The 53,552-nt window shown below is 38.3% G+C and overlaps 1 protein-coding gene and 1 non-coding gene across 3 annotated transcripts; one reads left to right on the top strand and one right to left on the bottom strand.

Moving 5' to 3' along the window:
* Positions 1-2,090: 2,090 nt before the first annotated feature.
* TDP1 (tyrosyl-DNA phosphodiesterase 1) lies at positions 2,091-53,145 on the bottom strand. 2 transcript variants are annotated; one of them, XM_068398749.1, is made up of 16 exons: positions 53,076-53,145; positions 51,707-52,257; positions 50,125-50,168; positions 49,403-49,458; positions 48,262-48,358; positions 45,983-46,017; positions 43,463-43,555; positions 41,641-41,811; positions 39,973-40,051; positions 38,192-38,377; positions 37,355-37,403; positions 34,234-34,300; positions 29,007-29,114; positions 27,386-27,488; positions 14,046-14,160; positions 2,091-2,578 (listed from the first exon to the last, which is right to left on the bottom strand). In XM_068398749.1, the coding sequence occupies exons 2-16, from the start codon at positions 52,251-52,253 to the stop codon at positions 2,505-2,507; spliced, it is 1,824 nt and encodes a 607-aa protein (XP_068254850.1). In that variant the 5' UTR covers positions 52,254-52,257; positions 53,076-53,145; the 3' UTR covers positions 2,091-2,504. The 2 variants fall into 2 exon arrangements, with proteins under 2 accessions (XP_068254850.1, XP_068254851.1); XM_068398750.1 differs by lacking the exon at positions 53,076-53,145 and adding an exon at positions 52,601-52,674.
* Positions 19,999-20,080, top strand: TRNAL-AAG (transfer RNA leucine (anticodon AAG)). The gene has a single exon. It is a non-coding gene; the product is annotated as a tRNA-Leu (tRNA).
* Positions 53,146-53,552: the final 407 nt, after the last annotated feature.

Genomic DNA, 53,552 nt, shown 5'->3' with positions numbered 1-53,552 from the left:
AAAATTTTAAAATTTTATTCTGACACTTAAGAAGTGTTCTTAAGTCCGTCCTGGCACCAGAAAGGCTGCACATCTAGAAAATTGTTACTAAACAGCATTTTCTGGCCAAAGGTTTTGTCAAGAGCCTTCCGTCCAGCTCCAATACGTCACGAAGCCCAGCTGTGCTTGGGTTGCATAGGACTGACTAGAAGACTGTTGCCACCCTGGAGTTTTAGTTACCTTTGGACAGTTTCTACAAAACAAGTTTTCCTTGCTGTTCTGGCAGAGCATTGTTTAAACAGTTAAAACAGAACTATATGCATATGTTTCAATCAAACTCAACCTTTATTTGAACCATTAGTTCGCCTCACACCACACACTGTCCAGCAAATCACAAGCCCCAGCCTTCACTCCTTCCTCACCTCTGCCACCCAGCAGTGCCTCAGTGCCATGCTTGTACCACAGTCCAACTTGCTTCAGGTCACAGCTCTGCGTTGGAAATATTTCCTGAGTTTTCCTAGCAGAATGGATCACTTGGTTTATTTGTTCCCAGTGACAGACTTTGGAAAGATCTTCTAACACTGCATTAATCTGAGACCTGGAGAGCTGAAGTTAAATCATGCCAAGTTCCTGGAAACCGAAAAATTCCAGCTGGAATTTAACCAGGAATGCCTCAGAGCTGGTTAAACCACTCTATGACTAAAATAGAAATACTCATATCTGTAACATTAATAAATCACATTCTTTACAATTTAAGGATAAATGTCCATTAATTGTTAGCTGACAATTAGAACGCTAGAACACAATGTTCCAGTATTTAAAGGGTGGCTACAAAGAAGATGGAGACTCTAGAACTCTTAAAGCTTTCCTCATATGAAGACATATTCCTACTTAGAACTTCTCTAATTCTCACAGAATGAAAACAATTAAAATGATAATACTCTGTTAAAAAGAAAGCGTAACAATGGCTATGAAGTTATCTCAGTTTTTAGGGCACACCGCTCCATTTCCATGTTACCTTCCCTGATCCCTGTCTTTTCAGGTTTATCAGGAACAGAATCAAAGAGTTTCTGCATGTAGAATAAACAGTAAAGATTTTGCATACAGAATGGAGGGAAGGTGGAAAGCAGAAAGCAATCTTCCCATCTGTTCTGTGGACATCCCAGCAGCACTCTGACCCGTACTCAGCTTACATTATTTGCCAAGTTCTCAAAACCAGACAAGCAATAATAATGATTACTGGGCCCCTAAATTGCCAACACAAGCTAAGAAATGAGCAACCTAAATATCTAAGTTCCTGGTATTTGCTGTGAAGAGTGAGTGTAAAATTCGTCTGTGTTATAGGCAAGACTATTCTACTATCTAGCTCCATTTACCCTTTGAATAAGAGACTACAATAATTTCCCCAACAATAACTCAAAGCCATAATCTTTTCGATTTGAAAGACCATCTGATAACTGTACCAGAGAACTTGAATGTAACTAGAGAGGGTAGAAAAACGGGGAAAGAATATGAAGGATGGAAAAGAAGCAGTACTTCATAGAGTTTCTCTATGGATTGGTCTGTGAAGGTGTAGGAAAACAGAAGAAAATTCCTTTCTAGAGAGATGCCATGACGATTTCCTAAACACACACCTTTTCTGTGGTAATTTTTGAATGAAACAGGGATAGACATTAGATAAACATTAGGAAGTAGTGCACTCCCAGTGTTCTCCAAACCATCTTGGGGAATGACACTGCAAAATGAATGAGGTAGCACTGGAACAGCTGCCCAGTCAGATTAATTGGGATCCAGAGGGAATTCTGTCTGAAGTACCACACTGTACTACAAGATTTCCAGGCTGCAGGGCCGGCTGTTCATACAGCTCACAGCACTATTTGAGACTACTCTTCAGCACCCAAGCCTATCCACTTCAATTTAAGGTTTTGGAAAGTACTCGGGTGTCTGCAAGGGGAAAAAAAAAGAGGATTAGGAAATACTGACAAGAAGCCAAATACTGCAAGAAGCCAAACCAGCAAATATTAGAGCTTGCATTAGAAGTGATAACTGCAAAGCAAAGCTTCAATCCAATTTGAAATGTACACACTTAGAAGAAGATGGAACAAAGGATATATAAACAAGATTGACTTTATTTTTATTTGAATTCTACATACAATAACTTTTATTTCAGCTACTGGGGCCAACTGACAGTCTTGCAGAACAGTAGATTTTAAATTTATTTCAATAAAAATGCAGAGAGAATCTCTGAGAACAGTCGACACTTGTTTTAATCTTGAAAAGCATATGAGGAACCACAGTAAGGAAAAAGCATATAAAAAGGTACTTAAAAATGCAGGTTCATTTGTAATAATATGGTTATAGATTCTCCAAGAATCTCCCCATTATCAACATTTCAATGTTTCTTTCAACTACAAATTAGCCATTATAGCAGACATTATAGCTTAAAAAACAGAAATAAGCAGTCTTGCAAGTAGCGTGGCAGGCTCAGTGTCAGTAAGTGAAATGTCACAGAATGCTGGAAACATTCACGACGGAACCCACATATTTCCATGTGTATCAGGGGCGTTAGTGTAAGGAATATTCCAAATCCACGGTTGATCTGTAAAGCAAAACAAAAACATGCTCATGACAAATTCAGTTATTAAATGTAAAATTTTGATCCTCTTCCTCCCCTCCCTTTGGAGGAAGACGAAGGTCAAAATTCCCACTGATTCTCACATAACCCCATGTGCAATTTCAGTTTATGGGAAATTTTTATTCAGTTATTTTTAAAACAGTAAGATTTAGAGTTTTCAAAAGGCTTTGCTTTCCCCCCAGATATTATTTTAAATGTAATTATCATAACCCAACATACTCCCTACCAGCTGTAAAAGAATTGTATTTCAGACAGTATAGAAGAACAGCAATGCAGCCAAATTTGGTTTGGTCGATAAGCAGCAAGTTTTGTGCTGCGTATCTCTTAACCCAATGGAATTATAAATAAGTGCTCTAACATACTAGTATTTTTCACAGAGACAATAAGAATTCAGTATCTAAGAAAGATGCTGCCTGGACTCTGAAATGTTCAAGTTCATATCTCACTTCTTCAAACATTACATCTTCAGATGAGCAACAGGTTTGCAGCAGGCAGTTCCCTGCCTCCGCTTCTCAGAACACAGAAGCTATTCCCACTCTGGGGAAGGAGAGAAGGCAACGCAGCAGGAGCCAGCTGCAACCTGCCCTAGGCTCTTCCTCCTACCACATACATGTTGCAGAAAAGCAGCTGGTCTGTGAAGCCAAGCTATTAATTCTACTTCTCTCAGGCTACTCCTACTGAAATACAGAGAAAACTCCTTCAGTCCTTTCAGTTATTTTTCTCAAATAAGAAATTTATATAAATCTAGCTCGCTTCTTTCTCCATCTACAAAATGAGCCCTGAAGGAAGACAGTGACATTAATCTGTACAGTACATAGATCAAACTGAATTGTGCTGAGGATGATGGGAGGAGTTCATTTATCAAGAACAAGCTACTAGTCTACATGATGTACTACGTATACTTGCTAAAGAAGATTTGCTACATGCTTGTCAATTGAAATTTTAGATAGGTGATTGATTATGATTACTGTTGTCCAATTTTAATTTTACAGGATCCAATGCCTGTTCTCACAATATATGAAGTGAGAATTACTGTAGCAAGAAGAGGAGAGTAAGAAAGTGGCAGAAGTGGTAATGAAGGGATGTATAAATGACTCAACAGCACACTGTGACAAGTACCATGCCAATTAAATGCAGGGAGAGCATTCCTAACAAGCACTCATTATTACTTGTTACTAGAGTGCGTTTAATTCTAGTACTGTAGTTCCATATGTTGCAGTGAAACATATCCCAGCTATGCAAATGTTTTACAAAAGTGTTTGTTTACAGCAGCAAGAGGGTAATATGGAAATGCTTTAAATTACAACAAAATTGAATCTGCTTGACTTGAAAAGAGACTTTACATTTAGAGTTTACGAAGACTAGTAGGAATGTTACAAGTCACAGGAATGTGATCACCAGAGAGAGAACAGCCTGTGCAACAAATGCCATCTTTCACATAATGATATTATAAGAGGACAATAAAAGCAAACATCCATGTCTTCCCCTGATTTAAAATCCTGATACAGCTTTTAGGTGGAAGAAGTATTTGGCTAGCTTTTGGTTACAGTGGATAGATAGATTATTTCCAAGCACAAAAAAATAGAAGGCATCGGAAACTGGAAGAAACTATAGCACTTAACAGCGTGCTGCCAAAAAATGTCTCTAGGTTTCTGGGTCAACTGCAGGATATCTAGACTTTAAGTGATCTCTTAAAAAAAAAAAAAAAAGTAGCACCATTATTTCCCTAAGCTGCTTTTATCAGTCTCCTGTTTGAGAACCACGTGTACCTTTTGTATTTTAGGTGAATACCTTACCACATAGTAAATATTAAGTTATAAGAATGGGTACAGAATAAAGCAAATGTTGGAAAAAGCATTGAGGATTCCAAGCGTACATTCAGATTTGATCACTGACCTCTATCTATGACATCAGAACAAATCCAGTCATACTCAAGCACTGGAATCTGTCACTTGGAGCACATTACGCAGCTTGGACCTATCCATCTTTGCTATCGTCTGCAGTTACTCTGTTTAATTCAGCAAAACATACAGGCAGAGGAAGACTTAGATGTACAGAAATAACTTCAGTCACCCCTTAAAGCACCCTGAGAGGCTTCAATACCTAATTTAGTTCTTTTTTATTGTGGCTATCTTAGTAACGTTTCCTTAAGGTAGCTATTAATGTACTTGGAACTTTGTTCTATTAATGGGATGTTGTTGGTTTTATAAAACACCTGATACTATTTTAATACACCATGTGTAAAACTATTGCTGAAACAAATTACAATTCAGTTATTTTAAAAATGTCAGATCTAATTTAAATTTTTTATCACTTTTAATAGGTGTTATAGCAGCAAAAGAAAGACAATGACTGTGTACAAATACTGTACGACCACAGCTGCCTACTGTTGCACACTAAAATGATTGCCAGACTGTTGAAAGTTAAATCCTTTGATCTTCTGGGGAAAAAAAAAAGGTTAACTGTTCCCTATTTATAGCCCCACTATATATATTTTTAAAGTGTGCTCACCTACCTTCCTACCTTCCACACCTTTCAAGTCCAGTTCTTCATTTCTGATACCCTAATTTTTTCTCAACTGCACTTTATTGGAACTAGTGTTATCTAGTGACCCAGTCCCCCTCCTTCCTTCTTGCCTCACTGACAAGCAGCAGAACTGCAGTTTAAAAGCAGGGTTTTCTTTGTTTCTCAAAGTGTTGATGTGATGAGAAAAAAAGTCCTTTGCACTTTTCTGACGCCTTTCCCAAGGTGTTCTAAAAAAACCCCTTGATGTACTTATGTATTAAAGTTTCAAGTTCCTCCCATACAGCAGATTATTTCCTCAGTCAGTAAACTGACACAAATATCTAAATCACAAATTAAGTGGTATTCCTTGACTACAGCAAGAAGCTTGTACCTTTTCCAATGCAAAAGTACTAACAGCTCCTGGGGCTGTATCCCTTTGTGTACTGTAAGTCTGTCATAAGAAACTTCTCAACAGGGTGAAACAAAAGTGATATGGGAATCAGTCCTCAAGCACTCTAAATGAAATGCTGTGCTTTCACGAGAGGATCAGGTCAACTTGTATTGGTAAGAGAGATAATAGCAATATTGCAACTGAGATGTGACAAAGGAGCTCAATGAGAAGATAATTTTATACAACAAAATAGCAGTAGTCATCTGAAAGACTCTAGAGGGAAATAAAAACCTGAATATTATCAAAGGTGCAAAGAAATTTTATTTCTAAAGATATCTTGCTAAATGAGACTGGCTGTTGTGTGAATGTTTCCCAAATACCAGACTGGATCATTTTCTGTCTTCCTTCCAAGGAACTCTCAAATTACATTGCTGGTCTATAGGTTTCTTTTATCTTAGTATCATCAATACATTCAGCTTTGTCATAGTCTTTTTTGTTATCACAGCCTGAATCTGTTGCTTAACAACACAGGAGTTCAGGAGATTGTTGTATCGATATAGTTTATCTGTCAATCTGTTATTAAGTAGTACTATCAGCTACCAGATAATTTTATTTTTTTAAATCCTTCAAATGTTTTGCCCTGAAGATGCATCTGCTGCCCACAAGTGGCCTTCTGCTGTTCAGCTGACTATTGGAGGTGAAAAACTGCAATTGCTCAAAACAGCAATTTGCCAAAGAGTTAATAACGTACATGTTGCACACAACAAATATTATCTGCTAAAATTAATGAGGTCCTTTGTCACTTCAGAGTAGGAATGATCTTAATCTTTTTTTTAAAACTGCCAGATGTAAAGCGTGCATGTTATTCCCTGCAGCAAGAGAAAGATGCAAGCCATGTATATCATGCATAAAAAACCTGTTTTGTGCTGCTAACTTAAAGCAGCTGGAAAGAAATGGTCTAAAGGAAAAATGCCCAAGTAAAAGTTCTCTGTGCAACCTTAACTCTGATCTGTTAGGATGACATATTGTTACATTTCCTCAGATTAAAACTACAAATCTTGCACTCTGCACAAGATGGATCAAGTCACATTTAGGTTCAACAACTAGACTGGGCATCATACATCTATCCTGAAAAAGAACAACCAAAATAAAGTGCTTTTTAGAATTCTTGTGTTGACCAACTACTGAAGCAAAATATTGACCGTCTGGTGAATTTGCCACCTCACGATGACTCTCTCAACTAATGATCTGAAGCATATTTTGGAAGATCTCCCTTAGTCAAACGCAAGCTTTGAGCTCAAAGTTGTTGGCTAGTAACGTGGCAAATCAGATCACACAATCTAGTGGCTCCTTCTGGTCTTCAAGTCTGTAACCCTATCAAAACAATACATAGAAGTGGTCAAACAAAACAGTGACTCTAACTCAAGTTTCCTTTCATACAAAGTGTTAATTTCTTCATGGTCATTATAAAAAGCTTGAAGAAAACCAGGTTTTGCTGGGCACTCAAATGTTACACTTGTTACTACTCTGGGAGGCCATGTGAGGAAGCATCTGATGACAAGCTGTCTTACAAGAGCTTCAATCTCAAATTGCAGATTTACCCATCAATAATAACGCTTTTGGTTCCACCTGGGAAGGAAATGGGATGCCAACACAGACTGAGATTGGTTGCAAGCTCTGCTCCCCACCACCTGCCCCTGCATATGAACTACAATGACAATGTATACTTGCTGCTTGAAAAAACTGAAAACTAAACTTCTAAACATACTCAGATTTATATTTACCTTGCTCTGACTGTTAAATAAGTGAAGTATTTTCTACTCAATGTATTAGCATCACTAGAAACAGGACTAGCTTCTAGTTGTCATCTTCTGAGAAGAAAGGGTATTCTCTCTTAAGAGTTTGTACCATATTAAGCATACTGAGAGGACTTGAAGTTCTCTAAAAATTCATATAGGATGCTGCCAGTCGAGTTCTTTCAAACTCTAGAAAGTACACAGGTTTCACGTAGCTATGCAATGTTAATTAGAAAAAAGGGGGTTATTGAAAAATGTGAATGACTTCCCCAGAATTTTTCTTTCCTAATTTCTTCAAAATATTTTAATTACTTGACAGAGAATTCTAGAACTTTGGCCAAAAAATAAAGGTGGGAGAAAGGAACAGACCACATACAGTGACATTTTCCTAGAACTCATCTGACTTCCTGAGGATACAGCAGGTCCCTGTAAGGGAGCTTGGAGTAATAAAGGATTCCTCTAGCTTAGCTGGACAAAACACTGATTTCTTCTTCCAGGCACTCTGTCACTAGCACAAGGCAGGATAAATGAAAATTATCCCCACTCTTTAAATAATAGGATAAACACTAATATCTAAACCTACCGGAGCTGGAGGCAAATATTCAATGAAGTTTTTCTTGTTTTTATCCAACACAACAGCAGTTTATGTGTAATAAACAAAATGGAGTGTTACTAGCTTCCTGAAATCACTACAAATATTTACCAAATGTAATTTCACCATACACCCAATTCCTACTCATTGAAAATTAGACAAAATATCAAGCACTGAATATCTGAAGTTACAAGCAAAAGGTCAATTTGCTCTTCCACATAAGTGTGTCAATGGAATATTGGACAGTGCGCAGGGCCCTTCACAAGGGAGAGAGTTGTTCCTGTGAGACATGTTACAGAGCTTTTTGTGCATCCTTAAGAAAACGAAATCACAGCTGTCAGAGGTTGCAAACTTCAGCTACAGATCTAATGAATTGTTAAGTGGACTGTTCATTTCTCCACAATGCTTCAACTTGCATTAAAGCAAGTTTCCATCTCATTTGCCCACCATTCTGCCAGCCTCTCATAGCATGAGATTTGACAATTTAGCCCTCAGTTACCAAGGGTAAAATAGATTTTCCTGCTGGAAAATAATGAAATACATTTTAATACATTTTTACAAATTGTTAGAATGGCTCAGGAAAGAAATCTTCAACAAAGAGCAAAATAATCAAAGACTAATGTAATTAACATAATTGGCATATATAGAGAGAGTAATAGGTAGTTTCACTCTAACTTTAGATTAATCTGAGCTGAGCTGGAACATGTCTTATTTTCTTGTATTTACATATATTTTCTGTATACTATTACTCAATGGAACAGCCAGTTTCTTTCCTTGATTTAAATACATACATTGAAGAGAAAACTGAATCAGAAATAACTTGTTTAGCATAAACTACTTACCCCCCCTACTTTATGGGGTTCTCTTTCGGAGGTCTTAATCAGTTCCAGAGCATTTTGAACTAAGAGCTCAGAAAAAGCTTATATAAATTCCTGCCTTGTAACCCAGTCACAACTCAAAGAACTGCAGATAAATGTATTTTTAGCTCATCCCCTTTTCAATAGCGCTATAAGAGAGTTCTGCAACAAGTGCATGAGATTAATAAATCTGAAATCTGACAGAATAATAATGCAGAGAAATGTTTCAGAAATGTTTCACCTGCTGAGGTCTCCCTAAAAAAGCAGAAAACAGAACCAATTAAGCAGAACTCTAATGACACTTAAATGTAACTAGAAAGTTAAGTGCAACTCACTAGGGAAAAAAGCAGATGAAGTAACCCAAAATACTGAAGCTTATTTTAATACAACAATATGGTTTACAATACATGGAAACCATAGATTCACTGATTCATTGAGCTAATAAATCACATAATCATTACTTTCTCACAATTTTTAGGTCCAAAAATATTTTTTTCAAGCATTTAAGTGTGGTTTGTTGGTGGCTTTTTTGTTGTTGTTGGTTGTTTGTTTTGTTTTTGTTTTAAATAATCCTCTGCAGTTAAAATGAGCTGCTTGACATGAAAATATTTCTGGTATGATTTCTTTCACAGAAGAAATCTTACAAACTCCTCATCTCAACTTGAAGTGACTATGCTGCTACCAGCCATGGTTTAAGACCCAGTTAAATTTTATTCTTTGTTCTCTCCAGGAAGATCAAATGGCTCTGGTTGGCACAAGCAGATGGAGTTTACCTGTCCATGTATTGTAAAATGTGTCTCTGTGCAAGTTTGAAATACAGCTGAAAACTAAATGAAAGTGTTACAAATATTCGAAATTAAATGGAATTTAGTTTAGGTTTAGTAGGTTAGGTATAATGGGAAAGGGATGCTGTATTCTATTTTTTTTTTTCCTTCTCTTTTACTTGCTATTTGATTTGCCTGTAAACTGCTGTGGGGATTGATAAATTCTTTAAATTCTTTATCTTATCAACCTAAGCTACATTAACTACCTAAGCATATCCTTAGAATAGTACAGAACATTACGGTTGTGCAAAACCCAGCGAGAACTGGTACGGAGGTTTGACCAAGAGCCAAGGGACTACTACACCTGCCAAGGAGGAGAGGTGAAAAGTGCACATGGAGGAAGACATACAGCCTTCATCCTTGAGAGCCCGGCCCACGACCACAAGAAGAAACTGCGCGTGCGCAACCAGGAGGAGTTAAAGGCGGAGGCCATGGAAATGATTTCTCAGAACTCATTATAATAAAGATCGCCTTTTCAGGGAAAAGTTATGAATATGTATAGGCATCCTTGGAATCATGATGAATATGTAACATTTTACTACATAAATTCAAGATGAATTATCACGGGGGGTGCGCACGGCTTTGGAGGGTTACCCCCGTGCCGCCCAGTGCTGCAATAAAGGTGTGCCTGCTTCTTAATGCTACTTTGGTGTTAAGGAGTTTTATTCCCGATTTTGGTGACAAAAGTAACAGGAAAATTTTAAATATGTTACGTGTTACAGAGGTGATATATCCTAATTACCCTACCAGTGACATCTTAAAGCACATCAATACATCCTTCGGTGACTAGCGCTTAGCCTATGATTATGTTTCAGTGAAGGATAATCCATCTCTCTGGGAGAGAAAAACAGTGCAAAACTAAGAAGTTATCTGCCTCACAATGATCTCAATTTATACTCTTTAGAAGTCTTCGGAAGAAGAGGAGGAAGAAAATCTTCATGATTGTTTCTCCAAGAGATCCCGTTTTTCTGTTTTGCCTAAACTTGAGTGTTAGAATGAAACCCACTGACTAATGAGGCAAACCAGGCAAAGGTGGACAAGTCTGCTATATTTTTTTCCTCTCTGTTATATGGGGTGAGAGAAAAGAAGGACAGGGGCCAAATTATTTCATTATTATTGAACTTAATGGACTTTAGAAGACAGCAGATCAGCCTCATGAATTATTATGTCTGAAACCATGCAGATTATTTACATCATTTACTGATGAGTTTATCATTGTATGTCCTGAGATGTATTTTATTGCTTTTCAAGATGCATTTACTTCACTGTAACAGTTTTCACGCTGGAAGTCCAGTTCCATCTGATAAACACCGATTAATTTAAGAGAAAGCCATTGTGACAGAATGACAAAGAATCTCTGCAATTAAATTATTTCCACAAACTAAGGAACTGTTTTTCTTTCACTTTGTTACATTATATAATAACATAATTCAGTAACATTAAGTATGTCTGATCCAAGATTCAAATTTGCACAAGAACAGGAAAAAACAATGTATTTTGGTATACCTGTCTTCTACTTAGAACTTTACATGGCAAATGTATGGCCCTGTTCCTGACCATCTGTTCACTATTCTGCTCTCTTCTCCTCCCTCCTGCTCCTCATAGGATTTTTCAGATTATACGAAAATGATGTGTACTTTGTTTTCCCATGGTTAGAGAATCTGAGTTTGTGGAAAATCCCCCACAGCCTTTTCTCCTTCAATTATAGGGATCAGTCAATATGGTTTCTTTAGGGAAAGGGTAATTCCTTACATTTCTGCTTCTCAAAACTTGATTAAAATAAAGCTATTTATATCACTCTCCAGAGACTTTGGGAGTTGGTAACTGTACTGTTAAGAACAGACTATTTTATGAGTCCATTCCATAACATGGGAATTCTTTAAACATCTTTTCCACCAGGAGGCTGAGGAACTGAAACAGAATATTCAGGAGAGAGATGTGAAAAGGCACAAGCAGCTGACACAGCTTTCATTGCCAAAGGCTAGACAACTTGCATTCTGACATCTGTTCATATTATGGGAGAAAGCTGAGACCCAAAAGCTGAACTACAGACAAATGAGTTCCCTACAGAAATAAGCTTTCCATGCAAAAAGTGAAAAAAGCTATTTGGAAAAAAAAAAATCTTTAAATTTAGTTGAAATATGCATATAACTCACTGACACAGTAGGTTAAATGCAGGAATTAAAACAAGAACAATATTAATTATACAACTACATTTTTGCACAAGGAAGACAGTAGATGTAACATATTTGAGAATACATGTGGATTCTAATTTTTAATCTTTTTTTTTTTTTAAATTTCCAAAATTTAAGTACAACCTTTTAGAAGAACCTTCCAGAAAACATCAGTTTGAGCATTAGTTAACAAGCAGACAGTGCATACATGTCCCAGAGCACAACAGTCAGTTGTTGTATATTCTTCCCCTTTAGTTAGCTAGTAACCCAGGCACAACCCCTGCCACCACTCTCCGAAACAATATTATCAGTACTTAAATGGACAGCATGTTTTATACTAAATAAAACAGTATAAAAGATTGTATTATCATTTCTACATTGAGCCAGTATTTTTTCTCTGGGAAAACTGAAATATCGTTTAAGAATTCTTTATGTAAGTAGTAAGCTCTTAAAGCAGTAAAATCTTTTTACAAGTCACTAAAGTAACATGCATCATGTTGAACAGGCGAATGCCTGGCTGTGTAGTTGGTGCCGTACTCAAGGTTTTGGCTTCTATGATCATGGATCTACCTGTAAGAAGCCAGGTTTGTTGGGAGCTGATGGGATTCACCTGACCAAGCGGGGCAAGAGCCTCTTTGACAACAGGCTGGCCAGACTTGTGCGACTTGTGAGTAGGGCTTAAATCTAGACTCAGTGGTGGAAGGGGATGGAGTTTTGAGCAACACAGAAGATCCAGGGACTGATGATCCATTAGGAACCAACAGGGAAACACCTGTGAAATGCTGCAAAGGAATTAGGGCTTGTTCCTCTAAAAAGGTGACACAGTCAACAGCCCAGCTGAAGTGCCTCTATACCAATGCACACAGCATGGATAACAAACAGGAGCTGGAAGCCACTGTGCAGCTGATCTAATCGATATCACTGAAACTTGGTGCGATGAATCACATGACTGGAGCACTGCAACTGATGGCTGTAAACTGTTCAGAAGTGACAGCCAAGGAAGAAAGGAGTGTGTGGGGGGAGGGGGTTGCCCTCTGCGTAAAAAAAAAAAAAAGTGGACTGATTGCACAGAGCTGTGTTTGAAAAACAGCAATGAACAGGTTGAGAGCTTCTGGGTGAAAAATCAGAGGTTAAGCCAACAAAGGAAACCTCATGGCTGGTGTTTACTACAGGCTGCCTGATCAAGAGGATGCTGCCAAAGCATTCTTACTTCAACTACAGGAAGCATCATGCTCACAGGCTCTGATCCTGCTGGGGGACTTCAGTCACCCTGAAATGATGTGTCTTTAATTTTATGTACTATATAAGACTCTATATGTCTATTTGCTTCTTAGCTTTCAAACATTATTTCTTCCTACATCATTTATTAGTTCAAAAATCTACAGAAAGATTTGAGTTGCTATAAACACTATATTTCCTGAACAATTTGTTATTCTCTATTATTTCAAGCTCTGCTGTAGATGATGTCTTTTTTAGATCACGGCTTCTCAAAATAAAAGTTAGGTACAATCTTTTTGCATTAGTTTTAAGAACAAAAATATAAAAATTTACTCTTCCTAAATATTGCAGGTTGCGCATCAACATCATTATCCTCAATGTATTTTTAGGTTTTTGAGCTATCATCACCTCATCACAGCACTTACTTATCACTTTCCTGATTTGCATGTTCTAGAGAGAGTCTCAGAAACTGAGAAGGTTGAGATTTTGTAAATCTCAAGTGTTATGAAATATCTTCCCTCTGCCCCTCCAAGGAGGATTCCAACACAGATCTTCAAGAAAATGAAGTCTGAAACTATGAAATATAGAATGGACCAAAAGCAACTCTTCTTTTTTTCTGATTTGCAGTAATTCTTTCACATTTGCTCTATGGTATTTCTTTCACACCCCACTTCCAGAGGATTGTTTTTCCCTCACACCGGCTCCCTTCCAGACATTCCTCTTTCAACACTCCTTCCCCCATTAGTTCTGCAGAAAAACATTTGATTCCATAAAGAACATCTATTTTCCTAATGCATAAAACAATGTCAGAAGAGGAATGAAAAAAATAATGTTTAAGTTTTGGATCAACAACCTAAATAAAATAAAGAAAAAATTAGAACCAAAAGACTCCATAGTTGCTTTCTTTGAAGTGGCAAGCAGAATGTGGGACTGATACAATCTCAAATACAGTCATGCCACAAAAATGTTAAAATAAAGCTTTGGAACATAGCAGTGTTCAAATGACTCAGAGTTACTCAAATTAGTTTGCTCCATATATAATACACCTACTTTACTTCTGAAGTCACACCTTACCTTTGATTCCGTACTGTTCTGGTGGCAGGTCATAAGGTACAGGAAAATACATTGCTGAATCATTACTTTGTGAAAGTGTTTTCCCTCTCACATGAAAATAACCTTTGTCCAATCCCTATGAAGGAAGGGAAACACACAGAAAAAAGACTTATTGGTTTTGGGTGAAAAAGACAAGCCTAATCCACAATAAAACCTTTCTCATCAAGTTTTACTTTAATAAACAAAATGTTTTGCCTCCATTGCTGAGATTAGATACTTTGTAAAACACCTTCCTGTCTTATGAACTCAGCTTCTCTTATTATTACTATTTCAGGCGCTTCTCTTTCTTCTACATTCATTGGCTTAGCCCTACAGGTGGGTTCACACGGGATATACTCTACCTTCTCAGTGCCTTAAATGTATACCAATCTATTTCCATGTTCACTAGGTAAACACGCTTGTGGCCTTGCCTGTGTGAGCAATTCTATCCAAATTGCCTAAGGCCTTTACTAGTACCATATGGGCAGCATATCTCAATACAACAAGATGTTGCTGCTTTTGCATAAACGCTTATGGACATTGGAATCATATTTTAATTATTAAACAAAATATTAACACCTTTAGTGTTTAATATTTAACTAAAGGGAAAAGCTTTAAACATTTTCTCTTTGCTGTTTAGTTTCATTCTGACCATATTAGATGTTCACTGTGTTTCATGAACTGAATTAAAATTCAACTTGTGATACAGAAGCAAGTCTTCAAACCTGTGCTTTTCAGATATCTTGGGTAACACCATCCATGTACACGAAAAAAATTTAATGAAGATTTGAAACTGCTTGTATAAAAGTTTCAAAGACTACACTCATATTAGAATGACACTGGATTTCAAACAAGGCTAAGGACTACCAAAAAAAAAAGCTATAATACAATACAGTACACAGGCAGATAGATTTAAAGCGATGCAAGTAACTTTGGCAGATGAATCTGCTTAGCCACTTCTCCAGAGAAACTAGATCTCATTCATCAATTCTAATGAGTTATACAAAAGCAAATCTCTAATACTTAGATTTCCAATAGCTTATTGACAATCAAATACAATTTGATTAGAATAGACTAAAAGTATAAAGGCTATCAAACTTTTATTATTTATTTCTAGGACATTACTGAACAAGTGTATTTTTCTTTCTAAAATCACAGAATCATAAAATAGTTTAGGCTGGAAGGGACATTTAAAGGTCATCTAGTCCAACCCCCCTGCAGTGAGCAGAGACATCTTCAACTAGATCAGATTGCTCAGAGCCCCATCCAACTTGACCTTGAATGTTTCCAGGGATGGGGCATCTACCAGCTCTCTGGGCAACCTGTGCCAGTGTTTCACCACCCCCATCACAAAAAATTTCTTCCTTATATCTAGTCTAAATCTACCCTTTTTTAGTTTAAAACCATTACCCCTTGTCCTATCACTACAGTCCCTGCTAAAAGCTTTGTCCCCATCTTTCTTGCAAGACCCTTTTAAGTACTGAAAGGCCACAATGAGATCTCCCCAGAGTCTTCTCTTCTCCAGGCTGAACAACCCCAACTCTCTCAGCCTTTCCTCGTAAGAGAGGTGCTCCATCCCTCTGATTATTTTTGTGGCCCTCCTTTGGACCTGTTCCAACAGGTCCATGTCTCTCTTGTGCTGAACGAAGCACTGCAGGTGGGGTCTGACCAGAGCGGAGTCGGGGGGCAGAATCACCTCCCTCGACCTGCTGGCCATGCTGCTTTTGATGCACCCCAGGGTATGGTCAGTGTTCTGGTCTGTGAGCGCACATTGCCAGCTCATGTCCAAATATTAACTTATACTTTATCCAAGCTGTAGGATCCATCAGTCCAAGTTCTACTAGATTACTGTATTGTAATAGTACAAGCAAGCTTCTTAATTACCACTAAATAATCCCATTTTATTCAAACCTACACGCTGGCTGAATTGATAGCCCCATCTATAGACAGTACTTTTACAATACTGTAAGTTCTTCTTTACTGAAGTTTTACTTCACCAAATGTTAGCGTTGTAAGTTGGAGGAAGCAACATTCATATGACCACACAAAGCATGGGATATAAAGCAGCCTTACATCTTTTTCTTTGATATTCAAGAAGCACCATAACAGAGAAAAGGGAGAGGTGCCAAAGACAATGTCAAGCTGTATTACAGCAGTTCGAGCAAGTCAGTCCAAGAAACTCCTTTAGAATATAGATGCTTCTTTTGTCTCATGACCCAAAGTAACACGAAACTACTAGTTACGATGTAAGAAACACTGTGTATTATTTCAAGGACAAGGTAAAAGCCACTGCATTTTAAATGAAAGAATAGGGGAAACAAACAAACAAGGTCCATGCTAAAGGACTGTGTGAATGAAAATCCATTTTAAACTTCCCCTTCTTATACAAGTCAGTGGAATTTTGATAAAACTTTATTAAAACCAGGCTACAGCCTTTTCTAAAGCTCAGCATTTAACAAGCAGTATCTTCAAAACAAACCAATGCAAAGATATAAGGTTATTTTTTAAAAGCTCATAAATATCTAAGGGTTTGAAACTGACTGAATTGAAAAATACAAAATTCAGAATTACTTAGAAAAAAATGCAACAATCAAGTTGTACAGCTTTACTTCCAATGAACTTGAATCACGGAGGGACTGATAGAAGTTTCATGTAAAAATGCAAATAAACATACTTATGTCTGTAGTGGAAAGAACATGAAATATGCCAGGGATGCTGCAGCTCACAAAGAACAGGAACTGTGTAAGTGGTGGTAAGAGCTTTTTTCACAACTTGTAGTAGTCAGGCTTCAGTTGGTGTAGGGTCTGGGTGGTGTGCAGTCCTAGATACAACTCATAAGGTGACATTTAAATTGAAGAAAAAAAAAAAAAAAGGCTTGGATGAGGTTTGATTGCTCCGAATGCCTGTGAGATTTTCTCTTGTCTTCTACATGCAGCTATGAGAGAAATGTGGAATGGCAGAGAAGGCTCCTCTGCTGTATCATGCATTAGTTCTTATTCTACAATGAATTTCATATGCATGCCTGATCAAGAGCACCAAAGTTACACAGCTGTTGCCTGGCATCACCCGAGTTTGAAATTTGTATAACCATTGCTATCAAAGCACATAGCATAGAACACCACCTGCTTAGGCCTCTACGTACATACATAGCAATCACAGTTTAATTAAAGTATCAACAACTATGCCACATGTATTCCACTGAAGTTCATAGCAGTGGGTGCTTTTCACACAACATGGAAAAAAAAAAGCACGCCTTGTAGGACATTTTACATCTCATTTTCTTTTCTGCTATCCACCTTTTTTTTAGCCGAGTAATGTTTTTGTTTTTACTTCATTTTTCTACCCTCTGTGCTCTGTTATTACTTCAATGTGTTTCTTTTCAGGCATTTTGCTTACTTTTCTTGTTCTACACCTTTGCTTTCCTCTTCCGTGTTCTTCATCAGTCACCAGTTATATTTTCCTCCCCTCTGAGAGACTTATTTCTTCTCTGATGCTGTCGTCCAACCCCACTGGACTCCATCAGTTGATCCCCCCATTGTTTTATTTGTCTGTCAGAATTTAACCTCTAGAAATCTTCCATTCAGGAAATACTCATCTAAGAAAAGATATTTAGTCTTCCTCAAAACATGCTGGAGTAAGAGTCCAGGTTATGGAATACATTCTTTTAACAAGGCTCTCTGAGGAGATTCACATGCTTTTAAAAATAACTCTCACATGTCTATCTTCACACAGAAATTGAAATAAGTCACACTGTTTTGAGCATTTCCTGGATGTTGACAGCTCTCATTGCTGTTCCCCCCCCAAAAAAAAAAAAAAACAAAACCCAGCAGGATCTTGCCTAAAAAAATTCTGCCTGCCTTGTAAATATTCCTCAGTCATGTTCTGTTCTTCCAGAATTTTTCCCTCTGCAGCTATATTTTGTTCTTTGACTGCTGCTCACAGTAATACATTTTGAAATTTTAAGAGATACATTTCTCAGTTGGGAAAGCATTTTTTTTTGTACTTATGAAACTTTATATGCGGTTGTGGGTTCTACTAGTGTCGTAGCATCATACAATGTAAAAGTAGGCATTGGGAGGAAGAATGGGGAAAGGAAGTAGAACAGCTTTTAAAATTCTGCTTTCCTTCCCTTTTTTGCACCAAACACAAGGCAGATTACAGACTATGAAAAAGCTTTACACAAGATAGAGGTAAGAATTGCTATCCATACTTGAGTGGGAATTAACACTGGTATCGCTACAGTATTTTGATACTTCGGTAGTAACTCCTACAGGAGACAGCCGATTATTCCACTGCATGATTATGGGACTATGCTTTCCCAATGCCAGTAAACAGAAAAAAGCCCGCTCTTTGGCAAAACTACCTAAAAACTCGCTAGTTTGGGCAGTAAAGAATTAAGGATGCACACCAACTTTACAGTGACCATGCTCCCCTGGCCAGGAGAACACACAATGAAATGCTTCCTCAACATTGAGGCACATTTATTCAAAACAGCTTCACTCAACTGTATCAGAACATTTCTTTGTAAGAAGCCCACAGTGACAAATTCAGGTATCCAAACCCAAAGTTCCTCGGCTTGGAAAACATGTCTCTGGGTGTCTTTACCACTGGAGTTTGGAAACCTTGTGGCAGTTCTGCGAACACTAAAGCAAGGTTTAACATCCTAAAGTCCACATATAAAATCTTGGTTTACCTACATTGTATTTATTTTCCCACCCCAATTTCATTTCATACAGGATAGAAGACTGAATCTGAAACTAGAGAAATCAAAGAAGAAAGTGGTACTACATTACTTTGGAAGCTAATGTTACAGTCAAAGAGCTTAACCTCCTTTATTTTGGTTCTGTTCTAAGCTGAGCTATGACTGAAGGTGCTTGGTTCAGCTGTTTGAACTCAGCAAAAATTTAAGCAGTTCAGTTCTGATGATCACACGCACAGAATGGGTGGCTGCTCTCTAATCCAGATTCACCTCATACACCCATCCCCACAGGCAACTATAAAAGAGTATTTTACTCATTACCAGTGAGCATTCACCATCAAATACAGCATTTCAGAATCTGAAATAGTATTGTTAGCTGTCTGCAACTGATTTTCTAGATATAATTGTAGCATCTGATAGCACTAGGTAGGCAATCATGGGTAAATTCTCAGTTTAATAACAACTACTATATTTCTCTGAGTTTGTATTTTCAAAAGCTGGCTGTCTACTACCATATTCTTCAACAGACCTTTCAGAAGATTTAAGTGTTCCACAAACTTTTATACTATTTTACAGGTCAAGCTCAGTTTATCTTACAACCTTAGAAGACACAGAAGCTGTAAGGAAGAACTATTTATTTAAAAAGCTTTCCATTAGACACTTCCAAGATTTTTCAAAGAAAATTACTGCAACATGCTTCCCAGAACTCCATACTGTTAGGTGATGGGGTTCTCTCAACATGTTTTACATGTTAAATATTTATTCCAGCCTCTGGAAAGGAATCCCCAGCAGCTGAAAGAGCAAGCTGAACACAAGTGAGAGTGAAGATGTAGGAGGTGAGAAATAGAAAGGGAAATGCAGTTCAAACACAGGACACAATCTTTTTTATAAACATTAGTTTTTTAATCAAGAGAAGCTTGTGATCCAATATCAGCATCAGCTGATTTTTCCGTAAACACTAAAATTGTAAATTATGACAGCTGCTGCTATGTTGTGAACAACCATTCAACATATTTCTGAGAGTCTGCATTAGCACACCAAGCCAAGACCCAACCTCAAAGCATAAGTTCTGGAAGCATTTTAAAAACCAGACAAAAACTGGCAGTCAACAGATGGCAAGTGAAGAATGATCCACTTCCAAATTTGTATTCATGAGAAAATAGAAGGCACAAACCACAGAGCTAGTGGAGTTTCTAAGATTAGGAATATGAAGCATGTACAACAGAGGTCCACCAGGGTAGCGTGGCCAAGTGGTCTAAGGTGCTGGATTAAGGCTCCAGTCTCTTTGGAAGCGTGGGTTCAAATCCCACCACTGCCACGAATGTTTTAATGGTTGGACTTGATGATCTTAAAGGTCTTTCCAACCTAAACGATTCTATAGTTCTCAGTCTTTAACTTCTACCAGAATAAGTGTTATTAACTTTGTGACCAAACTGCATGAAACAACCTGAAGAAACAGAACTATCAGAAGAAACTGGCAGTATTAAATCACCATTCCAATAGCCAGACTGTACTTGTACTGAAGTCTCTCGATGCCGAGGAATGCTCAGTTACATTGCAAAGCACTTCATGTAGTTTGTATTCTGTGTATTTTTAATTGCAAACAAACTTTAAAAAATTCAGTTTCTAAAAATGTTAGTCTATTCCTAGTTCTCCATTATGTTCACCTAATACTACTCTGCCACATGGTACATTAAAGCCACACTGAACCAAAAGTCTCAACAACCAAAGTTATCAAAGAAGCACTTTTTATGCAGAGTTAACAGCAAGGCACACACATACGAGATTCACAAGCTAAGCATTGCAACTCGAATATCAGATGACTGCAGGTACATAAGGCAAGTGCTAATATTTGTCTCTCTACCTCCTTGTTATCGGTCACTGTCTCTGCAGGCACTTCCCAATGAACAAAGGGGAGACAGCTGCAGCTGCAGTCCCTCTCCCCACTTTGCTCCCATATACACCATATCATGTGACTACTGACAGGTGACTTGTTTTTTTCTGGTTGCCAGTCTTCACAATTAAGTATCAATATTCAGGAAACTGGGAGGAAAAGAACTAAGTATTTTCTTCCAAATTATGTATTAAATGTTAAATATTCTTACAAGTTTTAGATGAGCTTCCATTAAGTTGTGTTCTGTGAGGACTGAAACCTAAACACAAGACTATCTCATGCACACTGGCAGATTTTAGTACAGCCACCTGTACAGGAGCACATATTTGTGTGCTTTCTATAATTAGAAGAGTTGTGAGAGCTGTAGAGAAAGCACTGTACTCACCCAAAGCCTCTTTATATTACATACATTTTAATTATGCTATTTGACAAAAATCAAAACTAAACTATCATGATATATTAGAATGTTTCTCATGTGTACACATTTCTGTCAGTTCCGAATGAAAAACAAAACAATCAGAGGCTAACCTATTACATATCACTCTGTAAAAAATACAGCAGGCCAGATCGAGTGGGTGAGGAAAACCTTGAGAACATCATTGTGTCACAGATTTATATCTGGATCTGTTTCTCCAAATTTATACCTCCAACTCACATCTACCTTTATCCCTCCACTCACTACCCTCCCCATCCAAATGACAGAGACTTTAAAAAAATACAGAAAAGCAGTAAGAATGATCAAACAATCTCCACCCTAGGAGCAACTGAGCAGGCTAAGGACTCTTCAGCCTAGAAACAGATAAAGGTCTACAGAAAAAAGTATAGAAAAGGTGAATAGGGATCACATGGTTATTGCGTCTTTCAATGCAAGAAGGGAAAACCATCAAATTAATCTGATTTTCAGAACACTGGGCTTCATGTGACACTGTTAAGTTGTGGAACTCAGCCAGAGCAGGTTGTGAATGCTACAAGCTTATAGGCATTTAAGAGAAGACAAGAGATGGTCACAGAAGAGCCTATAGCCTCTAAGTCAAGAAATCTTCAGGGATAAACTACTACAGACATGCCTGCCCATTAAACTTTTCCATAAGTGTCTGCTTTTGACCACTGAGAGTTTTGAGATGTGCCTTTGATATGACAAAGTAAAGCCTTCTACTACCCCAACAGTGGCTACTTTAGCGTAACCAGTGTGACAAAAAGGGAAAGATCTTTGGGCTTGGCTCTACCATTTATAGCGCCCAATACATTTTCCTCAGCCAGGCCCTAACCATTTATGCATATTTTCATCCAAAACTTCACTGATCAGCTTTCTCCACAGGCTCTGGTTCCAAAACAAGGCCAAAAGAAGGTTATCTCAATGTGATCCTATACTCACTTCCCTTCTTTCTGCCCCCCTGAACTTGCCCTTCCAACTTCTTCCTTGCATTAGCACTCACCTGATCATGTAGAGCTTGGAACAATGCTTTGAAAAGTTGTGCAATTTGGTTTTGGCCAGTCTGAGTTGGTTTAAAGCACAGCTGAGCAGCAGTGCCAGTACAACTAAGGGAGTGAAGACAGCCATGGGCAGGCTACAATCATGGTAGGGACAACTGATGATGTAGTTCCTCATGTTAAGCTAATCTATTGCTTCGACATGTTTGAGATAAGCCAGACTCCAACCTACCTTATCAGGTGGTTAATTCTCTATTAGATTGATCTGCTGAGTCAGCCAGGTACAGCAACCTCCTTGTCACCAGAACGTGATCTTGAGTTGCAGCAAAGCTTCACCATATATTATTCTTCCTAGGCTGAGGAGCTAAGCCTGCAGCAGTTGTAGGTTTAAAGAAGAGAGGCCTTGAACATCAAACAAAAATGACCGCCACAGTCCCAAGATTGTCAGCATCCCTTCTACAAATCTGAACTCATCCTACAACTACTCAGTGAGATAAAGATCTTGGTCAGGTTTGTATGAGTAACTTTTGTTGTTTTGATCTACTGTATGTATAGAAATTGGATTAATTTACTCTAATGAGTAACTAACTACAATTCCTGCTGAGGGCTCCTTTTTTACCCAATATAGTTTTAAGATTTCCATAAACTTTGATGACAAAGGATAGTCCAATAGACAAAATTCTCATCTCTAAACGGTAACGACACCTTTCAAATGAATGATTTTTGACAGATTGAGATCCCAAGGGTCAGATCCTATCACTGGAAAATCTACTGCAGAGTATCATTAGACTGAAACACAGCCTTAGAGTAAGTTATCTCAAGTTATGGATGCTAAATTAAATCTCATTTAAAGATATTTGGAACCATCTTCTCAAGATGCTGACTCCTAAAGCTGCATAAAGGAAAAACTTTGCCAAAAGCACAGGTGTCTACTAAAACATGACAAATGCATTTCGTTAATGAAAGACATGTCACTATAATGACAGCAGCTTGTACAGATATGCCTGAGGAAGCGTTAAACTAATGTGGACACTGCTAGCACAGTAATCATAATATGATACCTACCATGACTCTGTGTTAGCTCCAGTTCTTGGACTGTTTTGCCAACTTGTACTGAACTCTACTGCTATAACCATCAACTGGCAATTCTTAAGAAAGGAAGATCTTGTGTGCATTAAGCTATTTTTGTTTTTTTCAGATATAAGATTGCATTACGCACACATCATAAGGATAAATTTACGCTGCAATAAAAAACATCAGCCACGCAAATCCTAGATGCCTACTGTTAAATCTGTTTTCAGCAGTACTTATTCACTTGTTGGTAGTGACTCATCTTCCTGATATGTATGTTGCTGCACTCTCTGAAAAGCCATTGGGCTCCCAAACAACCCCACTCCACAGCCCACCCCCCCACCCCGCAATACAGCTTACTTACATTTCTATAACCATGTCAGGGGTACAAGTGAAAGTTCAGTTTTGAAAATACTAGCCCCTAGCTTTTGCATTTGACACTGACTATGTTGAACATAAGTTGTGTTTATTTTCAACTTTAAAAAGAAATCAGAAAGCAGCACAGAAACTGTATTTTTCATAACAATTTTTTCTTATTAAGAGAGAAGGTGGACACTCCCAAGATGAAAACTAGAACTTAATTATTGCTGTAAGGTTGACAGTTATACAGGTGCTGGATAAGGCAGCACAATAACACTGTTACAGTCTTAAAGCCTGAAATCTTTTTCTAGGGGACAGTCACAACAATCAAAGAGCAGGGAGCTGTGGAGTAGATTGGCAGCAGACAAATCCTACTTCTCTAATTAATCTGTATTACCTTGCAGGCATACTATACAAGATTACAGTTCATGCTCCCAGTGTATGAAAAGTATTAATACTCCCTCGTTTTTGCTACTACAAACACAAACCCCAAAATAAACATTTTTCATCCCCTTAGTTAATGGCCAAATTTTCAGCAGTGATTCTTCTGCACTGCAGGAAGTTTTCACACTGCTTGTTGCTTCAACTAATGTCAAAATAACACAGAGCTATATAGCAATAGGTGAATTTGATCTTTTCCTGAACAAAGTGGGGATTGGAATAGCAACACCCTGACTGCCTTTTCCAAAAGGCTGACCAAAACGAAAAACCAGAATGCCAGAAGTCAAGGACTCTTACACATTTAAAAACCAAGTGTTCTCTGGGGTTCATTTCATAAAGAAATTCAGAGTGTGCATATGAATGTAGAATGCATGAAAAATTGCTGAAAAGCCTTTAAAATTCAGAGCAATGCAGCCCCCCTCCCACCCCAAGCAGAATTATCTCTGGTCCCTAAACAGAGGTTTGGCAAAGAGAGGAGAGAAGAGGGCAAATTTTTGCAGTGTTTCAGTGAAACCTTTCCTCCCATGAGAGAAGATCCAACCAATGTCTTCTTTGCCTCTCACCCTGATGACCACAAAGCTTGAGCTTCATTAGGAACTGTTTACACAAGAGTATTTACCAAAACCGTTCTTTCAGTTGTCATTAGTAGTAGAGTACTCATATTGGATTTATAGCAGAATCTACCTCTCAATTTCCTTGTGTAAACAGGCCTGCAGGCTCCTGCTAAAGGCTGGAACAGGTGCTTACTAAGTAGCCAATCTGGTTTTAATCATCACTAAACTTAGCTTAGACACTGCATTTAAATTCTGGTTACTTTGATGCAACACAAGAATAAATATACACTTCCATTTTTAAAAATTCTTAATCTCTTAAATGGCTAAGTGGATTTTATTCCAACTGGTAAGACTGGACTGCGAGCAGAAACAAAAACATTGATAAATTTTGTCTAAATAAACACTCAGAATGATTAAAAAGTCATTAATAGCAAAAAGGTGTAACTAGTTTGCAAAGAAAGGATTTAACTTCAGATTGATGAAATTTTCTAAGGTGCCAGTCCTTCAGAATCTTTCATATTTCTGATAAATAAATTAAAGGCTCCTGAATAAATAATTCTGTTCATCCAAATGAACTCTGACTTTAGAATGAAACTGAGTTAGTTATAGAAAAAAATCACAAGAATAAGATCAAAGGCATTAAGACTTAGAATTTTAGGCCTGGGGCAGAAAATGCAAGATCTTTTTACATATGTTTTTGCACTCTGAAAAAATGTTCTGGTGATCCCCCCTCCCCTCCTCCACATGCAAGAAATCCTGTGTAGAATTCAAGGTTCAGGATGGAATGCAAGCCAAACCTTCTCACAGGGGTTTTTTTGGCTTGTTGTTGTTGTTTTGTTTTAAAGTGAAAATTTTGCAGATTGCTCAGATCTGAAACAGGTATGGTCACTCTTGGTAAAAAGACTTACTCAGTTATTCCTGATTTTCTACCCACTTGAAGTATGTTTTCCAAAACTAGCAATGCATGGAAAAGCCAGAGTCAGAACAGGAATATTCAAATTATGTAAAAAGACTGTGCAATCTGGTGATCAGTTATGTTCATACAAAAAACTTTATCCCCTAAATACAATCATACCAGTACCATATGCCAATTCTTCGCTTGGCAGCATCTGAAGATAACAGTAGCCAACTTCTTATAACATTGTATTATCCCTTGAGGTCAGCTGCTATTAAAAGTCAATCTTTTTGCACAATTTTTTTTGCCCAACACTGTCATTCTGTCATTAATGGTTGTTTATGCAAGTGACATTTGCTCTTTTTTTTTTTTTTTTTTTAAAAAAGAGTGCACTGATATCAAAACCAATGCTGCCTACTATAGGAAGTTGTAGGATTTTTCTTGTTTCAGTCTCTGATCAGTGCATTTTCTCTAGAAGTCTTCTTCCACATAAACCATGCTGGAGAATGATGTCTGATATTGTCTCTAAGTTTCACAGTATCAGAGACCACTCTATTCTGTAAACTCCTTAATACATGTCAAGAGTGAGATACAGAACTATCAGCTGCTTCAGCTACAGCCAGAAACCATCAGTCTTCAATATTCATTTGGGAGTACATTACTAGACAACAAAAATGATGACACATTACGTGAACATCCGTGAACATTATCTACGAAAGATGTATTCTTCATCAGAAAAATATTTCTAAGGACTTTTATCAGAGAAACTTGGAATTTCTTCCCTAGAAAAGAAGAAATTTCACAGAGGAAGGAGTTTGATTGGTTTCTGATCATAGACTAACTGCTATTGATAACATTTTAGTACCAACAGGTTCACCAGAGAGAAGGAGGAATCAACAACAGGAACAAGAAACTCTCTTCTCCCCACTATCAGGTAGTAGATCTAAATAAGACAAAAAACAATCTAAACAAAAAAGGGAAGCTTTTTTCTTAAATACAATGCACAATTAAGTCACAGGACTCAGTATCATAGGATTCTGTAGGGGGCTAAAAACCAACAAGAGTAGTTCAATAAGGAACTTTATGTGTTAAGAGAATAAGCTGAGTTGTGGCTACTAACCATCATGGTCTGGATACAATTTTCATTCTGGAAAGCCTTCAAAATAAATCACAGGGAACATATACTAAAGAGATATCACATACATACTGTTTATTGTGCTAATCCCCACAGCATCTGCTACAACTGCACTAAGACTAGACTACAAGCTAGATGGACCTTAGTTACCACGAAAACATTTAATGTCTCCCAATCCTCTGCTCCACACACTAGAGTAATAGTTACTTTGAGTCAAACTTGCTTTGTACATACTGAGACTGCTGTCACATAGGTTTGGAAGATACAATCCTTCAGCTTTTAATGAAGGTCTTTTAATTAAGGCTTTTCAATTAAGCCTTTTATGAAGACATTCTTAGATTTGTATCAGAGATTTCAGAAGACGCGTTTGAACTTGTTCTCAAAGTAGAAAGTTTGAGAAGAGACAGTCACATGGCTTTGCAAATACATTTCAGGGAAAGAGCAAGAACAGCAATCAGTGCAACATTAGGAATTGTTTTTCAAGTTACAACCTGTACGCATTACTTCAATGTGAATATGCACTCACAGCCTAGTTTTAAGAAGCATGAAAGAAGAGATTTGATCATACTTTCCAGCAACATTTAGTATATGTTACAATTTTAAAATTCTATTGCCTTTCAGTAACATGACAAAAGTCACACCAATACCAAATCCGTACTTGCTGTGCAGGAAAACGGACTGTTTCTTTTTTAAAGAATACCTTATGTAAACTCCACTTGCTATTAGCTTTCTAACCTGGAGACACAGAACCTAGTAAGTAGATTATTCAGTCACATTTGTATTCATCAGTATTTGAAGATTCTCAGCATATCCCAGAATTTGTATTTGAACTATGAACTTACAAATGCTGAAGGCAAGAAAAGGACTCCAAGTTCATAAGAACGGATCATCAGTTGGGTACCATTTTTCTCCAGAGCTCCCCAAGCTGCTTTAGATAGATTGGCACTGCAAAGAGAAACAAAGCATTTCAGTGAGGCATAATCTTCACAGCAGACAATGTACCACAGCTGTAGCAATGCACTTCTAGCCAGAGAACTTCAATCAGAACAGTCTTTTCCTAAGAAGTGATTTGGGTGTTAATCCTTACTGCTATTTTTACAGCACAGTGGGAGTAGCAGAGACAATATATAGAAGAGTATTCATACAACGCACGTGGATAAGTATACAAGCGTACTTGTGTCATACAGTTCTACAAGACAAATTCAGCTTTTTGAATCTTCTCTGCACATTTCAGAAAGGAATTTGGTATTGGTAAACAGCTTCAATTTGAAGACTTAGGAAGATTAAATGCTAGCTCAATTATGACTAGTTACATCAGAATACATTTAGTTCAGAGCATTTTTGCAAGTGCTAAACAATATCTTTTGCTCCTGATATTTTGTTCTTAGATATATTTATGAAAACAAGTATTTATCGAAGAGGCATTTTTGGTTTAATGTGCTGTTCAACATCATGTTGTAGGTCATCCTTCATCAGTTTCTGCTATGAAGTAGATCAAGTTGGGAATCAAAAAATAAATGCAATTCTGTTGTCAAAACCTACTTCTACAGCCAAATACAAAGCTTAAACATTACATTTTAACTGACAGACATACTGGATGCTTTTTGATAGTAGCAAATGGTGGAATAGAAGAAATGTAAGAAAAAAATAAAAGCAACCATGAATTTCTGTATTAGGTGGACTCAGCATTGCATTTGAATGACTTAAGTCCTTTAAAAAGCACTTTAATCACTACTACTATTGCAGGCAACAGTACCAGTGAGTAAGGAAATTTAAAGAGCCAGAATATAAAGAGGAAAAAAGATTAAAGTAACTAAGTATTTAATAAGAGTAAGGATACAAAGATCATGGTCTATAGCATATAGGGTTGCACAAAAATCAGTTTTGGCAAAACTGAAACGTATCTGTATTTTTCATTCACAATAAGACATTCTCCCCTCACATAAAGAAATTTCTTGCTCCCTCTTTTGGCTTCTTTAAAAAAAACAAACAATAGAAATACAAAGCTAGATGTCAAGCTAGACTGCTGAACAACTCAACCTGACAAAAGGTCAGATTCCAAATATTAGGTATCTACATGTTTTGTAATGATAAGGCAGCACAAGGATAAACTTAGGCTTAACCCATATCTATTCTGTTCAAACCAGCACATTCACGTACAGCATGTGTTAAAGAAACTCAAGCCAAGGTTTAAAAACACTTATCACTTCAGTTGATGCTGAACCACAAAATTGGCAGTTACAGCTCAGACAAGATTTTGCTGCGATTGCGAACAGTTCCTGACATAATCCTTTCAACAGGCAGCCCCAAAAGGGGCAATGCAATGAAGAAACATTAAATATGGACAAAAAGTCATATCACTGCTTAAAGTATTATAAGGATTATGTCAGTAACTCACCTGGGCCTGCAATTGACAAGAACTTTATATATGACTAAGTGAGAGGTGTATGGTTAGTTGTTTACCTTGTAACTAAGAACCATGCAATCTTCTGGAAGTCAGAAGAGGGTCTCATGTATGTCTTAATGTGAGGCATAGCATGACTTCGACCAGAGATTTCTGCTGACCATTTGCTAGAAAAAGAAGATGAATTCTTTTCATATACAGTTTTATTTTGAGGTCTAAAAAATACTCACCATACTACAGTGCCATGTTTTCAGTAATACTACCCTATACTTGTAACATTTAATACTTTTTCCCCCCTACAGAAAGGCTGAAAATACTTTATTTAACTGAATTTTTAATCCTGAAATCCAAAACACTGAATTCTGTTTTTGAAGAACAGACTTAAGATATGTGTGATACAGAAACAGCTAACTACACTTGTGTTCCCCTACAGAACTCTACACTTTAAATACAGATTGTAAGGCTATACCATAACTCAACTATTCTTGTTAATAGCTTTTATCTCACAACTGACAGTTTAGGCAAACATTATCTTTAAGGCACAAAAATAATTCGGCAGCGTAGGGGAAAGGGACCTGGGGGTCCTAGTGGACAGCAGGATGACCACGAGCCAGCAATGTGCCCTTGTGGCCAAGAAGGCCAATGGCACCCTGGGGTGTATTAGAAGGGGTGTGGTCAGCAGGTCAAGAGAGGTTCTCCTCCCCCTCTACTCTGCCCTGGTGAGGCCGCATCTGGAATATTGTGTCCAGTTCTGGGCCCCTCAGTTCAAGAAGGACAGGGAACTGCTAGAGAGAGTCCAGCGCAGAGCCGCGAAGATGATTAAGGGGGTGGAACATCTCCCTTATGAGGAGAGGCTGAGGGAGCTGGGTCTCTTTAGCTTAGAGAAGAGGAGACTGAGGGGTGACCTCATTAATGTTTATAAATATGTAAAGGGCAAGTGTCAAGAGGATGGAGCCAGGCTCTTCTCAGTGACATCCCTTGACAGGACAAGGGGCAACGGGTGCAAGCTGGAACACAGGAGGTTCCACATAAATATGAGGAAAAACTTCTTTACGGTGAGGGTGACCGAACACTGGACCAGGCTGCCCAGAGAGGTTGTGGAGTCTCCTTCTCTGGAGACATTCAAAACCCGCCTGGATGCGTTTCTGTGTGATATGATCTAGGTAATCCTGCTCTGGCAGGGGGATTGGATTAGATGATCTTTCGAGGTCCCTTCCAATCCCTAACATTCTGTGATTCTGTGAACTCCAGTAACAATGTAGAAATGAAAAACAGGAAAAATTGGAGAATTGGGAATTGAACACAGATTTTCTTTACATCTATCTCACTGCCTTATTCAAGGACAAACTTCTCCCCCCACTATTAACTGCAATAATTTGGAGATACTATCTCAGTCTACTGCCTTTTTGCCTCCTTATCATCTTTGACAGATGCAATTAAGTACTGTGTTTTAGCAAGACTACTACCACTTCTCTTGAATTTACATTCTACAGTAATCTAATTGCAAGGTAGTTTCAATTACAAGTGATTGAAACCAGTATGCCAGAAAGTTAAAATCAAAATGGGGAACATACACTTTGACCATACTTTCTTTAACAGGACAACACAAATATGTAAGGACAAAAAAGGGTAAGAAAGTGATTATATTCTTTAATCAGCTTTGGTTGTTTTGGGCTTTTGTTTGTTTGTGGTTTTGTTTTTTTTTGGGTTTTTTTTTGGGTTTTTTTTTGTGTAGTAATTTCCTCATTGAAAAACTCAGATGCTTTTAGTAAAAGCATTATTAGCAAAGAAGTATTTAAGAAATGTTTTCCCTTCAGCCTAAAAGTCAGCTTATCTCCAGACTGCATAATGGAATGATAAACCAAAAGAACTGGAAGGGGTTTCAGATGGGTACAATATCTCATTTAATCTATTCTTAATACAGCTAAATTTCAACTGCACCATAGAACTTTCCTGGCATATTTTAGCAAAAAAAAAAAGCAAAAACATTACAAAAAGCCTGAAGTAAAATATGAGTGCAGCGGCTTTGCACAGCAAGGATGAGATCATGTGTCAATATAACAATTTCAGGCTACTTAAACTTTTTACAAGTCAAATTGGCTTAACACATTTTAAGCTTCAAACTTTTAATCAGAATGCAGCTGGCAGAGGACGTGCACAGGACTGATCTCATGTTGCAATAAACTTCAGGCATATTCAGTCTCATCAGAGAAAAATATGGTAAGTTAAATGAAACTAGCTTTGAGAAATTTTATGGAGCAAAACCCCAGCTTGAAGTAGTTATTTTTTTTTTGACAGTTAGAGCTCATGGCACCACATAAACTAAAAGTTCAAGTGTGGGGTGAGGAAAAAGAGTTATGTGAGTAGGCAGTATCGCTTTTATATGTATTTAACCACTTGCAAAATTTCAGAACTGTTTTTTTTTTTAAATGTCTGACAAATATTTGTTTTACTCTGCAACGAATTTGAGTTCTGATATTTCTGGCACAAATGAGGTAAAGGAGCAGACACAGGCCCCTTTACAAATGGAGTTACTGAGACGGGGAAGCCAGATAATCCTAACATCCTGAAAATCAAGCAGTGCAGACACATTCAACCCATACACAGAGCCAGGAGTAACTGATTTTCTACACCACCACCTCTTTCATCATTTAGTTCTTCAAATAGTGAATAGGCTTTCCATTTCAAGATACTGGCAACAAGGCTTGAGCATAGTTAAAACAACTCACACCATTAGTCTCAAGCATTAGAGAACAGGAGGTCCTCTGAGTAAATGCTCTGTATCTTTCATCTTTTATGATGTTAGGGGAACACTGTAGTTCTTTGAACTGAGAAGAAAGATGATTATTCTTCAAAACTCTACAGGCCTAAAGAACACAAAGCTGTAATACAACTACAATTATGGACTTGTCAACAGCAAGTCAAACAAGCTCTGTCAAACCAATCTCTTCCATTCTTTGAAAATAAAAGTTTGACAAGGTAACTGCGCAAGCATAAGGCATATGGTATTAAAAGTCAATCAACTAAAATGAGCATTAAAATACAATGTTTTATGTACTGCTCAAGCTGATCAACTGTTTCAAAACCAGCAACTAACAGAAATCATTAAGCATTGCAAATGTCTCCTTATCAATGAGTAATACTGAAAGGAAAAAAACAGCAACCTTACCAGTGAGAAAACTGAGCAAATTGCACCATTTACACAGTAGCTAATCTACCAAAGCAGTCTAGTAATCATTTGCTATTATCAGAAAAGTGAAATCAATATTAAGTTTAGTCATCTTATTCTTTTGAGAAATTACTTTGAGAAATTTGAGAAACTACAATTCAGAACTGCATTACAGGTTAGTTAAATACACTCAACTGGCAGAAGAGAGAGAAAAGCAGCCCATAGACATCATAAAAATTGTATCCCTGGGACAGAGGTTCTGCCTCTTTGGGTGAGACTATAGGACACCATTTTCTAACTCCATTAATCTCTCCCTACTTGTAAAAGTAGTTTCTTTTTGGTTTTGTATTATTTTCCAGTGAGGTAAAGACAAATTCATCTAATCCTTCTGCCTCACAAAGCTTTGCATTATGGCAAGTCTTTAAAATAGCTCATCTTATACTTACCCCTATTGAAATAGGGCCTACCATTTTTTGTGTCTCAGGTTACCATGGATAAGAACCTGCTGTATGTCATCTGCTCTATGGTAACAGCTTACATGCAGGCTCTCCTCAGGGCCTAGTGTCTTACCCTTACTACAGGGTAAGAATCTGCATCTGGGTAGTCACTACAGAGCAATTATGCAGGGCCACTTGTCATCTGCAACCAATTTGACAGATGAATTTAAAACAGCCTTTTTGTTGCCAAAGCAGGACCCTAATATGGCCAGTAACACAGGTATGTGGGTGTTTTCTCATTAAACAGGAATAAAACAATGAATGGTCTCATTATCAAGTAATGTTCTGTGCACTAAATAAGAGACTAACCAAAAAAAGGTTATATTTTTCTTCCAACAAGATTCTCATGAGGTATATGCTTATAAAAACAGAATCACAGAATGGTTAGTGTTGGAAGGTACCTCTGGAGACCACCTAGTCCAACCCTCTGGCTAAAGCAGGTTCCCCTATAGCACGTTGCACAGGGTCACATCCAGGCGGGTTTTGAATATCTCCAGAGAAGGAGACTCCACAACCTCCCTGGGCAGCCTGTTCTCATGCTCTGTAATTAACCTGAATTAAGGCTGCACAAGCACCTCCAGTCTTATGTTCTCTTCACTTATTGAATCATGACTGAACAATCTTAAAGTCTTGGTGTTTGTAGCTTTCTTCTTTGCTGAACGTGCTCAGAGGGCACACTTCAAAGGCAGGAGAGACAAAGCCTCACATGCTTTCTGTTCCAATTCCATTCCTTGGACATCGACCAGCAAGGCTCACAGCAGCAATCATGTTCACTCCACAATGGAAGATGCTCTCTGCAACTAGCAATTGTGTTCTCAGCCCTCTGAATATATACACAAATTTACAAATGCTTACTTAGATATGGGTAAATATCTTACCAGTGCAACTTCCACCTGGAAGAGTTAAGAGTTTCCGGTGAAAGGAATGGGGAGCTGTGGTCTTGTAAGAGGTTACCAGATTCATATTTTTTTTTTTTTTATCTGTGCAAAACAACTTGTCCCATTGTTCTCAAAACACGCTTAAGTTTTTAAAGATTTAGCCTGAGGGAGACATCTGGCATAGAACGTGTCAGACTGTCAGAATTTGGCAATATTAGCAGTAAGTGAAAATAGAAGTTCTTAATTGAAAACGTCAGACACTTGTAACAAAAGATGGTATTACCACAAGGGACTGAGAACTGCACACAAATAAACAAAAAAAAAGCCCTCCTGACCCTATTGTGGCTCAGCTGAAATCCTGTTAATACCAAGGCACAAGTGGGAAAGTGAAATACAACTGTTTAAAAAAAAAAAGGGGGGGGGAAGCAGGAAGAGGAGTAACACTATTCCAGTTCAGAGAAGGAAAGCTTAAATAGAAGTTTACAGAATCTAAAATCTGCTAGTGTTCTCCATCAGCAACAGCATCCCATATCGTTTTTACAGGTAAATAGCATGCTTTTGACTATGTTTTAGAGATAACACCAGCAGACAAGGAACTAAAGGCTTTTATTTTAAAGAGCTTAAGAATATCATGCTTCTGACCACTTCCCCTTAATTTGCTTTTAACACTCAAACATTACAGCACTGTAAGTTTAAACATACAGTCTAAGAAAAAAAAACCAAAGAATTGAGCTCGACTTACTGAAAATATGAATGCAACCACAGCTGCTTCTGTGCTGTCTGTATACTGTATGGAAGCGAGCCACCAGCTTAAGGAAAAAAAACAGAACATGTAAATTTGTTTTTTGAAAGACATTCTAAAAGCAGCAAGCATCTTGCTGAATAAGTTATCCGTACTATCCTCACGACTTATTTTCAGAAAATGGTTAAATGCTCCAGTAGTATAAAATGGTATATAGGGTTTGTTTGGTTTTTTTTTTTTCATTCTTTTAATTTAGCAAGTTCCTAAACACTACATAGCAGATTTACACTAGGAAAAAGAGAAACAGTATACAGGCTATAGAATTAAGTCCTCTTAGAAGACAGATGTTTATGGGTAATTTTTTTATATGATACCACTTGATATCAACAGGTTAGAATCATTACCCATACAAGCTAGAAGGAATAAAACAAGCAGCTTTCGGGGGAAAAAAAGAAAAACAAACCACAAACCACCAAACAACATTATTTTAAAGAGCAAGAACTTCTCTGATGGAATTGTATTTGTATTGATTTGGTCTCTGCCTAATGCATGTTGTGATTTTTTGAAATGAATTTAACAAAGAAGAATCAGTCATGGCATACTGAGTTATATTAGTGTTGTGTATTAAAAACCATGATGCAAAACCTACTGCATTCAATCCATCCTAGAAGACACCATAAGGACCTGTTACAAAAGCTTTACTACTCTCAGGGATGCACTAACTGCAGGAGTCCACAGAGCTGTTCACTTGCACAAATACAGAGTTGTGTAATTCACCCAGTTACTTCACAATATGAAAGAAATGACAGTAAGAAGTCATTGCACAGATTGCATCTCTGACATTCAAGTGTATCAACTTTCCTAAACAGGTGCTGTAGACAACCAGATGTATTCCAAAAAGTCCTAACTTACTTGTGGGAACCACAGATACCTATAAACTCACTGGCTGCAGTTTCTACATATGTCCAAACACTGCTCAATTCAGAGGAAAGACAGAGCTGAAAGCACTCCCTATCCCTGTGTTCAAATTCCACCAATTGTTAGAAGAGCTCAACAGCTACTCTACTTCATACTACATAGGAGCATAGGTATCTAGTTTGGAACAGGAACATGTTTATGGATTCAGCAATGCCAAAGAACCACTGAATCATTGAAGCTGGACACACCCTCTGGAGATCATCTAGAATAAAACCCTGTTCAAAGCAGGGTCAAATGGAGCATGTTGCTCAGTACGGAGTTATCAGGTGTTGAGTATCTCCAAGAATGGAGACTCTGCAACCTCTCTGAGCAACCGATTCTATTTAAACATCAGAAAACATTTTTGCTGTAAGGGTACACTGAAAACTCCTGTATCTCAATTTATGTCCATTGCCTCTTGTTCTTTCACTGGTCACTATGCAAAGAATCTGCCTCCACTTCGCATCCTCCTATATGTATTTATACACATTGATAAGATCTCCCAGGAAAGCTCTCTTCTCCAGGTTCAAGAATTATTTGGCTCTCTCGGCCTCTCCTTATATGACAGATGTTCCAATCCTGTATTCATCTTCATGGCCTTTTGCTGGACTTGGTTCAGTATGTCCATGTCTGTCTTGTATTAGGAAGCCAACAACTGAAGACAGCACTCCAGATGTGGTCTCACCAGTGCTAAATAGAGGGGATGGGTCACCTCCCTCAGCCTGCTGTCAATGTGCTTGCTAATGCAGCCCAGGACACTGATGGCCTTCTTGCCAGAAGAAGAGCTTCTGGCTCATCTTCATCTTAGTGACCACCAGCACTGAACTGCGTGAGGTTCCTATCAGCCCACTTCTCCAGCCTGTACAGTCCCTCTGAATAGCAGCACAATCATTTGATACATCAACCACTGCTCCTGTGTTTGTATCATTTGCAAACTCGCTGAGGGTGTACTCTGCCCCACGATTCAGGTCATTAATGAAGACATTAAATGTGTGGTCCCAGTATAATGCCTGGCACACACCACCGCTAGCGGCTGACCTCCAGTTGGCCTTCACACCATTGATCACAACCATTGATGCCTGGCAGTTCAGCCAGTTTCCAATCCGCCTCCCTGTCCACTCATCCAGCCTGTATTTCATCAGGTTGTCTGTAATGACGTTTTAGCAGACGGTGTCAAAAGCTTTATTAAAGTTAAGATAAACAACATCCAGTGCACTCCTCTCATTCACCAAGCCAATCACCTCGTCATAGAAGAACATCAGGTTAATTAAGCATAATTTCTCCTTTAAAAATCAATGCTGACTACTCCTGATCACCTTCTTGTCCATCATATGTTTGGAAATGGTTTCCAGGATTCTTTGTTCCATCACCTTCCTAGGATCAAGGTGAGGCTGACAGGCCTATAGTTCCCCAGATCCTCCTTCTTACCCTTCCTGAAGACAGGAAATAATTCCTTTCTTTCAGTCCTCGTGAATCTCTTCCAATTGCTTTGACCTTTTGAAGACTAATCAACAACAGCCTCGCACTGACATCAGCAAGCTCCCTTAGCATGCATGGGTGTAACTCTCATAAGTGCTTGCTTTTGAGAAACAAAAGCTTCACTGCATCAGAATACTACAGTACCTCTTTCTCTGTCAGGTTGGCTGGGGCTGTGCTTTCTATACAAATATACTGACTTCATGAACACAAACATGGGAAGACTGAACAGAACAAATACATATTGAAATATTAAAAAAATGACTAACGAGTAGTGAAACATCATATTCTCCATTGTATCTGATGTGCAGGATGAAACTACAAAGTAAACACAAGGACAACTTGGCACACTCAAACCTGAATTTTCTGCCAAAATGAAAGTATGACTGGAGTTAGAACAGGAGGCAAGAGCTGTTTTTTCCTATACAGTGACATATGAACATGGCTATACAGACTTTATATACTATACAGATTATATACCAATGCCCACAAAGCTTTTTCTATCCAATCACAACACGAGAGCTGGAGTCAGAGCTCCAGCAACAGTAATAAAAAGATTCTACTGCCACCTATTCTACCAAGTTCTCAGCAAGATGACAACTTTAGGTTCATTCAACATCAACACTGAAGTGATTTTGCAGGACATTATGACCACAAAAAGCTAAGAAATGGGGGTTCGTCTGCTTACCAGGATAGCCTTCCAGACTTTGCCTCACATTGTTCACAGTTGGATAAACCTCCATGGCGGGGGGGAGGAAAAAAAGTAACTTTAATAATGCAGCTCTAAATACACAAGATGTCAATTTTCAAACAAAAATCACCTTAAAGAAAACTTACTTGAGGGGAAAAAACCCAAAACATTAACAGCTTTATTTTTCAGAATAAAATTACACTGCAGCTTAAAACTAGTTGTGTGCCAGTAACAAAGATATTTTTACCTCTCTTGCAGAGCTTACCAAAATTAGCTAGCAAGACTCAAACAATCCTGCTTCAACCACTTCCACGGTGGTCAAAGTAAGCTCTTAACATTATTTTATAAGATTTTAGACTCTTATCTCAAATAAGAGTATAGAGGAGCAATTAGCACATGGTAAGTGCATAGTCTGACAACATTTTGTTCTTGATTTAACAAGCTCCTGTCACAAACTTGTTTCTTCTCCTCCCCTTAACTGTGCTAATAACCTGACCAAAATAGCCACGTTAGAGAATAATTTATTTTAGGTATTAAGCATTCAGGGTTCAGCTACATCTCAGCAGCAGAAACAGCTGCATCTACAAAAGACAAGCTATAGAATGGAATATAATTTTGGTTAGATTATATATACTCCAGTGTCATGCAGATGGAAATTATAGTACATTTTTATAGTATACCATACACGAGTAAATGTCACTAAGTTGCATCCTTATGATTTCAGGATGAAAACTACATTAATGTCTTCCAAAACTTAAAAGCAAACCAATGACTAAGATTTAAACAACAAATGAATAATGTTAAATAAAGGTCACTAGCATATAAAAGACATACCAAATGAATTGGAACATCACATTTAAGGAGAGTTGTCCCACTGCTGCCTGCAGCCAACAGGCTCTCCTGGAACTCTGAGCACAGCCATTTGGACCCATCAGCTCCCATTGAACCAATGCTTGAGAACTGTCCAACAACAGGCCAGGATTCTTGTGCTGGTATTGACGAAGCATGCTCTTTCAAAAGCTAGTGAGGGTAATTAAAACATTGTTAGATTTCAACAGGCAAAGAAAACCTTAATTAGGGGTTTGATAGCGCTTCTGATATAATAAATCCTCTCTAATTCACTTCTGACAACAAAAGAGATTAACAGTCATACTATCTATTTAACTTTGCAATAAAAAAAAGTCATCAGGCTCTCCAAATAAACCCACTGTTCTTTCAAGAGAAGATCAAACATCTCAAGTTTTATCCAAAAGCACTGAAGCCAACCATTAAATAATGGGTAAAAGAATGCTAGCAGCTCTTCCTAAAAACATGAACCATTAGCTCCAGAAGTCACAATTAAACAACCAGATCTTTTTATATTTAGTGGTTGTTGGCCATAAAATTCCTCTCATATCCTAAAGCCCAGCTACAATAGAAGACCAGAATAAGAGTGGAAAAAAAGAACAATTGAAAAGTAAATTGAAATAATCCTTTTAAAGGAGTTCTTTAGCTGTGAATGGAATTTAAACTCACATTAAAAACAGATGGATATAGGCATATATTAAATTGTATGCAGTGGTTACCTTTTTCCACCTCTAGAGAGGACACATAACTAAATGGCTTCAGCCAGTGTAGTGTCACCAGGTCTATCTGCGTTGTCACTAAAAAAGTTCATCTTTTTAATCACCGAAACATTTGCCGTGAGACCATCTTATTCTGTACAGGCTTTTTCTGTTTTATTTTGGTTTTATTCAGTGTTTCCCATAGACAGCATTAGAATTCCATGTAAAATTCACAATGGAATCTAAAATAATGCCACTTCAGCCGGAGAAGCGGGTTGAAAATTCCCTAATTATGAGGCGTTTAACAGATGACATGAAATATCTTACCTGATTCTAAATACTGAAAAAGAAGGGGCCCTACGAAGTTGAGAGATGCAATTTTGTATGAAGATTTACCATTATGGCTTATCTAAATAATGCAGGAGAGGGTGGGGGTAAAAGAAATAATCTGTGTTCCTAATTATTCATTTCATAAAAAAATAATTAAAAAAGAAAAAAATCAAGATCTTAGAAATGTACTAGAACAAAACTAAAAACCTGACTGAATTGATGACATCAACTATGTGCAAATTGGTTTTTAATTTGATGTGTTTTTACCAGGTCATTAGGGAAAAAGAAACTGTAATAGCCCTTAACATTTAAGTAAATAAAATAAGCCTGTTCCCCAGGTGCAGGCAAGTCTGTATCAACACATCTTTCCTCAGTGAGTGCCTTTGAAATAGGCTAGATTTGGTTCCCAGTCACAGAAGACTGGATTTTGACAGCATCACACTTGTTAGAAACACCAACAGCAGACAGGAAGTCATTTGAGTGATGGTGCCACCTCAGTGGTCTGGAAGCACATAACAACTCAGACCACAGACTGACCATGGTAATAATGCCCAGAAATATTATGTGCAAAGTCTACACTGTCATAAGTTGCAAGCTTATGTTATTGCTAACTTAAACGGTAACAATGTATTAAAAGATCACTGATCATAGCTGGAAAAATTGAAAGGAACAAAAGAATGCTCTCCAAAATTATATTTTCAGTTAAAAGGATATTAACAAAAAAGGTTACAGTTTTAGTACCTTTCTGAGCCGAAGATGACCCCACTTTTCTTTATCACTACCTTGATATCGTCCAGGGGTAGAACCAAGCAGATATACTCTACAGAAAAAAAAAACCAACACCAAGCTATTGGCAGCTCTGGAGTGTTTTCGTTTGTAAAGTAGTAAAACTTATCAGCAAGTTTGAACACAGAAGTGCAACTAGAAATATTTAATCTTTCACACTTAAGATTTACAGTATAAAGAAAAGTGGATTTTCAGCTGTATAATTTATTATTAGCATCCTATATGGCTGTCATGCACTACCAGGCTGTTCTATAGCATAGACAGGAACTGCATCTATTTCTGTGTACAAAAACGCAGAAGATAGACAATGTCAGCAATAAATGCAAATAGCTCGTTTGACACAGAATTGGGCACGTAATTTTGAGTAAAGCCCATCTATTGCTACATCCAAATCACCAGATTCAGGTATGAGATTTTATCTGGGCACCTAACAGCTCAAATGCAAAGTACAGCTTTTTCAACAGTCTTCCTAATAATGGTTTAGTAACCTGTTTGACTTTGCCCTCAAAACAGAGAGACCTGCCCAGAGTCACAACAGATGGTTTAAGAAGCTGTTCCTTACTGCATCTCACACCTAGCTTTATCCATGAATGAATGCCCCCTACATACTTTATATGGCAAGGAACTGATCCTTAACCTAACAAGTGACCCTTCCCTAACCCGTGCATAAACTCACATCAGCTACAGCTCAACCAACCTGTCCAAGCTCATGCAGATGAGCAAGTGAATACAAACAGCAGCTTAGGCTGTTATCTCACCTGACTATAAGGTACATAATTTTCTTTCCCTCCTCTCCAATCTTGTAAGACTCCATGTAAAGAAAAAAAGCACATTTTTTATTTTATACATTAAACTAAACAAGGTTTCAGTCTCTACTTCCACCACAGTTTATGACAATTTTCAGCTTTTCTTTTCTACAAATTTTTGCCACCTTATAAAACCGCTATTAAGCAGCCAAGGAGATTTACACTTTCTGAATTAAATACCATATTTCAGTGGAAATGCGGGATGTATCTATTAGAATTAGCCATCCTGAATTATTTTATGTAATATCAGCAATGTGATTTTAGAGACTGTTTCAAGACAAAATATATTATTCCTTAACCTAATATTGCCTACCAGACACGATCCATGCCTGTAACATGCAAAATTCTATACATATGTATATGGATTGATCTTTGCCTTAAAAGTACAGAAGCCTATTCTTAATAAAATCCCCATTACAATAACCTTTGCTTATATGATTCCTCTTACATGACAAACACCAAATACAACTCAGTTTTTTCCACTGGTAATTTTATTGGAGCAAATATTTAAGCCAGACTGACTTAAATGAAACTCTGAGACCCTATTACTTACAGCTACCTGCTGTCAAGTTACTGCTGATGTACCTTTTTTCATTCCTTTAGAATGTATGTTTATAAAACTAGAATTTGGCCAATTCAACATAATCTGCATAAGATAGATTTTAAAAACTGCTTAAATTTAGACTCACGTTTGAACTTTTGTTTGAAACAAGGTAAGCTTACAAAACAAACCCATGGTCTAGTAGATCCTAACATAGATGTTTAATTTTTTGGAAAAAAAGCATGCAAGTTACTATAAACACAAGATAACCTATACCTTGTCTCTGATAAATCATGTTCTTGAATCAGATCTATCCATTCCTTGAGCGTAGGAGAATTGTAAGCCATCAAGTAACTTGTTAGGTCAGATTTAAAATTAGTTTCAGATTCACCAGCAGAACCAGTTGTTCCCTGAGGTAGCCTTGGATATAAAGGGCTTAGCCATATTCTAAAAACAAAGCCACAAAAACAAGGACACCACACATTAACACCTAGTTTAATAAGTGATTAAAGCACATCTGAAGGTCCTAAATGAATACTAGGCAGATTTATTGTGATACTAGCTATAAAGCAACTTACCTTTGCTTTACAATTACAGAATCGTACTCTTACACTCAATACCATAAAACTAATACTTTCAAATGAAAACAACTATCTCAACACATTTATCCATGCATACTTTTACAGCTTTCATCACCGTTAAACAGGCCAGGCTCAAACTTACCAACCAGTAGTCCTTTCATCAAGATTTTCTGTGTGAATAGAACACTGAAACACATTCTGCTAAGCTACTGATTTGTGTAATGACAGAGAAAAACCCCAATTAGGGCACCTGAAAGTTCTGAATAGTTTGAAGAGTAGCCCACAATGACAACTTGCCTCTCCAGAACTTCCATCAGAATAAAACAGGGTGGGCACTACGCAGGGAAAGCATCTAGCATTTCTTTCCAGTCACACATTAATGCAGCCATGGAAACCAAAGGTTCTGCATTATCAACTTTACAACATGTTGATACTATCCTTCGTAATTCAGAAGCCTATAAAACAGAGAAGCCAGTGAACCATCATATTGGTGATACTGCGCACTACTGCAGTGTGCAAAAGCTAAAAAGAGAAACATTTTTCATGACTGACAAGTAGGGCAACTTGTCAAACATCCCAAATAGATATTCTCATGCCTTCTTGGCTTTCTGAAAAGCTAACTACCAAAAGATACTAAAGCCATCCCTAAGTAAAAGATTTAAAGGCAAAAAAATCAATGGTTATATTTTTGCCACTTAAAAACCCTTATGAGAGCTTGCCTCAGACAAGTGAAAAGACTCAAAACCTTGCCATATTTAATGGCAGCAAAATGGATGTCAAGGTGACAGTAACTTCTGAAGTAATTTTCAATTAGTTTGATGAAGAAATTTTATACCTTGAGTTACTGTGGAGATCTAACTAAAAAATGCTCCCATAAAATTAGCCAATAAAACAAGAGGTTGAGGGGCCTTATACTAACATGTCACTTAGTCCTATTTTTTGTGCTCTAAACAAAACTGTGTCCCAAGCTGGCCGTTAAGTTTAAAAACTTCTACCAAAAAAAACCAGGAAGAAAATTCCTTCCACGGAAAGCATACTGGGTGGATACTGGGTCATCTACTGTATTAAGGAACTAATGGTGTCCAGCATTTATCAGATTACATTCTAGAAACAGTCACAGCAGAAGCAGAACATCTGCACATTCACATTATTCTTGCAGTATTAAGATAAATTTTAAATAGCTGCTTCAGATTTGTATAAAGAGTACTTTATAGCTAGGTAATTTTTTAATAACGAGACAGCATGGCATAATAAATGATCTTAAATCAGTCAGACTCAGTTTAAGGTAAACAGCCAGCTCAAGACATAATTTTGTTTACAGTAGAAAGCAAGTAGAGCTCAGGCTTAGACAGCTACCACCATTCTAGGTTTGATTTTTTTCTTGCAGGATAGCTCTATCTTAGGAGTGTAAGACTTGTAGCACTGGATCATCTGACCTAGTACCCTCTCGCCAGCAGCAGCAGATACCTACGGAAAGTATTAAATTAAACATATACCTGCTAGAGATCGTTGCTTACCCCTGAGTTTTCTGGTGCCAATCTTCAGCAATAAGATTGGATGTATGTATCACAACTCGAAGACCTTCTTCGTATAACAACAACATCATCTTCCTTTGGAAAAAAAAAAATATATATATAACACTGTGTTTCAGGTACACTGAGAGTAGGAGACAAATTAACAATTCATTAAAATGCTCTAAGATAATTATTTTCAAAAGATTTGTTCAGCATAGTGCGAACACTTAGACTTCAATCCACGTGCATGCCAAACTCTCACGGCAGTCACTAGACTATCCCCTTATACTTTGTCAACGGCATCATACGATACATTCCAGAGTACAGCTTAACACCTCAAGCAACTGATTTCCCAAAGCAAAAATGAATACTTGCAGAACACTTTCTATATTTGCTATGTTCTTCAGATAAACTTATTCCTTTGCAAATAGTTTAAAAAAAAAACAAACAAACAAACAAGAATTAAGGAACACTAAAAGGCCTCTGCTTATAGCTGAATTTATTAAAACCTAGTTCTTTTAAACTGTCAACTTTTAAAATCAAAGAAGATATATAGGTAACTAACTATTGGGATGGCAAAAAAAGATATTTATCTACCATAAATCTGAACTGAAGCTACAGCACAAAGGAGTTTTAAAGCTAGTAACTGAGTTAAAGATAAATGCCTGCATTTTTTTGCAACTTAAGTGCTCAAATTTTCAGACAAAGTTACAATGTTGTGTAAAGATAGCATATCCAAGTGACCCTGAAGGATAAGATGGTTTCCATACAAACCAATGCTCAAGATTGAAAGCTGTAAGGAAAACCACGTTTATTTTCATTGCTGTCCCATGGTGAGATAACGCTATGCAAATCACATCAGGCTCAAATTTAGACAATGACTTCTTCTCTGGAGACATTCAAAACCCGCCTGGACGCGTTCCTGTGTGATATGATCTAGGTAATCCTGCTCCGGCAGGGGGATTGGACTAGATGATCTTTCGAGGTCCCTTCCAATCCCTAACATTCTGTGATTCTGCGTGACTTATTCGATAATTTCAGCTTTTAATGTTAGAGTTCGGCAAACTAACATTCAAGTACCTGCACATGTCCTCCTGTGCTTACCACATAGTTTATGCAATATGCAAGACTCCCTAACTATAAAATAGTTCCCCCCATCTGTGTTATGCCTTGATCTAAGCACAAATTGAGTTGACTATAAAATACTTATTTTACAGCAAAATAAAGTGCAAGATTAAGGTATATATAAGTCATATATTATACAACAGGAATGACGTGAATTTAAATCTTTATATTTGATGGGGTGAAATCTGTTAAGCTTCTCTTGGAACAAAATTATTTCATTACCCACCAAGATGCAATTTACCAGTCTGCTAACTGCTTGTTGTGTTCCACCTGCAGTGGCACATGCATTCAGAAATACACTACCCAGAATAACCCTTTAAAATACAGGGTTAAAGAACTGTAGCATTTAACATCACTATCACTTATTTATCCCAAAGTGTGGTAGAAGAAAAAAAATTCAAAGTTGAGCATACAGAGAATGAGAGCTGCTCCTTGAACTGCCTAAGTGAAAATAAGCTAAAGCTTTAAAAATGATCAATTAGAAGAAATTGAGGTTGTTTTTCAATGTGCCTCACTAAACCTGAGAGAGAAGCAAGACTGATTTTTAAAACGCCAATTTCTTTCCTTTATTTGCATGTTCTTCTCCAAACAGACAATGAGGAGGTCAGTATGCTTTCTACCAGAAACACAGATGTACCTTAAGTGAGCATTTCAGATGTTTTAATGTCATGTTTTATGAAACAAGCTATTCGAAAGGATTAATTGATTAAAAAATACTGCAGTGCCCTGAAACCAAAGATCTTCACTACAAGACATAAGATTAAATCTGTTCTTATCTGTAGCTTGCATTCTACTAAATTCTCTTTGTGACACTTTTATAATATCAAATTAGTTTTTTCTTTGAAAAGACCCCAAAATTCAGTAATTATTTCCAGATCATCCATGTTAACTGCAAAAACTGAGCAGTAAATCAGTGTTGTGTCTGACCTGCCAACGACTGATTGAATCTCCATTACAGTTTTGGTATTAAGGCATGAGTTAAGAGCCAGGACCTGCAGTTCACTGACTTCAATTGTCTAACTTGCACATCTCTCATCTACCTAATAGCTGATTTGTTTCCTTAAACTAGAACAATCCTATCATCTATAAATGCAAAATAATTAAGGAAGTTTTTCTTTAAGACTCAGTAATTTCTATGCAACCCAGTTTTACGGCTTTAAAATAACTTGCAGATAAATGAAACAGACATAGAACATGAAAGATACTACTTTTGAATTTCATCAATACACATTAGGCCTTCAGCATTGTGTTTTCACAAACAGTAATAAATTATCTTCCTATCCCATAAATACTTTAAGGCACTAGACACTAGTTACTAGTCCAGTTATGGTAACCGCATATACCAACTCTGTGGTCATCTTTAGAAGTGGAGATTTCTGCTTCACATCTGGTACTTACGTATGGTGAGTTCCAAATGCAATATCCAGTTTAGCCTATAAAATTAAAAAGTTGATCATTAAAAATTCCTATTGTGCATTCCTATATGCAAGAATGTTAAAGGACGAGAGGTGCTGCTTCATTTTGTTTCATTTCACTGCTCTCTAGTGGACAGATCACAAATGACATTATTTTTCCCCTCCACACCTTTAAATGTGCTTTCTAATTTCTAGAAGTTAGACTTTAAATGGCAATGTCACTCTTTGCTGGAACTGCTCCAGCAGAATTTCTGGTCTCTTATCAGCAATATCTTCAGAAACAGTCAGCCTTGCAGAAAAGGAGATGAGTGTCCTGCTGGACAAGAAGTTGAACATGAGCCAGTCATGTGCCCCTGCAGCAAAGATGACTAACAGTGACCAGGGCTGCATTAGGAAGAGTGTTGCCCGCAGGTTGAGGCAACGACCTTCAATTCTTCTTCCCCTCTATTCAGCATTGGTGAAGTCACACCTGGAGCACTGGGTCCATTTCTGGGCTCCCCCGTACAGGAGAGATACGGATATACTGGAGAGAGTCCAACGAACAGCCACTAAGATGATTAAGGGACTGGAGTATCTCTCCCATGAGGAAAGGCTGAGAGAGCAGGGACTATTCAGCCTGGAGAAGAGAAGGCTCAGTGAGGATCTGATCACTGTGTACAAATACCCGAAGGGAGGGTGCAAAGAAAAGGGAGCTAGGTTCTTTTCAGTGGTGCCCAGTGACAAGACCAGAGGCGATGGGCACAAACTGAAACACCGGAGGTTCCCTCTGAACATCAGGAAACGCTCTACTGTGAGGTGACTGACCACTGGCACGGGTTGCCCGGAGAGGTTATGCAGTCTCCATCCTTGGAGATATTCAAAACCTATCCGGACATTGTCCTGGTCAACCGGCTCTAAGCAACCCCGGTTGAGCAGAAGAGTTGGACCATATGACTTCCAGAGGTCCCTTCCAAACTCAACCATTCTGTGATACTGAAAGCATATGATGACTGTTACAAGCAGCTTAATGGCTAACATTGCAACAAAAAGGACTGAAGCCAGACAGAAATGCTTTTAATAAGAGCAGAGCACTGACAAAAAGAGTATTAACAACACAATTTCTAGGGAGAGAATGAAACCTGAGTTACAGATGTTAAGAAAATACTTTTAAACAGTGATGGCTCCAATGTTGCGCCTAGTTAATATGGGCGTGGAGAAGATTAAAATACTTACCTTTCATTTTGAGGTACTAACATAATGGAATGTATGTAGACTACCACAAGAATCTAAAGCAGTATACCCAAATAGGAAAAGCATCACAAATGCCATGTTCCCCTGACACTTACTATTAAGTACACTGACAACTTTATCATATGGGACATAGTACATTCAAATTCTTTTTGTGTGCAAAAAGGAAACATTATGTGCAAAAACATGAATTTATTGTTTGCATATTTGAAATCTTCATCTAAAATTGTCGCTACTCCACAACTTAGTGCAAACACCTGATTAATACAGCACACAGCAGCCCGGAAATCCTGGCCTTGAGAACTCATTACGTTTAGCATGAATACAGCAATCTCTAGGAAGCTCAGGGTTTCCAGACTGCCTGAGAAGGAAGGTAATTCCAAGATCATCCTCTTCCTAACAAAGAGCAAGATATCTCCGTGATCAATAACATACTCTTCCCAGCAAAATTCTGAAACACCGGCAAGTTGCCATAACCACATCCCCCCCTGCAGGCTGAAGCCAATAATTTTATAACTCAGGGACAGCAAAAGAGTGAGCACAACATCAGAGAGAAAATGGCATGTGCCCAGGAAGTGTGCTCATAGCAATATAAACAATATTATGGAGACTATTTGTAACAGCATTTTCTTGTGTAAAACATATTTGGACAAATAATAATTCTTTGATGAGACTTAAGATTACAGTGACACTAGGACTAAGTTCTGCACTTTACACAAAAAGTGATTCCTTTTCAGCCATTACAAGAACTTGAGTGCTACATGTTAGTGGAGAAGGCGTGCAGCTCTTCTGTGAGCCCCATGACATTTTTGTGGGCAACCATTCTGTGCAAACCTTTTGTGGGTGACAGTCTACCGTAATCACAGAAGACCAGGCACATAGTTACCATGTTCCTACGGTCCTGGTAAGCATATTCCTTAAAGCATAACAATAAATTACTGACTTCCCATATAAGGCATGTCTCTCCATCCATAACATGATTTTTGAGTGCAGATGGCTTAATTTCAACCAAAGGATGATACAAATGTTAATTACCTGACAAAAGCTAATGTTCTCATAAGGGCGTGCCTGTGCAAGCAGTTCAGCTTTGGATTCTCTCTTTTCGCCATGAACTATCAACAATGGCTTCTTCCTTAAATAAAAGGAGATTACTATTAAAACATTAAGTGAACTAGTAATCAGTCTAAACCACTCCATGTAGCTATGACTTCTGGCCCCTAAATCTGATAGCCCAGCAGGAAGATGGCACTAAAATCTATATGCCTTATTAACTAATTCAAAAAAGCAGTAACTACAACAGAACCTCTTAAGTGAAAAACACTTGAAAACACTCAAAAAAAGGAAAACAGAAAGCATGAAGTAAATCAGACACCAAAAAGGAAACTAATAATACAAGATTTAGTAAGGAACTCTCGTCTGTATAGCTAGAAACAGAGAGATAAAAGCTCTCAAAAGTATCGATATACACAGCGTGGATCTAAGAAAATTTAATCATTGTTACTTTACAGAGAAGGGAAGAATGAGAGTGAAAAAGAGAGGGCTAGGTCTACTCTAGCAGTAGTTTCATGTTCACTTCCTAATACTGTTCTACTGCACTTCCAGTAAAATGCAAGAAAGAGGAGAGAAAACTGTACATCATACGCCCACTTCATCTGCAGTAGGTTGTAATTATCAGAATGGAATTTCAAGCAAATGTAATAACTGCTTTCACAACAATATCCAGGAACTCCAACCATATCATATCCACAACATAAAACCTGATCATTTTTGCTTAGTTTTCTCGTGCCCTTCCTACATTCCCTCCTTCCTCTTGCATTATCTTGCTCTTGGCTTAGTGAACCGTATGGCAAAAAGCTTCTTATTCCATCTTTATAGGTCATCTACTGCATTGTTGTTGTGGCCCACAGTGGGACCTCCTGAGTGTTAATTAATAAAAATCAGAAGCCAGCCATACTGAACCCTGACCATTTAATGGTCTGGAAAAAGAGGCAAGAAATCAACAGAGAACAACAACTGTGGAATAAGCATACAAGGAAAACCAAGAGTTTACATGTACACAACTGGTAACAATAATTTGCAACTGCAAACAAGTGTTTATCAGTCAGTTATAACAGCAACTTGCATGAACACAATTATTTGGAAACTGTATCATTTCATCTTCATAAAATAAACATACCTGAATTCCTGCGGATACTGTCTTACAAGCCATCCCACATCTATACAGTAGTTAAACTTGTACATAAGAAAAAGAAAACAGACTCATTTAAAAGAAAAAGCAGAGTTTGTCAGAACACTGAACTACAGCAAAAAGGCTTTCTGTGTAAAGTCATCACTCAATACCACTTACATCATACACAGCATGTTTGAAAAACAGGCGTATTTTTGAATTTCACATGCTTTCTTGCATGTCTCTTAACAATTCAGGAATGAATTTAAGTTATTCAAAAGCATGTGTTAGTGTTCATAAAATTTAATATGCAGAAAAAAAGAATCACATACACATACTGTAAAAGTTTTGGTTCAAGAACCATCTCTGCCACGTGCTTATACCATGAATGATAGCAAGAGCTTCTATGCAATAACAAAAATGTCATTCCTAGATTGCAAGGCTTTTTTCTTTCAAAAAAATGATTTACATGCACATAAATACGCATTTTTCAGTTACAGATTCCCTGAAAACAGGAGATAGAAAGCAGTCTTATAATTGACTGAATTCTAACATGGGATGATTGTTGTATTTCAATAAATTGTTGTACAGTTGAAAACATTTAGAGTTCCCTCTGTATTTTAACAGTTCCCTGCTGATATCAGCTACATGGCACAAACATGGCTTATCACATTTAAGGTTAATAAAGTGAAGTAAGCAAGTGAAATCAATTTGGCAAACAGGAAACTCACCTGGGCAGAAGATATGAGAGTTCCAAAAAGAGGAGACAAAATATCTATTAAAAACATTAAAGCATAATTGAGTAAAAAAAAGATACAAGTAAACATTTCACATCTTGAACAGTTTGATAACTACCAGAACACAAGTGCCAGACTGTTCACAGACTTGGTGTAACAGAGACATTCACAATTAAGTTTACTGTTTGAATATTCAAGTCACTGATTGCCCTGTGAAACCGTCATGGTCTTATGTTTATAAAAAGCATTAGCCTCTCAAAGTAGAAAACAAATTTTAAAACCTCACTAGGAGAAAGATCAAGATCATATGGAGAAAGGGATATCAAATTACTCTCTCTCCGTGTAGAGAGGGCTTGAAGAACTGTGGCAGGGTAGAAGCAATAAGGGCATAGTTAATGCTTAAAGATTTACCTGTTGAAGACTGATTGTAGGATATGGGTACCCATAGCTCACTGATGGTAACACAGAATACTAATCCACTGAGGATTTATAACCTCAATAACGGAAGCACAGCAGCAACTTGAAAACATATCCTACAAACACCTTCTAGGATAGAGTAAATATTTCATGCCCTTTCTCTACAGAAATCTGGTTTTGCAGGTTAAACAAACAAAAAACTCAGCCCCTCCACCAGCTCAACTAATCACCTAGCAGGACAACTCCTCCTGAGAGGACAGGCCAAAAGCCACAATAAACTCACAAAGCAGACAGACATACACCAGTAAAGCAACTGAAGCCTCTCACACCAGGCTGCCACCAATAATCAGTGCTCATAGGGAACAGGCAAGGTTGAGGAAAAGTTACAACCTAATTGTATAGGTCTTCAGTCATTTGCTCTCCTTCAAAGAAATACAAGATTTTTCTGCCTCATTTTAGTGTATTTCTGTGCATAAATCTCTTATTAATGCTTGTTTCGATTCTGTCTGGTGACATATGAGATTTTGAATGAGAGGATGTTTACAGGTGCACAAAGCTGTTCCCACTTACATCAAACTACAAGTACACAGCATTCGTGAAGCATCAGTATTGTACACCGAACACTTCACTCCGTCTTGACTTATGCTCACTTCTAATTGAATTGAAATGTGCCCATGAATCCCAGCCACAGAACTTCAGAAGTAGTATCTTGTACCGCACCAAGTAATAGGGAATTACTAGGTCCAAACCACTCAGCAGCATGAAGATAAGTACTAACAACTACTCAGGGAGCATGGTTAGGCACCAAAGAAAAGTATCCCTTTAAGAGCCATGAAGGCAAGTGTTTTTTCCCAGATTAACTCACACAGAAAGCAGCGATAAGAAGCACCGTATGATTTGCCTTGGCTAATGCACATTAGATTTGTGCAGCATAACTCAGAAGTTACAACAGAATCAGTATCAGCAAACTAATGTTTTATACACTATGCTACTAAAAGAGAAAGGCAAAGATAATTCCTACAACTTGCACATTTAGACTATAAAGCCTCAGTTACACCAAGGAATATTTCCATTTAAAAATACCCACAAACTAAAAAACAAGCATGCTCTTCCAAATAAGTCTCCCAAAAGCCCACTTCTGTAGAAGCCACTTGTTCACCTTTTATGTGCAGGGCTCCAGAATTACAGCTCTGTTCAATTCCTGTAACTTTAGTGAGAAAAAACCTGAAAGGGTTTCCTCCATTCAACAAATCCCAAGTATCTTGGGCTTCACTGGGTGTTTCATCATACTCCTCTGCTTTCTGATTCTCTGACAGTTCATCATCTTTGCAAAGATTCAGAGGATGCTCTTTGGGTGCATCACATTTTTCTTCTTTCAGTGATTCTTTGTGGGAATGCTTTTTCTGATCTTCAGGCTCTTCATCACTACTAGAAAGACACCAGCCTAAGCCTTCTTGGCTAGTTCTCTGTTTTTCTGCTGGAGGTACTTCTGTAGAAAACTTATCATCAGTGAACTTCAGGGGAGAAGCTTTTCTTTTGTGAGCAGCTTTCCTAGCTTCAGAGCATGGATATTGTGGCCCACTTGTTCTGCCACGTGCAGCATCCGATAGTGAAGATGTAGATGGTTTTTCACTGTCAGAATTCTCCTCTGTACTTTCATCACTGCTAGATACTGTCCATTTTCCATGTGCCCCTTCCTGAAGCATGTTCCTAGGAATTAAAAAACAAACCACCAAAATAAATTGTGCATTTTTGCTATGCTCAGGTCTGTTTTCCTTCCTAGTTTCCATTTACTTATTACTATGGAGCTTTGCTTTGTGTATTTGGCAGCATCTCCATGCAACTTCTGACTCGGGAAAATCTCACAGCACACAAGGCTTGTTTCCGTGCCCAGGAAACAAAGAAACACGTGTAATGGGAGCGACCATCAAGTGGGAAGCAGCTACCGTGGAAATCTGCACATGGAAAACCGGCTAGGACAGGGGCCCGCACAGGAAAGCATTTCAGAAATCAAAAGAGTAATTCGCATCATACAGATATTTCTCATACCAACCCTAACGCTTAGGGCTCTAGCGCGCTCTGCTGAGGAGACACCGGAGCACGGAGCCGAGCCAGGACCGCTCTTTCCGGCTGCCTCTACGGGACCCCGGCCCCCAGCGAGGCCTCAGCCGCGCCTCTCCCCTCAGCCCAAGGCTGCAGGAGACCCGGGCCCCACCGCCCCGACGGCCGCTGCTCCCGCCGCCTCGGACACCGCCCCGCGCGGGGGGCAGAGGCTGCGGCCGGGGGAGGCACCGCGGCCGGGGGAGGCACCGCGGCCGGGGCGGGGCCAACAGCAGCGCGCGGCAGCCGCCGCCACCGCCGCCGCCGGCTGAGGGGGCGCGAGCCAGCGCGTGGGCCACAGCGCCACGGGCCCCAGTGGCCGCTCCCGCCCCGCAGCCGGGCAACGGCCGCTGCCCGGCCCTGGGACCGCGCCAACCCCGCCGCCGCCAACACCCACCCCCCTCCCGCTGCGGGAGGACAGCGCTTACCGCTAGGCCCCAGCGCCCAGGCAGCGCGCCCGAAGCCTGAGATAAACAGAAGGCCGAGCCCCGCCTTCCTCCAGCGCAGCCCCGCCCCGCCCCTCCTCCCGAGCCAATGGCGCGCGTCCGAGTTCAGCCAATCGACGCCGGCTCTCCGCTTGCCCCACGGGAGGTGGCGGCGGCGCGCGGGTTGCTAGGCAGCGCGGGGCCTGCGGGGAGCGTGCCGGGCCCCGCCGCGGCGGTGCCGGGAGGGGCCCGCGGGGAGCCCGACCCGCCGCGGTGGGCGCGTCCTGTCGGTGCCCCGTGGTGCCCGGAGGGCTTTTCTCGCCTCCCAGGAACGCGCGGGAGTCGAGCCGCGCTCAAGCAGCTGTGGTATTTCTATCAAAGCTGCTAAACCGGCAAAGCAGTCACGTCTTAGTGACCTGAATTAATCTAATAAGGCTTTATTTGACCTTAATATTAGTTTAGGGCAGGTGCAATATTTGC

Source organism: Nyctibius grandis, chromosome 4, assembly GCF_013368605.1.
Source record: "Nyctibius grandis isolate bNycGra1 chromosome 4, bNycGra1.pri, whole genome shotgun sequence".
Classification (NCBI taxonomy): Eukaryota; Metazoa; Chordata; class Aves; order Nyctibiiformes; family Nyctibiidae; genus Nyctibius; species Nyctibius grandis.
This window is presented reverse-complemented; position numbering and strand designations above follow the sequence as displayed.

Coding starts and splice junctions, on each gene's coding strand:
- TDP1 (XM_068398749.1), bottom strand. CDS start 52,253: ATGCTTCAGGAAGGGGCACATGGAAAATGGACAGTATCTAGCAGTGAT. Junction 46,018..48,261: donor AGAACATTAGCTTTTGTCAG/GTAATTAACATT, acceptor TTAATTTTATAG/GCTAAACTGGATATTGCATT. Junction 2,579..14,045: donor AGAACAGTACGGAATCAAAG/GTAAGGTGTGAC, acceptor TTTGCTTTACAG/ATCAACCGTGGATTTGGAAT.